Below are 72,089 nucleotides of genomic sequence, written 5' to 3'. Positions count from 1 at the left end.
AAATTATGTGTACTAATCAGAATAGAGCAAACAATCAAAAATAGGCTTTGCAGTCTCCAAAGAAAACAATACAAATGCAAAAGCAGGTGATACCTTTATTAGACCACTGGAAAAACCGAGTAGATTGTGAGCTTCCAGTGGTGACATATTCTATCTTCCCCAGGCAGTTTCACAAGTTTCTTGGCATGGTTGTTGTAGTAAAAGCAGCACACTTTTACATGCCAGGTAAGCATGTTTGAGCCGCATGCAAAGAGCTTGTGGAGTGGGTGGGTGGAAATTCCCCCTCAAGTAGCATCAAATAGCATATTGTAATTTGTGTCCCATCTTTGGGAAGACACACGAGTGAACTTTTGAATTCATCCCCTAGACCTCAGAATTGTTGGTACAGGTTGCACTGACTAGTCTAGCACATCTAGACCACTTTTTCTAAGAAAATAAAAAAGATAGAAATATATTGAAAAAAAGAGCAGTGGCAGGAATTCTAGCTCTAACTAAATGAAGTAGAAATTCAAAGAGGCATTAATGGCTTCTGTCTCTTGGGTACAAAGCCAAGAGAAGCTAAGTTTACTCTCACAGACAGGAAACTTTTCCCTCCTCTTCTTTTAAGGTTGTTGCTCTTGGTTCCAGAAAATACACGTGTTTTTGGCATGACAATTCAGGCAGACGTGCACTTAATTTTATATTCTGTTGCCATTTTTCCTTTGAACTCAGCAAAAGGTTAGATCTATTAACAATTTTTACCCATGAAGCTGTTGGAGCAGCATGCTTTTCTCATGTGGTACCACACTGTAATCTTCCACAAGAAATGTAGCATTTCTGTTTTCATAGCTCGATTGTGAAAAAAATAAGAACTCTTCACAGCCACTTTTTCACCTATGACAATATTCACTTTTATTCTTGATTCTTTAAAATGTGTTATTTGTTTACATGTGTAATAGAAATATGAAAAAGGTATTGACTAATTCAATGAAAAATGTTCACCCAGTGTGCAGGCAAAGTCTATGTTGGGTATAATTAGAAAAGGAGTTGAAAATAAAATACACCTTTTATACAAATCTATGATGTAAACACATTTGGAATACAGATACAGTTCTGGTCACAGCACCTCAGAAAGTAACTTATAGATCTGGAAAAGATAGCATAGAAGGTGGTAAGCAAAATTAGCGGGGGCTGCAGTAAGCCCTCTAAGACGAAATATCACATTTGGCTTGTTTAGCATGGGGGGAAAGCATTAAATAAAATGAAGAGGTGAAGAAACGTATACATAGTAGTAGAAAGTGGACAGAGGGAAGTTTTTCACACTGTCTGATAATATTGGAGCTGAGGCTGAATAGTGGAAAATTCAGGCCAAATTAAAGAATCACTGTGTCACACAGGACATCATCAAACTATGGAATTCAGTATCACAAGATGTAGTGATGACTGTCAGTCTGAATGGTTTTAAGACAGAAGCAGTCAACTTTGAGGAGGGTGAAGATATCAATATGTCATGACCCCTATACATTGCCTCCAGGCTCAGGAGCAGTATGTGTCTGTAGTGCTAGAGAACAGAAGTGGAGATACGTTTCTGTTGTACTTATGTCCCTATTGTTGGTACTGCATTCATGTCTTGCTTGTGGGCTTCTCATGGGCTTCAGATTAGCCACTCAGGGACCCAAATGCTGGACTAGAGAGGCCTTTGGTGTGATCCCATGGGGCTCTCCTTCTGTAACTATGACCGTGTTCTTACTATACAGCAAGGTGCTGCTTGTAAGTGCTTCTTCCACTGATTCATTATTTATTTAATTTATTTAAAATACCTATATGCTTCCTTTTTACTAAAGGATCCAAGGTGACTTATAGTAGGAAAAGGAACAAGATAAAAGTTAAATAATAAATTACTACAATATTTTTAAAAGCATTAAAAAGATATTGACAGGAGAAGCTGTACAGATGGCCAGGCTGGTCACAGACACATTACAATTTGACCAAATATTGCCTTTGCTGGCCCGTTTGCACTGCCTGCTGGTATGCTTCTGGCCAAATTCAAGGTGCTGATGTTAACTTATAAAAGCCCTATATGGATTAGGATCTTGCTACATGACAGAGTACCTCTCCCTCCAGTCGACCTCCCATCCCACCTGCACTTACCAATCTTTCATCTTGTAGGTGGCCATTCCAAGAGAGGACTGGAAATCATCAACCAGATGCAGGGACTTCTCAGTAGTGGCCACCTCACTATAGAACTCCTTTCCAGTGAAGGTGTGACAGGCCTCCACCCTCCTTAGCTTTTTTTGTGTGTGTATCTCTGTGATGGTCCTTTTCTTGATTAATCTTAAATGCTTAATTGGTTGCTTTTATTTTCACCACGCTGAGAGTTAGGTGATGTCTGTTAGATAATGGAATGTTGGTTGGGTTTTTTTTTTTTCTTATGCTTATTTTTTTTTATTTTTTTTAAATCTGTGTTTACTTTTATGAAACTGCCCAGAGAGTGACTTGCCAGTAGTTGGGCAGGGGTATAAGTAAGTAAGTAAATATTATATTATATTATGTTGTGTTGTATTATATTAAAACTCATAAATAAGAGCAATAATAAAAGCTCAAGTAAAACATTAGAACAAAATAATTGCTTTAAAAACCATTGGTCAACCAAACATTCACTGGAAAATCTGTCTGAAGAGAAAGATCTTTGCTTATAGAAGGACAGCAAAGATGGGGCCAGCCTGGCCTCCCATGGCAGCAACAGAAAAAGCCCTCTCCCATATCCCCACCAAACATTGATTGATTGATTGATTGATTGATTGATTGATTGATTGATTGATTGATTGATTGATTGATTGATTGATTGATTGATTGATTTGATTTGATTTGATTTGATTTGATTTGATTTGATTTGATTTATATGCCGCCCATCTGGTCTGGTTGACCACATTCCTGTGAGGGTGGTGAAACAGAGAGAAAGGCTCTCCTGATTTTCTTAATGGCTGGGTAGGCTCATAAAGGGAGATGAAGTATTTTAGATCATCATCGTTTAGTCATTTAGTCGTGTCTGACTCTTCGTGACCCCATGGACCAGAGCATGCCAGGCCCTACTATCTTCCACTGCCTCCCGGAGTTGTGTTAAATTCATGTTGGTTGCTTTGATGACAATGTCCAACCATCTCATCCTCTGTCGTCCCCTTCAATCCTCCCAATAACAAGGAAGTTATCCAAATAATGTGTGACTGACTCAGAAGCTGCCCTGGAATTCACAACCCACTCTTCAAAAGTACTGATCATTTGAAATGCCATGCAAGAGATAGAACAGCCCATGGGCATGACTTTGTCTACATACCAATTGCCCTAGAATTTGAATCATATCACCCACAAGAAAAATCCTATGAGTGGACTGACAGTAACCCAAAGACCAATTGGATGTTGCATTTTGCCAGCAATGCCCAGAGAACACTTTTTTTTTTTAACCAAGGCAACCAAAAGAGGAGTAGTGCACTGTAGTACTCACGAGGAATAGCATCATTAACTGATGTTCACTTAGGATAGGAAAGGTGTCGAATCACCAGAATTAACCAGGAAATTATTTGGGAATAACATCCTGGGGGTAAATTTGTAAATTAGCTAGGGATGGGAAAGAGGAAGGGCCTGCTATGTGCCCAGCCAAAGTCTCCTTCCTAATCTTGGCCACCACGACATCCATCAACTCTCTAGCTGACATTAAATTCCCTGAATCCATACCCAATTTACAACACTGTTTTTGTACTTAATCCTTTTATCATCCAGCACACCTGCTTATGTGCCTCTGTCTCCCCCACCCCCCAACCTGGCCATTTTGGATCCATCCCACCTATCTGTAATGTGGGGGACATTAATAATCTTATTAATGTCATTAATAAGATCCCACCTAGCGCTGGTGTTGTGAGAAACTCTTTTCCTAAAAGATTCATCATAATCCACTGCTACCCACCAAGGATCTTACTTGCAGTATGTTATTTCACTGGTTAGCCAGGGGCCACTTCTTGTCTGGGCATAAGGACCATGTGATCAACCAGCTACTTGTTAAAAGTTCTTTCTGCCTCTCCCCTCTTTGCCTTCTTCCTTGCTCCCTTACCTCCCTGTGTGGTCTCTCCCTTCTTCCCCTTCCAGTTTAAGAAGTATAAAGATATTGACATAATATCCATCAAGAATACATTCCCTAATTTTATGAAAGAAGCAAATACCAGGAGGACCCTCATTATCCCTTCAGTGGGTGAGAATCCATACCTGAGGTCTGCTGCCGTTCCCATGCCTACTCAGGACTCCCTGGCAGTACTGTATTCCTACAGGATACTGCTGCAGGGGTCTTCCATCCTCTGCCTGCTCCTCACTGCCACCTGCTCTCACCGCTTCTTGTTCCTACTGTTACCACTCCTCTGCCATCTTCTTTGTTCACCTATTCCCCACCTTCCTCTCACTGCTGGCTTCACATCTTGTCCTCCCCACTGCTCTGAGGTCATCTTCACTTGAAGGCAAGCAAGATGCAAACTGGTTGGGGAACCTCTTAGCTGCCCTTTCTTTTTGAGCAAGGGAGGTGGATCAGATTGAAAACTGCATCACTTTGGTCAGCCTGCCCACAACCCAATTACAAAATGTAGTGGCCAGCCAATCGGAGTCGGCAGAGCCTGGCAGCTACCTCCCCGCTTGTTCTCCACACCTGAATCCAGTGCAGAACCATGGAGCAACTGCCATTCTTCATGGACCCCACCACTCACCCCTCTGTGGCCCATGCCACCACTCCAGCCACAAGTGGGTGAATCGGGTGTCACTCTATTTCATACACAACCTCCTCAAATGGTTGCTTTTTCTATACATTATTTCATCAAAGAACTACATCAAAAATTGTGAGAAATGTGAAAATATAATTGGATTTCGATTTTTCTTCAGGAAATACAGATTGGGTTGGCTCAGTTTAAAATGTAAATGTTTGTAAGCCAAACACATTTTCTCACCTATCAATGCCATATTGACAGAATAATATGTACAGTATACTCATATCAACATTGTTTCAGAAAACAGTGCTCTGAATCACTTTTTCCTCCAGTAATTCCTTTTTTTGAAAAAAAAAATCAGCTTTGTTTTTTCATCATGCACTCTAAACTAATCTGAATTAGCTGGGCAGAGGTTTTCTTTGCTGTTTTTGTGCTTCAGTTTCAACTATGCTTCCCAGGTATGCTTTAGTCCCCAGCTATATTTGTAGTGTTTCAAAGTGATTTTTTTTTCCATGGCAAATTGTTGTTGTTGTTTAGTCATTTAGTCATGTCCGACTCTTCGTGACCCCATGGACCAGAGCACGCCAGGCCCGCCTGTCTTCCACTGCCTCCCGGAGTTTGGTCAGATTCATGTTGGTAGCTCAAATTCATGTTGGCAGCATGGGAAATTAGAGAACTTCTAAAATAATGCCACTGTCTTAATCTATTAATAATTATACTATTTTCATGTATTTAATATTGACACAATTTATTGCACTTGTAACTGGAAGCAGGAAATTACAAAGCCATGAATTGAAAATATAATTGTGTGTGCAAAAGTCCCACTTAACTAACTATATAATGAAAACAGATATTGGATTATGTCAGGTAGCATTCTGCAAGATATCGGTGGAAGTACAGAAGAAATAAGAATTAAAACAAAAGTCATGGCATGAATCACAACTGTCAAGCATGACTCTATTTAGGTTAAACTGTTGGGCTTCTAACACTGCATACCAGAATACCTTGTTCCTTCTTAATACATCCTGCCTCAAAATAAGGAGTTATAGGCAGAGAAAACCCCACAGCAGTTGACATTGCCTTGGAATCCTATTAGCATTATATTGCTTTTCTGCTGATGAGTCAATCCAAGGTGCAGTCTACAAACCATTCATTTCATCTAAACAACTGCCACAACTTTTTACAACTGATATTCCTTCTACTTATAAATCACATACCCCTTTAGTGGCAGCACATTATAGAAAATGCTCCAAAACCGGCAGTTGTTGTCCGTGCTGCCTGTACCATAGCCAGTATGAATATGACTGCCCTTTAGATTTTCTCTGTCAAGGTTTGTGACTGGGAAGGCTTGACAATCTCTGACAAGGCTGGTAACTGGGACTGAAGGACTTGGATATTGTGAGTGAGACAGACATCCATATGCAGATACCCCCATCATGTTTTTAGACCTTTAACAAATATATGAATAGGGCGCATACCTGCACAGTGTACATATACACATCTGGTAAGAGGTGAAATGGAGCAATGCACAGTTTGGTGATTCACTTGTATACCCTGGGAGATCCAGCAAAGCTAAAAACATCTGACTGTCTTTTTAGACTGGGGTAGCCAAAGTGCATATGGGCCAACCGTGGTAAAAAAGTAGCCTCAACAATTTTTTTAAGTGCTCAAAGTGTCGCTTTGTATCCTTCAAGGAACATGGGTGAAATTGTACCATGTTTGGGGGTGACGCAACTTCCTTTCCCCTCACAAAATTTTTATTTTTATTTTAAACATTGTTATGCTCTCTCACAAAAGCACAAATCATTTTTTTCCAGTTAAAACAATGTTTTAAGGAAAATACTGATGGGGTGGGGGCACAGAAGTGGGCGTGGCCTCCCAATGTAAACATCTGTCACCCCAGTGCTCTGCAAAATACCCTATTTGGTGTTAGACCCAAGTCCTGCTCACCCAAAACAACATAATTTTACTCGTCAAGCTAGTAGAATAATGCTTGGTGTCCTCAATAATTTCAGGAAATTCTCATACAATGAATAGCAAGCTCAGCATTGACAAATTCAGAACTGGTAACATCTTTCACAGTACTTTACAATGTCCTGTCACGCAAACTATCACATAAAGGAGTCCCTGAAGAATATTTGAAAGCTCACTCTCAAACACTATCTTTCTGACAAAGAACGTAAATAAATGTTGATGGGCTGCATGCCTGGGTGCCCCACAGCTTCTATATTAAGGGCAGGAAATGTGGTCCACCAGAAGTTGTTGGATTGCAACTTCCATTATCCTTTTCCAGCGTAACAAATGATGAGGAATGCTGAGAACTGCAATCCAGCTACAGTTTGCCTGCCCCAAGTGTAAAGCATCAGTCTTTAGTCATTGGAAACATAGATGAATAGTATTAATATTTTTGCTTTTTTTTTCTGCATTTGCCAAGAATAGACAATTGATTGACCAAATGAAGGAACTAAAAAAATATTTCTCTTTGTAAGCAGTTTTAAGTATTTCTAATAAGACCTCCACCAGCTTTGTTTCCAAAGGAGACTGAAACTGGAGCACAACACACAATTTCTTTGAAAAGGAAGAATGGCACAGTTTTAAATTGCTTCTTCTGTGGCAACTCTCTTTCATTACAAACAGTCAGTAGCTGGCATTTGGATATTTTTTCATTCATCCCCCCTCCAGGAAATCACAGGATTTTTTAATCAAAATTATTTTATTTGGGAAGACATTTCACCATTGCCCTTTTATATTATAATGTACAGATGTAGGAAGAATACAGACATTTCTGGCAATTCAAAATCAACAGTTTCTGCTGGAGGACAAATGGAATGAGCCCCAAGCAGTATTGGGCTGGTGGAATGGAATGAAAACCAGGAAAATCTGATTATCCATAACTGGAAAGAAATGTTGAATATTACTGCTCAGGAGAAATTAAAAAAAACTTTTTTTAGTAAAAATACCATATACCTCAGGCAAAAGCACATAAGTGGATCATTATTTATTTGTTGATGAATTCAAATTGTTCACTGCTCAGTAAAAAAATACATCTACATGCTTAATTTGTCAAATTAATGCTTACATACTTATACTCCATTCATATCCTGCCAGCATTTTAACAGTGACTTGAAACAATGTCCAGCTGAGATTTGTTTGCAAGAATATATGGCATTCATAGAGGAACTATTGCTTTGAGAGGCACTCCTGGTGTGCATGAAATTACACACAGGGCTCAGTTATGGGTAGTAATGTGGTTATGGGATTTTCTCTGGTGAACACATGTGTTGAAGTAATAGAATGTTGCACAGAGGAAGCTGCTCAGGGCTTCTGGAAAACATTTCAATTTATTATTTGTGCAACAATATATTGTGCTGCCAGCATCATGCAGCATTCTATGAACAACTCAAAAAACAGGGATGCCCAAAACAAAAAAATTATAGCTGGAAGTAGCAGGATGGCAGCTCTTACTTTGAGCTGAATTAGGGGACATTTGGGCAAAGAGTTTCCAAGTTATGATTTTTTGAAAGTAACACAGTTTTACCCTTAGCAGGAAGGATTGCTTAAAAGAGATCAAATTATTCAAAAACCATCTGATTTATGCATGTGGGACATTGCGCTTCTGTTTCCATGATTCAAAAATTCAGAAAAGGGCCCAATATTGCTGCACAATATCATGCCCACATTGCCAACACACACAAAAAAGATGCCAAGCTGTACAAAGCATTCCCACCCACCCCCACCTCTATCACTTTTACCCTATAATCTATAAGGGATTAAATATGTCATTTAAATGTAATTTTGCCTTCTTTGGACCTCCTTTTTCATAGCTGTAAAACAATTAACTTCAAAGAGGCATAACACCACTCTCCACCCCCAATTCCCATGATGGGAAAAGGTGTTGTTTATCTTCTCCCAATTCATATGGTACGTGTGTTTTGTCTTCTGGGCCTCTAGCTTCGTCTTTCGCTCTTATCAGCATTCTCCCTGTACCTTTAAAAAATGTCTCAGGGCCCTACTACATTCCAATGCCTCCAAATCATTTCACTTTGAACCTAACAGACTCCATTTTCTTCAGACTACAAATCCCACTCTCCTTCAATATAATCACACGCCTCCCCTTAAAAAACAAAAATCCAGGGATACATAAAAGCCTGCATTTTTGACTAAACAAAAGCTAGGTTACATGTATTTGGCCTAAAATTTCTATAAGGTATGTTTTTCTTTGTTGTTTATCACGATTAACCACTACCTTACCAGGGTGAGGGCTGCTAGTCGAGCTTACTTCGCTGTCCGGATAAGCAAAGCTTCAAATTAGGAGGCAGAATTTTTCCGTATACTACGCGATCTATCTGGAATTGGTCATAGTGATAGGCCTCCCAACTAATATTTCACCAGACCAATTTGCAGCATTATTTAAATCTAAAGTGGAGACCATCCACTGGGGTCTATCTCCTTCTTTGAATACAGTAGATCGAGCAGAGACGTTCAGCACTCTGCCTTGCCCAATGAGACTTAGTTTCTTTCAGCCTGTGATGCCAGATATGGTGGACAAAGTGCTTGATCACTGTAAAGTCACCACCTCCTCCCTTGACCCTTGCCCGGCCTGGCTAATCAAAGTAGCCAGGCCTGTAACAACCGAATGGACCACTGCAACAATTAATTGGTCTCTCTGGGAAGGCAAGGTCCTCCTCGCCCTCAAGGAGACACTCATTAGACCCATTAGGAAGAAACCAAGTATGGCAGCAGACAACATTGGCAATTATAGGCCCATCACCAATGTTTCTTTCCTCAGCAAAGTGTTAGAGAGGGTGGTGGCTGACGAGCTTCAGGCCCTTTTGGAGGAAACCAATGTCCTGGATCCATTCCACTCAGGCTTCAGGCTGTGACATGGTATGGAAAGCGCATTGGTCACTCCGTTCGATGACCTTTGTTCGATGACCAACAGTGGCAAAATGTCTCTGTTGGTCCTCCTCGATATCTCAGCCACCTTTGATACTGTCAACCATGGTATCCTCCTGGGGAGACTCTCCGAGTTGGGAATTGGCGGTCTGTCACTTGCTTGGCTCCGTTCCTTTTTGGAGGATGGTCCTCAGAGGGTATAGCTTGGGGATAATGTATCGGCCCTGTGGAGCCTCAATTGTGGGGTTCTGCAGGGCTCAATTATTTCCCCAATGCTGTTTAATATCTATATGAGGCCGCTGGGTCAGGTCATCAGGGGATGTTGGGCTCTACATCTCCTTTTTCCTACAACAGTGGGTGCCGTTTCATCTCTTCAGCACTACCTGGAGGCTGTACTGGAATGGATGCAGGAGAATGGACTGAGGCTGAACCCAGACAAGATGGTGGGCCTGACATTAGTGGTTTGGGAAACTCCCTCACTTTTGGGGTGACGAAGACTGAGTTTCACAGCTTGGCGGTCCATCTGGGTCCAAGGCTTATCAGGGAAACACAGGTAGCATCAGTGGTCTGCACCGCCTACTTTCATCTTAGGTGGATTGCCCAGCTGCATTCCTATCTTGATGGTGGGGCTCTCATCACTCTGGTCCATTCACTTCTAGTCTCGAGATTAGACTGCTGCAATGCACTCTATGTGGGGCTACCTTTGAGATTGATGTGGAAATTACAGACGGTGTAGAACATGGCGGCCAGACTTCTCACTGGGGTGAGAAAAAATCAACATGTCTCCCACACTCTAGCTGCCCTGCATTGACTGCCCATCCAATTCTGTGTCGGTTTCAAAGTATTAACAATGACGTATAAAGCCCTAAATGGTTTAAGACCTAAATATCTGGTGGAATGGCTTCTCCCACCTAGATCAACTTGTATTACTTGTTCTAGCCAGGAGAAGCGGCTGAGGGGCCTGACGCCAAGGGAGGCCTGGAGAGAAAGAACAAGAAACCATGCCTTCTCAGCAGTGGCCCATCATCTCTGGAACAATCTGCCTTCAGAAATTTGTCTGGCTCCCTCATTGGGTGTTTTTAAGAGCAAGCTCAAGACCTGGCTCTTTAGGCAGACCTTCCCTCTTGTCACTGTTTAGTTTACTTTGCCATCTTGTATCATATTATGTTGCTGTTGTTATTTTATACTGTTACTAATTTGTGAATTTGTTGTGAAACTGTTGTTAGCCACCCAGAGTAGACTTCAGTCTAGATGGGTGGGATATTAAATAAATAAATAAATAAATAAATAAATAAATAAATAAATAAATAAATAAATAAATAAACAAACAAACAAACAAACAAACAAACAAACAAACAAACAAACAAACAAACAAACAAATAGTGTCCAGCTCCCTAAAATCAACTGCTTTATCGGTGATACTTGCTTGTCCCACCAGAGTGTTGCATTTTCATTTATAAGACTGGAGGAGGGTAGGAATTATAATATGGAAAAAAGATCTGAGTAACCCATGAGATTTAGCCAACTGATGAAAAATAATCTTTGCAACTTGGTTATGCTGGCACATATTTTTATTTTTATTGTAAAATATACCCTATGTATCACTAAAAGATAGTGCTCAAAGCAACTTACACATTTCTTAAAAGAATAAAGACAGTTAAAGGCACATTGACTAAAAAATCTTCAGATCAAATAAAACAACCCTGCAATAAAACCATTAAAATCAAGTAACTGCATTAAAACCATTAAAGCATAGCAGGTTAACATCGAATGCCAGTGTAAAAAGATATGTTTTTACTTCCTTCTTAAAATCAATCGTATGCAACATAAGAGCAATAGAATACACATCACAAATTTTTGTTTCACTTATACTGTAGACAGCACAGGCTATTTCCTCATCTGTGGTCTCAGAATTTATGTTCTTCACAATTACATAGATTTAATTCTTTAAAAAAACAAAAACTAACTAACTAACAAACCCTTCAGTTTACAAATTTGGGATATTGTGCTTCTGTATCCATGATTCAGAATGCCAGAAAATGACCCAATATTGCTGCACAATGTCAGCCTATGTTGCCAGAAGGAAAAAGGATGCCAACTGCATAACAAAGGGCAGTCTAAAAGTTGATGATATCTCTGTCAGCAGTCAAGATGGTGTAAATGATATCCTCTTGTGCTCACTATCATTCCTAAAGACACATCAAGCAGAGAAAAATTTCTCTCATTGTATCATCTGCCTGGCAAAGCTGCATTATGCACACCCATTTTATAACAAAGTCACTATTTTCCCCTTTTGAAAGGTCTCTTTTGAAGATTAGTATTTCCACTACAACCTGGATTTTTTCCAAATCAAAAAATGCAGATGGGACCAACAATTTTATTTGAAGATAAGGAAAATTGGTCTTTTTGATGTATGTAATCTATTTTAAACCTTGGGTTATTTGGGATCACCTATTTCTAAACAGCGGGAAACAGGTTGACTTTTAAAAAATCATAACTCAGATACTCTTTGTCCAAACTCTTCCAAATTGATCCAAATGTGCCAGACTTTGTGCTGATCTGATATCCAGTTTCAGTGTCATTATTATTATTATTATTATTATTATTATTATTATTATTATTATTATTATTATTATTATTATTATTATTATTATTATTATTATTATTATTATTATTATTATTATTATTATTATTATTAGTAGTAGTAGTAGTAGTAGTAGTAGTAGTAGTAGTAGTAGTAGTAGTAGTAGTAGTAGTAGTCATAGTCGTAGTCGTAGTAGTAGTAGTCGTCATCGTCGTCGTCGTCGTCGTCGTCGTCATCCCCCCATTTTTAGAATTGCTGGCTAGAATGTTAATTTGCTCTGCTGCACAATATAATGATATGAATGCAAAATCCCTTGTGGTGGTTATTTATATTGATTTGCAAAGTTGTACTTTCTTTTTATCTTGACATATTTGTCTAATGTAATCAGGTTTGTTTAAATTCTTCATTCATTCTTTTCTCCCTGACTGTAAAATCCTTCTCATTTCTTCCTAAATTCTTTTGTGAGGTAGGTTTTTGGTTGTTGTTTTTTAATGCTAATATTACTTGTGTATAGTCATTCTCCCTGGCTCCCAGCAATGGTACTTATTGTGACAAACCCAGACCTACTGGGATCTGCCACAGTTTCACTAAGCTGCCACCAACCATTCCCTATAAGAAGTCACACAGACCAGGGATGGATTTTTAACAAATAAACGAACAAGGTTTATTAAATAACACACAGGGAAAAATAAAAGGATCAAGTGAATAAGATATAGTAACGTGGCTTAGTCTCATTCATACATGCACACAGTTTGGTTCACACAGAACACTTAACTTGAAGCACAGACCCTGAACCTATCAGTTCTGGCTAACCATACAGACACCTGAACCTATCAGGTTGGTACTGACTGACACACAGTAGTACCCAGTCTGACACACAGACTCCCACTCAAGCTTCTTCTCTCAGCTCTTCTCCTGCTTCTCCTCCAGCTCTCCACACACGCTCCACATATATATACAGTACAGCCCCTCCTCCTGATGTCCCGCCTTCCACTCCCCATAGGATGGAACTTTCCCTCCAAACCCATGACAGACAGGTAACATCAGTGCTGTATGTAACACTTATAAATCCTGTATAATTTTCTTTTGCAGTTTCCATAGCCAGGAGAAGCTTCAAAGCAGAGTCAACTGTGATTCAGACAGTGGTATTTTTCGCATTTTCTCATCAATAATTCACAGGCTAGCCTGCCTTTAACATCTGTGTCATAATTGCAATTTTGAGAATTTTTTTTCCAAGTAAGCATTTGTTGAATTTCCTCTCTATTTTTGTTGTTGTTTGCTTGTGTTGACATTTCTGTTTTGTGACTTGGTAGAAACAATAAGGTGAAAACTGATACAGTCTGTGAATAGATAACATTGGTATCTCCAGAATAGAGATGGACATGAACCACAAAAATTGTGGTTTGTGGCTATTCATGAACCATCTAAACTTTAAAACAAACAAACCGTGAACCAGTTTTTCTTAAAAAAAAACATTTGTGCATGAGGGGTGGGGCAACTAAACCCTATTCCCCTTACCTTCTGTCAAGATCTGGCCCGTACTGCCCTGGGAGCTGCAGGATCAGGGCCAACCTGAGCCAGGAGTGGCCTGGTGTTTGCAGGCTCAGGCCCTGTCCTGTGTAGCAGCTGCTGGGCCACACATGAGGCTCACCTGGAGGCCGGGAGGGAAGAACTTGCTTGTTCTTGTTCTTGAACTTGTTCCCTCCCAGAACTTGCTTCATCAACAAAGGAGTTTTTTGGCTGTGCTTGCTGCTCCAGTGGTCCTGTTCCTTTCTTGGTCCCTACTACTGCTTACCCACTGCATCTTGGCACCTGGTTCATGTTCCATGTTCTCAGCCTTGTGCTCCTGCCTCTGCTTAGTCACGACCTTAGTCCTGGTACCCTTGCCCATGGTGTGGGACTGCCTGGGATATCTTGGACTGTAACACCTTCCCACTGCTGCCATCACCTCTTTACCTGGTGCTGCTGCCGCCTACTCCATTGCTACAAATGTACTGGATTAGGGACCCTCAGTGTTAGATCACCCATTTGCAGCCCCACAGCACCCCCTTCCCACTGTCCCTATTACTTCCCTACCTGGTCCTGCCTCCTCCTCCATCACTGCAAAAGGGTGATCCAGCACCATGCGGCCTGATCTGGCACTGCAGTGCTCCTATCCAGGGTCCTGCCCTACAGCCTGATTTCCCCCTTCCCACTACCCCTGTTGCCTCCATAGCTGGTCCCATCTCCTCCTCCTCCATCACTGCAAATGGGAAATCTGGCACTGCATGGACCTGATCCAGCACTGAACAGCACTGGACCACCCCTTTGCAGCCCCATAGCCTGCCCACTGCCCCTGTCACTTCCCTACCTGGTCCTGTTGCTGCTTCCTCTTCCTCCACTACTGCCATCTTTTTGAGAGACAGGCTAAGCTTCCATTGCAGAAGCCAGGCCTGCTGTCTCTGCTCATGTTCCCACCTATCAGCTGTCTCAAGCTGGCAGAGGAGGAGCTGGAGGAGGCAATAGGACCAGGTAGGGAGGTGACAGCAGCAATGGGGTGGGGGTGGGGGTGGGGGATGAACCCAGGAAGTTTGTAAAATCATTAAAAAGTTTATGGTTTGGGTCAATTCAAATTCATTGGTTTTGACCAACCTGAACCAATGAACCAGCGATTTTTAATGAACCTCCTGGTTTGGTTTTTAGTTCATGTCCATCTCTGCTATCGAAAGAGTTTATTGTTCCTGCTGCTGCTCTTGTAGAAAAATCTTTCTACTGGGCCAGAAAAAGACATTAGACTTAAGCTACAGTATAACTATTGCTGAAAACATGCTAATTTTGTTAATTAATTTTAATCCAGTAACCAGACAAAGCAAGTTTATTTGCATAATCCATGAGGCATTCCTACTGAGACTCTCACACTAGTTAAGGACTCCCTCTACCAGTCATCCTTTGTTTTTGACCTTTGTTAAATCTCAGTTCTAAGAATTACTAGACTTGGATAATCTACTTCGTACCAGAGTGCCACCAGAAGAAAGTACTGATAAACTACGTCTAAGTACTTTATACCTAGGAAACCCTGGCTTGTGTCATTGTAACTCAGAACTGACATGACAGCGTGTACTTAATTCAGTGAATATGCTGTAATCTCTTATAGTGTCAACTTCGTACGTTTAAGAGAGTTAGGAAAATAATAGAATGACTATAGAGGTGGAGGGAAAAAGCTCTTAAAAATGAACATAATTTCAAAAGTGCAGTCTAAACTTCTAAAATTCTCTCAAAAAATCCTCTCAAAATTAGTCAGTATTTTAGTGTATTTATTAAAAAAATCTATTTTGATATGTTTAAACTTTTAAGAACTGCATCATAGTATTGAAACAAATGTGAAATCTGGTGGATAGCTATATTCCTTTATGTACATTCATCCAAAGAAAGGTGGATCAGACTATTTGGTACAGGAATTCATAGAGACTGTCCCAAAGTTAACCCTTCTCTCCACACCTCCCCTCAGCAAATACAAACTACAGTGCCATACCAAGAAATGTCTACTGTAATAATACATCTAGTTTGCCCATGCAGAAGGATGTAACCCTCTTTAGCAAGAGATGAGCAAGAACTCACCAGTCATTAATTCATTTGATTTCTATACTGTCCCATTAGTGCAGAGCAGTCTTCTGGGCTGTTTACAATAATCATTAAAACATACAGTACTGAATAAACAAACAAACATTAAGACATTAATAGTGTCATGATCATGGGATATGTGGTCAGAAGCATGTCATGATGATGGGATATGTAGTCAGAGAAATATAAAATTAAGTCAGATAAGTTCTATGGGAAGAGGATTTGAGGGACTTTGGAATGTGTTTTTCTAAAGTGCCATGAGAGTGTTTTTCTGCAGACCATTACAGCCAAGATCCGGATAACATGAAGGCCAAATCTAGAGGCTCTGGAGACTCAACATTCCAAGCTGGTTACAGAAGACAAACAATACCTGGAACTCTCATAGGAATTGGGGAAGGAGAGAGGTGGTACAATCTCTTAAGCTTAATTGGCTAACAGCCAGAAAGGCCGTAGAGAAGGGAGGAGTTTGAGAAAGTAGAAAATGGAAGATGGGTTATGTGAAATGTGCTCAATAGTTTGTGTGTTGTTCTGATGATGGATTTCATTCTATGATGGTATGAGCATGTAGTTTGAAGGAGAGAGGATGTAAGTAAAGGAGAAAGAAGGAGGTGAGGCTAGAGCACATAGCCCAATATAGCCTACCATAGAATAGCTCTTAGATTTTATTATTTTAAATGGGAAATAGATAGCTTATTTAACTGCAATGATCTTTTGAATATGTTCTTGAATGCTAATGCTTATGCAATACAAACTGATTTCTAATGAAACTATTTTTCTAATAAAAATTAATTTTAAAAATCCTTATTGAGGACTGATCTCTTGAACAGCAGGTTCTGGCTAAATCCAGGAATGGAGAAGCACCACAAACTAGCTATCATTTAAGAGTCCTACCTCACAGAGCTTTGGTGAGTTCTAAGGAATTACAAAGCCCATGTGAGACAGCAGGGTCCAGAAGAACACCCAGATTATGAACTTGATCCCTAAATGGGAGGGCAGTACCATCCAGTCTAGAGGTAGTGCCTGTCAACCTGTCAGATGGGCCTCCCAGGATCAGGATCTCTGTCTTGTCCAGTTTCACTTTGAGACTGTTAGCCCTGGTCCATCCATGACCCAGTCCACCATGAACCCATTGACAGTGTTTCTAAGCCAAGCTGAGCAAGGGTCAAGCAAGGATATACTAGGCCTGCAGCTAACCAGCACCCTGGAAACTTCCTCTACTGATGCAGGATCAAACTGGACTGAACAGACAGTGAGATGGTGCAGCTGTGGTCCTCACCCGATAAACTGAACTGCTGGTGGAGTCAGGAACAAATCAGATGGCGTCAATTTTAGATTTTTAAAAGGCTGCAAATTGATCACTGGTGAAATCACTAGATTGAGATGATTGTTGAGGTCACAAACCAGCTAAAAGAGTTCTGCTTGTTGGTTTGCAGTTTCACCAATTATCTTGATAATGAAGGCTTTTTTAAAAAAAAACAATTTTAAGTTATTAGGATATCTCCTGGTTATGGTCTTAACTATTTTGTTCTGACCAATTCTTCTTCCACTTGCTCTCTAACCAACTGTAGGCATCCTTCAGTCTCTAGAGACTATGGTAACGTGCTCTGAATAGAGGTCTTGGAACAGCATCTAGTGTGGCTGAGAAGACCAATTCGAGAATGACAATCCCTTCTACACTGAAGACAAATACAATCTGTCCCCTGTCCAGCTCCCTGATTTTGCTGGGTTTTGTCAGCTTCTTGCTGGTAATGTGCAGAGTTCTGATTGAAGAAAAACACACACATGCTCTTCTACAAAGACACGCGTATTAACAAAAAATATACAAATATACAAAGCAGCAGACCTTCGGCGTGGCAGCAAAATAGAGACAAAGTGGATAGAGGAAAGCAGTGTAGAGGAAAGAGAAGAGAAGATACATTTACATTCACAATGTTCACTTATATACAGTGGTGCCCCACATAGCGACGATAATCCGTGCAGCCAAAATTGTCGCTATACAGATTCGTCGCTATGCGAAATAAAAAAGCCCACAGGAATGCATTAAAACCCGTTTAATGCGTTCCTATGGGCGAAAAACTCACCTTTATGTGAAAATCCTCCATACGGCCGCCATTTTCACTGCCTGGTAAGCAAGGAATCCGGGCAAAAACACAGCGGGCGGCCATTTTTTTACCTGGCGGCCATTTTAGATCCTCCGATCAGCTGTTGGGAAATCATTGTTATGTGAAAATCGGTAAGCAAAACAGCTTACCGATCATTGCAAACTGATTTTTCCCATTAGAAACATCGCAATGCGATCGCAAAAACGATCGCAAAAAATCCATCGCTATGCGGATTCATCATTAAACGGGGCGCCTGTTAAATGAGGCACCACTGTGCTCTTGAACTGATGGCTCTGTCCAATCACTTCATGTGTTGCATCATCTCCTTTACATGGGTGTTGCATCATCCACAGATGTGCATCATCTTCTTCTTAGTCACTGTGACTCAGCACTTGCACAGGTGATCATCATGGCAGTTCATTAATATTACAGTCTGGACCTGTTCAGGCCTATAAAATTCTCAATACTCAGACAGTTTTGGGACTGCTTCTCTGCCTCAGCCTGCTAAACAAGTGTCTCTTCAAATTGGGAGAGGCCAGCTTGCCTTCAGGTAGAATACTCAGATGTCATGTTTACCCATCTGTTAAGGTCCATTCCTAAGGCCTTCATATCCCGCTTACAGATATTCTTGTATCGCAGCTGTGGTCTCCCTCTGGGGCATTTTGCTTTTGAATTGTGGTGTTGGAGGAGACTCTTGAGAGTCCCCTGGACTGCAAATAGAACAAACCTATCCATTTTGAAGGAAATCAAGCCTGAGTGCTCACTGGAAGGACAGATCCTGAAGCTGAGGCTCCAGTACTTTGGCTATCTCATGAGAAGAGAAGACTCCTTGGAAAAGACCCTGATATTGGGAAAGTGTGAAGGCAAGAGGAGAAGGGGACAACAGAGGACGAGATGGCTGGACAGTGTCTGCGAAGCAACCAACATGAAATTGACACAACTCCAGGAGGCAGTGGATGACAGGAGGGCCTGGCGTGCTTTGGTCCATAGGGTCACGAAGAGTCGAACATGAATTAATGACTAAACAACAACATAACTAAATTTAAAGGAGACCAAACGAGGATCCTTGAGCAGATTACAAAGTGGTGGAGCTTTAAATTTTGGTTCCTCACATGAAAGATTTCAACACTTAGGGCACAGATTGCCTTGCAGAATACTCTCAGGCAATTTTATTCAGGGGCAAATATTTACCCTGGGTTATGTTAATTTCTACTGTCCTGTGTCTCTCAGTATCTCCTTATAATTTGTGTGATGTATCTAAATGGCTAAGATTTTATGCAGAAAAATGATGCATTCAAACACAATGTGCATATTAGAAGTCTGAATATCCTAATATTTCTCATGCTTTCAAACAGGAATTCATAATATAGGTGCAATATGTTTCAGCATGATGTCAATTTTATTAACTTAATTTAATATAAAAATAAAAAGATAAAATCAGCAAGTTCAATAGCACTAATTCAATTAATATTATACATTCCCCTTAAAAATCAAGGTGAAGGACCAAAACAGAATACATATCAGAGCAAGGCACAGTGTATGGTACTAACAGAAACATACAGTAGCTGATGCTGAAAATGTACAAGACAAGTAAGAGACAAGAGGGAGTTGGGAAAGGTAGGTCGTCTGCTTCTTACACAGACCATTTCTGTAAAGAAGACTTTCCAACCCTTTAGCTATTCTTAAATATGCTGATCCATGGCTTGGAAATGCCTTTTAGCATGTCCATGACATGCATTAATAAAAAAAGAGAGAGAGTGGAGCATGGTGTTTTGCCTTGAGGGGTGACAGGCTGTGGTGCTGTCAATCTCCTATTCCTCTTGATATAGTCTCTGCTGTTCTGTTTTTAAATAGGACATCTTGTATCACATAGCTAAGAATCAAGACAAGAAGTGTTTTATCATTGTATCGGAAAAATACAAAATGCAGTGTCAAAGGTAGGAGCACAGAACAGATATGCTGGTTTCTTGTTGAATACAAATTAGAATTTTCCACCGTGTTTTAAATGATATACTTTCTATTTCTGTGTTTTGCACCTGCAGCTGTCAAGAAGAGATGAAGCACTTCAAAAAAAAAGGGGGGGGGATAGAAAACACAGCTAATGGAAAGTTGATTGATAAGATAAAAATGTCACAACTTCATTACTGACAAATACAAGTATTGCTGTGGCATACGCCAACAAAACCAACCATCAGGTGCTCCTGATGCCCCCTCTTAGCCCACGTACTGCAAAATCTCTGGGACTGCAAACAGTGGGAAATCAGGGAAGCATAGGTGTTTGAGAAAGTCCCTCCATCCATGGGGCATAAAGCCAGTCTGGCAATCAGCTGGTCTTGGCACTTACTTGGAAGCCTGGCCTCTTTCCAAGATATGATCACTTTACTACACAGTAATAAACGACACAGCCAAGAGAAGCTGCTGAGAAATCATGTCTAACTTTGAAGCTCTGGGAAGGAAACTCAAGGACTTAGGGGCCCAGATAGTTTTTTCTTCCATCCTACCCATGCTCAGTAGATGAATCAAAAGAGAAAGGAAGATCCTCTGGGTAAATTACTGACACAACCTTCATAGCCAATGAGAGGGGATTGGTTTTTGGGACCATGGACTAAGCTTCCTGGAAGAAGGACTGCTAGCAAGAGATGGCTGGCATCAAACGAGGACTGGGAACAATGTGTTTGCCCACAGCATGAAGGACTTCATCAGGAGGGCTTTAAACTGAATTGGAAGGGGCAGGGAGATGCAAGTACAGAGTTATGAGTAGATGAAGACTTGATAGGAATAACTGAAACTTGGTGGGATGACTCCCATGACTGGAATACAGAAATTGAGGGATATAAACTGATCAAAAAGAACAGAGAGAATAAAAAGGGAGGTGGAGTTGTAGTATATGTCAAAAATACATATTCCTGCACAGATATACAGGAGGAGGAGATTGGCTGTCCCATTGACAGCAGCTGGACCAAACTAGTTGGGGCAAAAAACCAAAATGAACTTGGTAGTAGAAACTTTTGAAAAACAAATTGCAGGGTTTTCAAAGAGACACAACATTATCCAGATATACGTTGGGAAGCAAATTCTGCCAAGTATGGCCATTCCAAGAAATTCCTGGCTTGTGTGGCTGATCATTTTCACCTACAAAAAGTGGAAGAAACTAGAGGATTTTGCTATCCTTGACTTGATTCTGACCAACTGAGATGACTTGGTAGGGGGACTCTAGGCCAGAGTGACCATGTACTTCTAGAATTGCTGATTTCAAGGAAAATAAAATAAGAGTGTAGGCACACACTTCTGCTGGATTTTTAAAAAGCCAATTTAAAGAATCTCAGAACAAGGATAAGGAAGGTCCCATGGCAGGAGATCCTAACAAGAAAAGGAGTCGAAGAAGGGTGGGTGCTTCTAAAAGAAGAAATTCTAAAGACACAACTACAAATAATTCCAACAAGAAAAAAAGGGGGAGATGGCAAAAAAAAAAAAAGGCCAGTGTGGCTTCACAAAAAGGTCAGGGAGGACCTAAAAACCAAAAAAAGGAGACATGTACAGGAAGTGGAAAGAAGGCCAGGCCACCAAGGATGAGTAGAGACAAGTAGCGAGGAAATGCAGGGATGGCATTAGGAGGGCAAAAGCTGAGAATTAGCTGAGGTTAGCTAGAGACACTAAAAGTATACTAATGTATGTGAGTAGCAAAAGACATAGTGTCACAGCTCTGCAATGGAGATGGAAAAAATTATAACAGAAGACAAAGAAAAGGCAGAGGTGCTCAATTCCTATTTTAGTTCAGTCCTTTCCCATAAAACAGACTATGAACTTCCAAACAAATTGGAAGTGCAAGTGGGGGGTGGGCAGGATTGCATCTGAGACTGATAAACAAATAGTCAAGGAATACCTTACCACCTTGGATGGGTTCAAGTCTCCATGGCCAGATGAACTGCATCGAAGAGTACTGAAGGAACTGGCTTTAGGACTCTCTGAACCGCTATCCATTATTTTCTTGAAATCATGGGAAATGGGGGAGGTGTCAGAGGATTGGAGGAGGGCCAATGTTGTCCCTATCTTCAAAACAGGCAAAAAAGAGGAACCTGGGAACTCCAGGCCACTCAGCCTGACACCAATCCCAGGCAAAATTCTGGAACAAATCATAAAGTGGCCATTGTGCAAGCATGTAGAAAACAATGCAGTATTAACTAGAAGCCGACACGGATTTGTTAAGAACAAATCCTGCTAAACTAATTTGATCTCGTTTTTTGATCAGGTGACTTCCTTGATAGATAATGGGAATGTTGTAGACGTAGTATATCTTGACTTCAGCAAAGCTTTTGACAAAGTGTCCCATGATAACCTGATTAGCAAGCTAACTAGGCATGGGCTGGATAGATTAAGTGTCAAGTGGATACACAGTTGGCTACAGAATCATACTCAGAGTGCAGGACACACAACAATGGTCTCAAGTTAAAGGAAGCCAGATTTCGGCTGAATATCAGAAAAAACCTCCTAACTGTTAGAGCACTACGACAGTGGAACCAGTTACCTCAGGAGTTGCTCAGTATGGCAACACTGGAGGCATTCAAGAAAATCTTCGAGAATCACTTGGCAGATACAGTATGCTTTTATTGCATTCCTGCATTGAGCAAGGGGTTGGACTTGGTGGCCTTGTAGGCACCTTCCAATGTCACTTTTCTATGATTCTACTAATGAGTGGGCAAGTCTACAAAGTATAAAACTATGTGAATTACTGTGAAGGCAGTGAAAAATCTAAGGATAAGCATGCTAACCACAGCCTGATAATCAGCAACTGAGCAAAATCCAAATAAATAAATAAATAAATAAATAAATGTTGTCAAGTCAATTGTGATTTTTGGCACCATAGAGATGCCAAAATATAATGCTGACAGCTGATTGGGAAAGGTCTGGCAGGGGCCATGAATTTAGGTGCTGGCTTGCTCTTGCTTAAATAGTAAATAGGTAGACTAGAGAAGAATTAAAAGCTCTACCCAGCAGCCAATGCAGCTGTGTTGTTGCCATAAATGCTTCCAATAGCAGTAACCCAAACTGGATGAAATGCACCACTAAGGCCTACAAGACTAATCCAGAGAGGAGAACCAAAAAGAAGCCATGTTGAACATTGTGTGACACTACATGCAAAACTTGTGTATCTAGCTTGGCATCACTGACTCAATGCTATGTTATCACTTGGATGTAATTCTTCTCAGGGAGATGAAGAAATGTGCAAATAGTACAGAGCAGATAACATCAAAATATTTTCACCACTTTAATTTTCAACTGGTGGAATGATGTGCATTGTGGAATCTTTTCTTGTTTGCTTTTGGGCAGCTGCAGTTCTCAGTCCAATCAACTGAGTCACTTAGTAGACTTCAAAATGAAGCAGAAAGATCAAAGAATAATCAAGTAAGAATGGGCTATTTGAATACAGGACACATTTTTGTTATTGTGGAGTAATTCAATGGATGCAGAATTTATGTGCATTTAATTTATGCCCTATCAAGTGTACTAAAGAAGATTGAGTAAATGGCTGATGTAACACTATTGAAGTAGGCTGCTTTTGGTAAAAAACAGTCTAACCATTTTAACATTTCTAATTTGTTTGAATTTGATATTTCATGTATATTCATAATGGCTGCTCTGCTGGTGAGTGTGCTTCACCTGGGTGGAGTTTCTTTGCCCCTCCCTCCTGAGATAGCACAAGACAAAGGAAATCTTGTGAATGCAACCTGGGAGAGGGAAGGAGTGCCCTACTTAAGGGCGCTCCTCGCTCCTTTTGGCCTCTTTCAAGACTCACAAGGCTAAGAAGGGAGTCGTGCCACTTGTCCTGCTGATCTTGCTTTCGATTTTTGAGGGGGGGCTGCATCAGCAAATCCCCCCCCAATGGTTTGGAAAGTAGGGAGTACTTTGCCACTCTAGCTTGTTATAGCTCAAGTGAGAGGGCCAACTCAGAATTAGTGGGATCGTATCAGATTTGACTTTTCTTCTCTCTTTTTTTGTGTTGTTCCAACACTAACCAAAGAAATGAACATGTGAGTATCAAAACATTTGCAACTGCAACAATTTTCTGAGAGAAGGGTTGCATTTTCTGACAGAAAATATATCTATATCATTTAAAAAGGAGGACACATAGGGGAATGGAAGGCAGGCCTTGTTGGGCTGGTGCTCATATGTGCCCATGACTGGCAGGCTAGGACTGAGGCTGTGATTATGGCACCCAAAAAAGGTCAAGGAAAAAATGAAGGCAAGCAGCCTGCCAAAAACCACATGGCTCCTCAGGTCTCACGATCCCAGTTATCTTCTGATGAATAGAGCTGGCCAATATGGGAATAGCTGCATGCAAACATTTCTGCTCTAGTAGCTGAGTCTGCCTCACAGGGATGGTCAGGGGTGAGTGAGCCACAACTGTGTCACTCAGCCAGGGTTTCAAAGAGCCATAAGAGAGGGAAGTTTAAAGCTCTGGCAAAGGACTTAATGTCTCATTTTGCTATGTTAGATGCCACTTAGCCATCTGCTCCAGGGACATTACAAACTGCATCTGAACGTCAGATTACAATGTCACAGCATCAAGGCAAGGAGGAGGTGAATGGGTCTATGATGACAGAGGTTGCAGGTCCATCTACAGGCTACCAGGGAATGCAGAGTGGTGCCGCAGAACAGAATTTCGAGTTTGAGATGGCAAGGGCAGCCCATGATGCACCTCAAGCAGGAACATCAGGTGAGCTAGCAGTAGCACCAGACACCTGCCGGTACAAACTGATTCAGCAGGCTCACTGGGCTTCAGGATTTATTTCAAAGGAAGATGCTGTGCCGGTGTATGGCCAGATGCATAGCAACAGAAGGGGATGACCCAGGACCTGACATTCCTGGAATTTTTCCTATTCTTGGTGCACTGTGGCTGTGCATTTCTGGTGTGACAATTTAGCAGTAGTTCATGTCATTAATAACCTCACTTAATATTCCGAATGTGTGATGTGCCTGCTGTGGGCTTTCATCCTGCGTGCCCTGCAATTTAATACCATGGTACAGGCCAGACACATTCCAGCCCTCATAATAGCTTAGCAGATATCATATCCTGTTAACAGATTGATTAGTTCAGGGAATTAGACCCAGGAGCCAAACAAATACCCAGAGACACTGCCCCCCTCAGGTTTGACAAATTGGTGGGATTATGTTGAGAGAGTGATAGGTTTGGCTCTGGCCCTATGGACATGCAAGGGGTATGCAGCAGTGAGTACAGAATTCCAGGAGTTTAGAAGCCTAATAGGTTTGGATCCACTTTGGCTGCTCCAGTCAAACATCTCCAGCAGTACCATTTACCTGCACAGGAAAGGGTTGTCTCCAGGTTCAATTCAAGGTAAGATGTTGGCATTAGTCTTCCACACCAAAGTCCAAGGCTATCCAAGGATACTTCTTTGTCCATGCTGACGGTTCTCCACTGAGAAAATATCAGTTTTGGAAGTTGACAGACTGTGCCCTTCAAACAGTGGGAATACAGAGTATTTGGTTTGGAACACATTCCTTTAGGATTGGCATGACTTCTGTGGCAGCCGCTCTTGGTTATGATCCCAATGCCATAAAAAGTTTGGGACGTTGGGCATCAAATAACTATCGGAGGTATGTACATGTCCTTCCTCAAGTTTAGGTAGGTTCCTTTCCCTGTTTCTTTCATTGCAGGTACGGTGGTTGTGAGGAAGCGGCTGCGTATCTTGGTCATTGGTCAGTCATTGATACTTGATATAACATGTGATCTGCAATGGTTGAAGGGGAAATACCCTGCTATGCATAGAGCAGTTTGCCCACCACAGCATATTCATACAGCATGGCAGAGGGTAAATAGGGAAGTGTGTTGTGCAGTTTGCAACGGCATGGGATTGGTGATTGGTCACCCTGAGATCTGTGTGGACAGGGACAGGCCAGAGATTTTTATGGGTAATGGTATATATCTATCTGATATGGGCCTGGAGTTATTTCTCAGAGACAACCAGGGGGCCTGGGTCAGAAGTGGCAGAATTGATGGCAGGCTTGGGACTTAGTGTAGCTGGTTCCAGTGCTGTGGCAGGTAGTGCAGAATGAACAGGGTTCAGTGAGTCCCTTTACAATCACTGGTAACATTATAGCTCACCCAACTTCCCAGTGCTATAGACCATGAGATTACAGTGTGTGGGAGGGAGGATGCTCTGGATTCACACCCGGACGGACCGATGGTCACCAATGGGGTAGAGGCTTGAGGTCTGGAGATGGTCAAACTTGGGCTGGCTGGGGCCCCACTGTCTTTAGGACTGTGAGACCCCAGAGCATGGAATTTACCCATTTTTTGGGATTAGGGGTCCAGTGAGACCCCAGATGCAAAACTTGATTCTGCACTATGGCAGCCTTTTATGGTTATTTATAATGGTTAACAAAAAAAAAAGTGTGGCCCACAGTTTACCCATAACACTTTTCTCAACTCATTATTCCAGGGTGAGTGGGCAATTTTAAATTGTGCAATGCTCTGATACAAATAAAGAAAAGGCCGACCTATTGGAGCCTTCACAGGTGGGAATTGTTTGGAAATGGAGACATTTTCCATATAAGTTTTCCTGTTTTTTATATAAACATATCTATTTTATTTCTTTTTTGATCCCTTAGCAATGTCAACAGAATTTAATTTGAGGAAAATTAATAGAAAACATTTTTGAAGAATATGGCCCACCCTTACTACCACCAAAGCTTCAAATTAGATGAGTAGTAGGTCTGCAGTTTCCAGCCTATGTTATTTAAAACGGATTTCACTGTTTTTGTCATTTTCTGATGTGCTATAGATTATGCAAGCAAAGGCTCTAAAGTTCAAACACCTAAATTTGGCCAGAACTACAAACAGCAAATGGATGACTCTTAGCAATGAAATTTTAATTGGTGTCTCAGCAGTTTCACTTACAGTACACTAGCCACCAACATTTAATACTTGCCAGATTAAATTTTTAAACAGAGACCTGTATCAAAAAGGAAATTTTTTTCTTGTTATACAACATGAAATCAAAGTCCCAAAGATCATTTGGTTACTGGTGTGAAACGTGGTAGACCTGTATGTTCTTGTCACAGCTGCTCTGAGGCATAGACAGAGCAATGGGATATGATGTAAATTCTGGCAGCAGCAGATTCAATCATGTGCAGACTATCCAACAGAACAGCTGTGCTACAGATTGAAAGGTCAAATCCTGGAATTTCCAGCCAAGCAAATGGGCAGCGTCAAAGAGCTCATCAACTCTAGTTCAAAAAGGAATTCTAGTGCCAAGAAATCCATCTGTGAAGAGAAATGACAGGCATATACATGAGGAGATTAGGAATAGTTGGGAGAGAACCCAACTGTAGTAGTAATAAAAATATCAAGAGCCACAAAAGAGTTTTGTCAAATGTTATCAAAAGTGACACCTTTACATACGTTTCTAGAGAACTTTGGCACAATCAAAGTGAAGCCATTAGGATATTAACAGAAGCCTAGTATGGGAACAACTGTGGCAACAGTTATGGCTCTGTTTTTCATTTTGGAGGCAATCCAAAAAGTTGAATTTTGAGATATGAAACAGTACAAGAAAACTTATCTAAAGAGAGTCAACCATGGGTCCAGGGCTACATTTCTGTGATTATGTCTTTCCTTATTCATTAATTTTTTTTAATTTTTTTTCCTATCTCAGTCCTGGGCATGTTCCTTTTGGTGTACATGCTGGATGGGAGATTCAGGGGTTGGGCCGCCAAAAGGTATTTTTGGGACACCAGCCTAGAACAATATCCAAATGCCAAAAAAAGAGAGATTTACAATCAGAGAGCTTATTGACATCATCTCCAAGACTTAACCAGTCCTAAGGGGGCTGCTGTTGCTGCTGCCTTGGCAACTCACCACATGCTCCTGGGCCTTTACGACATCACAGGGGGCCCATTTGTCTGCTTGCAGACAAAAGGGGCTTGAGAGGCAGGTCAGGAGACCAGAGGAGAGGACAGCAGCTTGGAGTAGTCCAGCAAGAGAGTGGTTGCTGGAGACACAGACCTTCTCAACAAGGCATGTTCTCTATTGAACTTGCTAAGTGGGCTAACTTTTAAAAACCTTTTAGGTTTTTCTTTTCTATTAAAAAGTTCATCTCCGCTCTGATCCTTGCAGAAAACAATAGGCTGCCATAACACAACATTATTAATAAAAGGCCTATGTCCTACCTCTCCACCGTGAAACTGCAACATCTAAAAATGGGGAAGGAAGATTTCTTAAAAGCTTGGGGAGCGTGTTTAAATTCATTGTTTTAAAAGGAGAGATGTTATAGCACATTATTAAAATATCAGGGTGTTAAAAAAAGAATGGCTGTTTCAAAACACTTGCCTAAGCAGAAGAATCTTTACTAGATGGCAGGCACTAAAAAAAGAGGAGAAAGGTCTACCCAGGCAAAGGTGCTGAAGCAAACGCTTTATCGCTCAACCATCCATTCCAATGGGCCGAAATGCTATAGATGCATGGCATGCTTCGGTATATTTATTCAGAAGTTATTTAAATTTATACCCTCTTCCAGTGAATTCAAGCTGGAATGCCCAATCCTTTTCCTGCCCATGTTATCCTCACAAGAGAGGGTGCAGCTAAACCAACAGCAGGGAGCCAGCCAGTGTGGACCTCATTTGGAACAGTCGGGCCGGATAAGGATATTGGCAGATTGATCCCTTCCCCTGCTTGGTGCAGGGCAGAGGAAGTGGGAAGGAAAGGGGTTTTGTTTTCTTCTGTAAGTAGGTTAGTGCAGATGTGCTGCCTCAGTTATACCTTTTTTTCTTTGCCTTCTCTTAAAGGACCAGTTGAGTAACTGCCTACAAGTAAAGCCACTGTCATGGGTTTGACATTTAAGGTAAGGCAACGATAACATTTTTTCTCCAAACTAATGTTGTGCATCATCAGTAGTTTACATGCAGTCTTTTTAAAAAATATTTGCCAATATCTTGAAACTGCTTATTAAGCCACTTCTATTGGCAAATTGAAAGTGGAAGGCTTGGTTTAGCTTAGTTTTCAGCACTCCCTTAAACTGGAACTGATCCAAACAAGAGTGCGTCTCCACACACCCAGAAAAGCAGAAGCCCCTCACCAGGGACCAGAAAGGTGTGGGTAGGAACACTCTGGGGCAACCTCTGGTGCTTTAGCAAAGTTCTCTTTTGATCACCTTATTTGGGTGAAGATGCACTTAATCCAACATTTTGCCAGGCTTTTGTCAGTGGGATGGAAGTATCAAAAAGTATTTGCTTTTCCTGAGGGTGATCTAAATTCTCTGTGTCATGCTTTGGCTGAGGGCACCAAGGATTTGGTGGATCTGCAAGTACCTCCTCCAATACTCTCTCTCTCTCTCTCTCTCTCTCTCTCTCTCTCTCTCTCTCTCTCCAGAATGTTCCTGGGAATGGCCTTTGATTGGCTGGCCTGTGAAAATTCCATTCCATTATCTTGTAACTAGAAAAGAACTGCAAAGATGTGATTTGAGGACAAAACTCACAACTATTTCGAAAGTTGATGTAATATGCAGAGCCCCTTCTGATCCTTTAAAAACAGAGCAACTTAAAAAAAAAAATAAACAAAGATTTTTAAGTTTATTTTTTCTTCATTTATCCCCCCCCATGCTAGATAAAACATTAACAAATCAGTAGCCACAAATATTTTCACATGGTTTTCAATATCCCATGCTCCATCCCTTAATTTTGAACCACTTACACCAGTTGTATTCATTGAATATCACTGTGGATAGACTGTTAGATGAGGCCTGATTAAGTCTGAGTTCTTAAAAGCTGGGGGTGTGTGTTTAAATTCATTGTTTTAAAAGGAGATACGTTATAGCACATCATTTAATATCAGGGTGTTAAAAAAAGAAAAGCTTTTTCAAAACACTTGGCTAAACAGAAAACATTTTCCTAGATTGCAGGGAGTAAAAAGAGTGGAGAAAGGTCTACCCAGGCAAAGGTGCTGAAGCAAACTTGCCCGGGCTTCGGTACCCCTAGCACCCACAGTCGGGTTCCGATATGTGGATGACACCTTTGCAATTTTAAGCCACGTTGAAGAAAAATTGGAAGAATTTCTAAACCATCTCAACAGAATCCATCCAAATATACAATTCACAACGGAAAAAGAAATAGAGGGCCAACCCCCCCTTCTTTTATGTCATGGTCCTACATAAAACTGACTGATTGGGACACGAGGTCTACAGAAAACCCACCCACACATAAACAAAAACTCCAACCACCACCCAAAGCAAAATGGAGGCAGAATCATTACACTGGCAAATCAGAAATGTGAAGCTTAGTTTCTCAGCACTGAACTCAACCATCTGAATTGGGCCCTACATGCAAATGGCTACTCCTAAACAGAAATCACAAACCAAGAAAACAACACCAAACTGAAGAAGAAAAACAGCTACCCACAAATAAGGTATTTGTGCCATACATCAAAGGGGTCACGGACCGCATGGGGAAACTTTTGAAAAAACAGAACCTACAAACATCATTCAGACCCACCACAGAAATACAACAAATGTTACAGTCAGCAAAGGACAGAAGGGCATATACGGGATACCTTGCAGTTGTGGCCAGGTATATATTGGAACCACAAAATGAAGCATCCACACCAGAATCAAAGAACATGAGAGACACTGCAAACTAAAACAACCAGAAAAATCTGCAGTAGCTGAACATGCCCTAAAACAAACTGGACATGAAATTCTATTCCAAAATACCAAAATACTGTACAACACCAGCAATCATTACATCAGACTGCACAGGGAAGCCATTGAAATCCACAAGCATCAGCAGAACTTCAACAAAAAAGAGGAAAGTTTGAAACTCAACAAAACTTGCTTTCCAGCTCTCAAAATTACAGCGTGCAGAATGTCAATGAACTCTCTCTCTTTCTCTCTCAATCTCTCTCTCTCTCTCTCTCCAGAATGTTCCTGGAAATGGCATTCCGATGGTTGGATGTGAAAATTCCATTCCATTATTTTGTAACTAGAAAAAGAACTGCAAAGATGTGATGTGAGGACAAATCTCACAAATATTTCTAAAAATGATGTAAAATGCAGAGACCCTTTTGATTCATTAAAAACACAGCAACTTTAAAAGAGAATAAGCAAAGATTTTTAAAGTTTTCGCAAAGTGATTTTTAAGTTCACTTTTTCTTCATTTATTCCCCCCATGCTAGATAAAACATTAACAAACCAGTAGCCCCAAATATTTTCACATGGTTTTAAATATCCTATGCTCCTTCCCTTATTTTTGAACCACTTACAGCAGTTGAATTCATTGAATACCACTGTGGATAGTCTGTTAGATGAGGCCTGATGAAGTCTGAGTTCATATCTCTAGCCACAGAAGCCCACTGGGGGTGGGGGTGGGGGTGGGGAGGGATCACATCAGTAACCCACTTCTGGAATATCTCATACATCTTGAAACATATCATACACTGATCTGCCACAACATTAAAACCACTGACATATTTTATATATTATGAACTCCTTATAATATCTTTTTCATGGAAGGGACAAGAAAAATATCTAAAAAGAGTCAACCATGGGCCCAGGGCTACATTTCTGTGGACCAGAGCACAGAGTGCTGTCCTCTGAAGATGTCAACCACACAGACTGCTGAAACGTCAGGAAGAACAACCTTCAGAACATGGCCAAAGAGCCTGAAAAACCCACAACAACCAATATCTGTTACTTTAAAAACATTGTTAAAGGGGCGTTTGGAGTACTACTGACCATTTCATTCTGTTTTTTATAATTAATTCCATAAAGTGGTGGAAATGTTATGTAGTAGTAATTGAGTAATGAGTATTAACTAATGTGTTAAAGTAAATATACTGTATCATCATCACAGAATACATGCTGACCCAGGTCGGAAAGAGTGGGGTGGAGAGTGGGCACCGTGAGATAAAATTAACCCGACATGTCCTCGCTTCAAAAAATGTTGGGCAACGACAAAGGCATCGCTTTCCCTCCTTTCTTTCTGACACTGCTAGGAACAAAAGGAGGCTGCTGGAGGCTCCACTCGGATTTCATTATCCTTTGAACAACTAGCCACAACTGCCAGGCCTGGCCAGGATACAAAGGCTGGCGGTCTTTCCCGCGGTGGTGGTTGGCAGCGGATGGGAGAACGTGGTCCTTCAAAGCCACTCTCCGGTAGCTTTGGTGAGACCATGTGAGATATTTTATTTAAAAGCATTTTCTGTGTCATCAGAAGTTTTTCTTGTTAACGCCTAAGTGTTGACCAGAGTATTCACCTTATTCCGCAGTGTCCACATTTTTTCCCATCAAAACAGATTATTTTTTAAGTGCTGAGGATGAAACTTCCCCTTACCTAGAAGCAGAGTTCTGAGGACTCTCTCATGGACTGCGGGGAGAATGCATCCACCAATATTGCCATTCAAACCCCCACTGAGGCACCGCAATCACCACCCATGCCATGAGGGAACAGGCCAGGTAGGTGAGACTCATCAGCCCTGGAAGGCAGCCCATCTTGGAGAAGGAAAACTCCAGTTCCAAACCTCCACTGCCTTGTGGCTATATCCACTGATGGAAAAGGCTTCAGGAGTTAACCTCAAGGCAAAATCCAGAGCCGGAGTCCCGGAGGCAGTTCGTGTCATCCTGTCAGCTCCTGTGTCGTTGCTGAAACCAGTTGTATTGGCTCTTGCCTTTCCATTGGACAATTTCAGTAATGTGGAGAGGGGGGATTTGCTGGTTGGGTAACAACCTATCCTCCATATTATTTTACCCAGGCTTCATGCCCTGGAGAGGACACTCCTGCTTCGCATACAGCATCAAAACACTAGATGCTGTTCCAAGTCCTCCATACAGAGCATGTTACCATAGTCTCCCAAGACTGAAGGATGCCTATGATCATCATCATGTACTGTCAACTCAGTTCTGACGTATAGTCATCATTTTCAGGCTTTTCAAGGTGGAGAATAATCGGACATGGTTTACCATTCCCTTCTACGGGGGGCACCCTGGAACTGTGTTCAAGACCACACAGGCTGGCTTTACTCTCAGGAGGCACAGTGGAGAATCAAACTCTCAACCTCTGGCGCCACAACTAGATACCATAACCACTGATCTATCAGGCCTGCTATAAGAGTATTACATATCATATCACATTAGCTAATACATGTTACTCAGTTGATCACCTCACTGAATTACTTACTCCTTATTATTTCCACCGCCTAGAGTGGTCTGGTAGTCCAGATAGGCGGGATACAAGTAAAATAAATAAAAATAATAAAACAAATTCATAATAGTACACCATTTTGGAAACTGAAAGACAAACTGAAATGGCCAGAATTTCCCCAAATGTCCTTTCAACAGTGTTTTATAAGTAACAGATAAAAGAATGCCCATATTTCAGAAACAACACTATCAGACCTTACAGTTTTGAAAAATAAGGTTCTAGGGGAAATATCCTTGTATATAACATTCGAAAATCATGTTTGATGGGGATCCAACAGAGGGTGTTTTCTGTTGCTATGTCCAGATTACAGAACTCCTTGCTCAGAACTGCTTTACTGTCTCCCTACTGGAATCCTAATAGATTGCAGTTGTTAAGACAAGCCTTTGAAGCACTAACAATATTGCCTCACTGCACTGTTATTTTGAGTGGAGTGGATGGGATGATGTTTTTATAGTCTATTATTGCTGTCATAATTCTTGTTTCTCTTTTAGATGGCTGCTCCTTTTGATTATGGTAAATTTTAAAATTGTATTTTATGGTTCTTGTTCATGAGCTGCCTTCAACTTTTATTTTAAAAATATCATTTTCTTATAATACACATGTACCTGGTATAAATAAATAAATATGGAAGTTTCTTGGCTGGAAAATCTACGAGAAGAAATACAAAGAATGATGAAGGAAGTTTCTAATAAGACCATTAATATTACTTAAGGGAGTTTCACAAATCCCTGTTCAGGGCCTATTTTAAAAAACTTGATTCTGTGTTGGTTAAGCTGTAAGACAGGTCTCATCTGTCACTCATCAGCAAGTGTGGGACATGCGATGTTGTTAATGACACAATGAACCTGACAAGACCTAGGATTAATTATGACCTTGAATGGCACAAAAGGAGGTTTTTAGGTGTTTTTATATTTTCTTCTAAACAAAAATATATGAGGAGCTTCAACAGAAGTGAAAAATTATCCTTTAACCGACGTGTTATGATATTTATTTTTATGTATCTGTAGATAGAAGAGCAGTAAATTACAAAGGAAAGAAATCATATATGAAATAAATGAAAAAGTGAACTTAAAAATCTTTGTTTATTCTTTTTTAAAGTTGCTGTGTTGGATCAGAAGGGGCTCTGCATTTAAAAAGTAAAGCCAGGTTTGAAGTCAAATGTGGATGTCCTTTGTGACTCAATTCTACCCTTGATTAAATTCCCAGTCTTCTAGTGCTTTTCATTTCTTAAATCTTGGTGGAAAGCAAACTATGAAGTCCTTCCACATGAAACAGAAATTAGAGAGGAGATATTACTGCAATGGAGAGATTATCCTCCAAGATATACATGAAGATGACAGAGGTGTTTGCCTTCATTGTATTGCAAGACACAAGTTTTAGATTGTGTTTCCTGAAGCAAAGGGAAGTATTTATTTTATTCACTTGCCATTCTTTTCAAAAATAAGCCTATAATTATTGGGACCATTGAAGAAATCTATGCTATTATGTATATTGCTGGTTTACTATACAGTGGTGCCCCGCATAGTGACGTTAATCCGTTCCAGGATTAACGTCGCTATCCGAAAACATCGCTAAACGGAACAAAAAAACCCATAGAAACGCATTAAATCCTGTTTAATGTGTTCCTATGGGGCAAAAACTCACCGTTCAGCGAAAATCCTCCATAGGGGCGGCCATTTTCACCACCTCGGTAAGCAAGGAATCCATCCAGAAAACAGCGGTGGCCATTTTGGAACTGCCCACCAGCTGTTAAAAAAGCATTGCTTTACCGTGATCAGTTCCCCAAGCAGGGAACCGATCATAGTAAAGCACTGCCAACCAGCCAGCTAGCCAGCCCGGGAGACAAGCGAGGGCTCAGGAGGAGGGGCGCCGGAACACCCGGGCCTTGCCCTGCCTCCCTGCTGTCCCCAAAGCACCCCTCACCCCAGTCGCCGCCACCACCGGCAGCGGGAGGAGGGCCGCTGGAACACCCGGGCCTTGCCCTGCCTCCCCACGGTCCCCGAAGCACCCCCTCATCCCCTCCACTGCCGCCGGCGGTCAGCTGGGGGAAGGTAGGGGGAAGGGATGGCTCCCTTCCCCCTCCCCTCCTGAAGCTGACGCTGAAGCCAGCATCTCAGCACAGCTCCGGAGGTGGGGGAATCCCTTCCCCCTCCCCTTCTGAAGCCCATGCTGAAAACATCGTTTTGCGATCACTTTTGCAATCGCAAAATCACCTTCGGTATGCGGATTATTCGTTAAACAGGGCACCCGGTAAGCGAGGCACCACTGTATTTTATTTCTTTCAACCCAGATAGTCTCCTTTGCATATTATGCAAAATATTTTTGTTGTGCAGATATGGAGTGGGTAGGGAAAGGGTTGACCAACACTAGTTTCCAATTACTGCATAGAAAAACAACTAAAGTTCTGCAAATAGCATGTGAGAATCCATTATATTAGGAAAAAATGCTTGCAACATTTGTGTATTGGAAAAACATGCACAAAAGTCTCTTTTTGGGGGCAAATTTTTAAAAAGTGTTTTGCAAATGAATGCCTAAACTGGATAAAATGAACTTAAATTTAGCAAAATGAGAAACTGAGTGAAACTGAAATTGCTTGACTCATCCATCATTATATCTCCTTTGGCAAACTGCTGTCAGAAATCAGTGGTTTTCAAAATATCACCTGCAGAATGTGTAACAAATGCCATTTTTTCCCTTTATGGTATCTGCATAAATAAAATAACATAAATAAAATAGGCACTGTATATTCATAGGTGAATAATTTTCTCATACAATCATTGTCGTTTAGTCATTTAGTCGTGTCTGACTCTTTGTGACCCCATGGACCAAAGCACGCCAGGCCCTCCTAACTTCCTTACTTCTGCTTTTTAAGATGCTGTCAAAGTTTGTCATACAGTAAGTTTTTTTTACAAATATTGGCTGCATTGGCTATATGTCTTTAAACTAAAGCCACTTGACAGGTTTAGAACCTGCAAATTCACTTTATTTCTACCTGATAAGTTGATCATTTTGTGTAGTGTGAAGGCTCTTATGTCATGTGCTCACTTCTAGTAACAATTTGCAATGTAAGTAATAAAGAATAGGTGATTTTCTCCTTCACTCAAAGGCTTACCAGTTGTTCACTTTTCTTTTATGGCTGTTCTACTAAGGCCTTCTTTCCCTCCTTTATCAGCTGGGGTACCTCAACATTTGTTAGATTCCATCTTCCACACCCAGAATGGGTCCCTGAAATGCTGAGCAATGATGGCTTTACACCTGGGTCTCAATGCTCCTCCCTCTAAGACAGCCTGACTGTTCTAGGTCAGTGCCTTAATCTGTCATGTTTTGTTTAGTCGTGTCCGACTCTTCGTGACCCCATGGACCAGAGCACGCCAGGCCCTCCTAACCTCCACCGCCTCCCGGAGTTGTGTCAAATTCATGTTGGTTGCTTCGATGACACTGTCCAACCATCTCATCCTCGGTCGTCCCCTTCTCCTCTTGCCTTCACACTTTCCCAACATCAAAGTCTTTTCCAAGGAGTCTTCTCTTCTCATGAGATGGCCAAAGTACTGGAGCCTCAGCTTCAGGATCTGTCCTTCCAGTGAGCACTCAGGGTTGATTTCCTTTAGAACTGATATGTTTGTTCTCCTTCCAGTCCAGGGAACTCTCAAGAGTCTCCTCCAGCACCACAATTCAAAGGCATCAATTCTTCAGCGGTCAGCTTTCTTTATGGTCCAGCTCTCACTTCCATACATCACGACAGGAAAAACCATAGCTTTGACTATTCGGACTTTTGTTGGCAATGTGATGTCTCTGCTTTTTAAGATGCTGTGAAGGTTTGTCATTGCTTTCCTCCCAAGAAGCAGGCGTCTTTTAATTTCGGGGCTGCTGTCTCCATCTGCAGTGATCATGGAGCCCAAGAAAGTAAAATCTGTCACTGCCTCCATATCTTCCCCTTCTATTTCCCAGGAGGTGATGGGACCAGTGGCCATGATCTTAGTTTTTTTGATGTTGAGTTTCAGACCGTTTTTTGCACTCTCATCTTTCACCCTCATTACAAGGTTCTTTAGTTCCTCCTCACTTTCCGCCATCAGAGTGGTATCATCTGCATATCGGAGGTTGTTGATATTTCTTCCTGCAATCTTAATTCCAGTTTGGGATTCCTCCAGTCCAGCCTTCCGCATGATGTATTCTGCATATAAGTTAAATAAGCAGGGTGACAGTATACAGCCTTGTCGTACTCCGTTCCCAATTTTGAACCAATCCGTTGTTCCATATCCAGTTCTAACTGTTGCTTCCTGTCCCACATATAGGTTTCTCAGGAGATGGATAAGGTGGTCAGGCACGCCCATTTCTTTTAGGACTTGCCATAGTTTGCTGTGGTCCACACAGTCAAAGGCTTTTGCATAGTCAATGAAGCAGAAGTAGATGTTTTTCTGGAACTCTCTGGCTTTCTCCATAATCCAGCGCATGTTGGCAATTTGGTCTCGAGTTCCTCTGCCCCTTCGGAATCCCGCTTGTACTTCTGGGAGTTCTCGGTCCACATACTGCTGAAGCCTACCTTGTATGATTTTGAGCATAACCTTGCTGGCGTGTGAGATGAGTGCAATTGTCCGGTAGTTGGAGCATTCTTTGCCAGTGCCCTTCTTTGATATTGGGATGTAGACTGATCTTTTCCAGTCCTCTGGCCACTGTTGAGTTTTCCAAACTTGTTGGCATATTGAATGTAGCACCTTAAGAGCATCATCCTTTAGGATTTTAAATAGTTCGACTGGAATGCCATCACCTCCACTGGCCTTGTTGTTAGCCAGGCTTTCTAAGGCCCACTTGACCTCACTCTCCAGGATGTCTGGCTCTAGGTCAGCAACTATATTGTCTGGGTTGTCCGGGATATCCAAAACTTTCTGATATAATTCCTCTGCGTATTCTTGCCACCTCTTCTTGATGTCTTCTGCTTCTGTGAGGTCCCTTCCATTTTTGTCTTTTATCATGTCCATCTTTGCACAAAATTTTCCTGTAATATCTCCAATTTTCCTGAACAGATCTCTGGTTTTTCCTTTTCTGTTATTTTCCTCTATTTCTTTGCATTGTTCATTTAAGAAGGCCCTCTTGTCTCTCCTTGCTATTCTTTGGAAGTCTGCATTCAATTTTCTGTAACTTTCCCTATCTCCCCTGCATTTTGTTTCCCTTCTCTTTTCTGCTATTTGTAAGGCCTCGTTGGACAGCCACTTTGCTTACTTGCATTTCCTTTTCTTTGGGATGGTTTTTGTTGCTGCCTCCTGTACAATGTTACGAGCCTCTATCCAAAGTTCTTCAGGCACTCTGTCCACCAAATCTAGTTCCTTAAATCTGTTCTTCACTTCTACTGTGTATTTGTAAGGGATTTGGTTTAGATTATACCTGAGTGGCCCAGTGGTTTTTCCTACTCTCTTCAGTTTAAGCTTGAATTTTGCTATGAGAAGCTGATGATCAGAGCCACAATCAGCTCCAGGTCTTGTTTTTGCTGACTGTATAGAGCTTCTCCATCTTTGGCTGCAGAGAATATAGTCAATCTGATTTCGATGTTGCCCATCTGGCGATTTCCATGTGTAGAGTCGCCTCTTGTGTTGTTGGAAAAGGGTGTTTGTGATGACCAGCTTGTTCTCTTGACAAAACTCTATTAGCCTTTGCCCTGCTTCGTTTTGAACTCCAAGGCCAAACTTCCCTGTTGTTCCTTTTATCTCTTGACTCCCTACCTTAGCATTCCAGTCCCCCAGAATGAGAAGAACATCCTTCTTCAGTGTCAGTTCTAGAAGGTGTTGTAAATCTTCATAAAATTGTTCAATTTCAGTCTCCTCAGCAATGGAGGTTGGTGCATAAACTTGGATTATTGTGATGTTGAAAGGTCTGCCTTGGATACGTATTGACATCATTCTATCATTTTTGAGATTATATCCCATTACGGCTTTTCCCACTCTTTTGTTGACTATGAGGACTACTCCATTCCTTCTACGGGATTCTTGCCCACAATAGTAGACATGATAATCATCTGAGTTGAAATCACCCATTCCTATCCATTTTAGTTCACTGATGCCCAGAATGTCGATGTTTATTCTTGCCATCTCCTGTTTGACCACCTCCAGCTTCCCAAGGTTCATAGATCTTACATTCCAGGTTCCTATGCAGTATTTTTCTTTCCAGCATCGGACTTTCCTTTCACTTCCAGGCACGTCCACAGCTGAGCGTCCTTTCGGCCTTGGCCCATCCACCTCATCAGCTCTGGAGCTACTTGTACTTGTCCTCCGCTCTTCCTCAGTAGCATGTTGGACGCCTTTTGACCTGAGGGTCCCATCTTCCAGCGTCATATCTTTTAGCCTTTTGTTTCTGATCATGGGGCATTCTTGGCAAAGATACTGGAGTGGAATTGCCGGTTCCTACCCCAGGTGGATTGCGTTTAGTCAGAACTCTCCACTATGACCTGTCCGTCTTGGGTGGCCCTGCACGGCATAGCCCATAGCTTCTCTGAGTTACTCAAGCCCCCTCGCCACGACAAGGCAGCAATCCATGAATCTGTCATGCCTCTGCCTTTATTCTCCCCTCTAAGAAGATGTAGTTTTTGTCTCATGCAGAAGATCAATGATCTGTCTTGTGTGTATTGGTCTTAACAAGAGTTGACGGCATCACCATGAAAGTCAGGTTAGATCAGGTTGTCAAGTTTCTTAGGGTGATTGTTTTACCTGCGCATCTGTCCACTTCTGTCTGCTATGTTTGTGGGATCCTCAACCCTCTGCTAATGTCCACATAACAGAGACCACAGTGGCTGCTGTGTGCTGGAAAATGTCTCTGCTGGGATGATTAGAAAAACAATCCAAAGTAAAAGCGCAAGTGTCAGAGACAAACCTGTGATGTGCCATATATTGTATAATGTTTGCAGAGATGGTCATATAGAAAAAGATATTGTAGAGCTGAAAAATGTCCTGAAATGGACAACCAAAATGAGTGATGGACAGAGGAACCATCCTGTGAAGAAATGGTACAATGTTTGGGCCTGTTTAGTATAGGAAAAAAGGTAGTAAATTGGGGATAGCTGTGAAGGTCTGGGGTCGGGCTTGATTGGGTGAAGATACACTGAGGGTGTTCATTCCATCAGTTGGCAAATGGGCATTGAAGAGACTACAAGGCATCACAAGGAAGGTTCAACAGTATTCACAGCCAATAAACCTTTAGTGTAGAACTAAATACAAAGAGATCATGGGATCCGTGAGTACTTTTCTTAAACCTTCTCCAACCTATATTCCAGCCCCTTAGTCACTCTCTCATGGCTCTGCTTCACCCTTGGTGATTGTCACATACAGCACTGATGGTACCTGTCTGTCATGGGTTTGGAGGGAAAGTTCCATCCTATGGGGAGTGGAAGGCGGGACATCAGGGGGGAGGAGCTGTACTGTATATATTTGGGGGAAGTCCTTCGTAAGAGAGCTGACGTGGAGAAGTGGAGTTAGAGTCTGTGGGTCAGACTGGGTACAACTGTTCGTCAGATAGTACATACCTGATAGGTTCAGGTTTCTATCTAGGTAGCCAGAACGGATAGGTTCAGGGTCTGTGCGTTACCTTAAAGTGTTCCGTGGGAACCAATCTGTTGTATGTGTATGATTGGGACTATACCAAGTTCCAGTATCCTATTTACCTGATCCTTTTATTTACCCTGTTTGGTTTTTTTAATAAACCTTGTTCTCTTGTTTATTAAAATCCATTCCTGGTCTGGGTGACTTGGTAGAGCGAATGGTTGGTGGCAGCATAACTACAGGGTGGGATACTCCAGTAGGTCTGGGGTTGCTACATTTATTGGTGTCCAGCGGGTGGGATACGACTGGTCCAGTTGCCCAGTGGTCCAGCAAAGCCTTGGCTAGTGTGCCCAGAGCAAGGGGGGTCTAGTCAGGGAAAATCTGAGGGCGCGTAGGTAATCTTCTAGGCTTACCTCACGGGGAGGTAGGCTAGTGGAAGAACGTGCAAACTCAGATTGGGGGACTAGATTAGGGAGCTCTGAGGCAACCCGTTTTGGCGGGAAAGGGCTGAGGCAAAGCTGCGTGAAGTAACAGTGATCTAGCCTGTCTGCTGAGAGGCCTAGCAGAGGGGGTGAATTCTGTCTGGCAACAGTTGCAAGTTGGTGCTGGAGGGACAGCAGCAGTCTATAGAAGGCTGTTTCTGAGGCAAAAGGAAAAAAGTCGTCGTTTTATTTTGAGGCGTGACTTTTGAAGGCAGCCTGGTCTGGGGGGATTATGCCCTTGACTCGAAGCCAAATGGCAGAAATGGGGGAAGTGAGAGAACCACAGGGAGACCAAGGTTCTGAGGAGGAATTTGGCTCAGTGCAGGATGAGAGCACGGGAGAACTGTCCTCAGAACTCAGAAAAATGCTCCTAGCCCAACAGCATGAACTGAGGGTGAGGGAAATGGAGGAAAGGGAAAGGGAGAAACAAAGACAATTTGAAATGGAAAGGGAAGAGAAACAGAGACAGTTGGAGTTAGAAAGAATGGCGTTTGAGCTGAAGAAGCTGGAAATAATGAGTAGAAATAGGAATAACAATAATAATGAGGGGAACCCAGGGAATGGGGAAGGCAGCCTGTCTAAAACTGACTTGAAGAAATTCCCTGTGTACAACAAGGGAGATTGCCCTGAGGTGTTATTTTCCCTCGTGGAAAGAGCGTTTGTGGACTTCTCAGTAAGGGAAACTGAGAAGATGACCATTATGCGATCTTTAATCAGTGGCAGCCTGGCAGAAGTCTATGCAGAGATGCCAGTGGAACTGCTGAAAGACTTTGCTGAGTTTAAAAAACTGGGGTTTGCCCGGCATGGGATAAATGCTGAACAGCTGAGGCAAAAATTCAGGTCACTCACAAAAAAACCAGAGCAGACTTTTACCCAAGTGGGGGCCCAACTGGTTAGGTTGCTAGAGAAATGGCTGTCTCAGGAGGGGACAGAGACCTTCCAGCAGCTCAAAGACCTGATAGCGCTGGAGCAATTTTATTCAGTCCTGCATGGGGAACTAAAGTTCCATGTGAGAGAGAGGAAACCGAAAACTGTGACAGAAGCGGCGGAGATCGCAGATTTTATTTCCCAAATAAGGAAGCCCTTAGGTGCTGAGGGGAAAACTGTGGGTAAGCCCAAAGAAACCTACAGCAGGTACTCTCAGGGACCAGGGAAAAACCAGCAAGGGGGAGAGGCCCATGTTGAAGGGAAGCCCTCTGACATGAAACCACCAAGACCTCAGATTTTGGAGGGAAAGCCAAAAACAGATGAGAAAGACTCCAAGTACAGCAGAAAATGTTATTTCTGTCAAGGAAAGGGCCATCTAATCTCTGAGTGTGAGAAATTAAAGCAGCTAAAGGGAAATTTGCCTCATGATTTGAGTGGAACCAAGCCAAAAGCTGTGTTCTGTGTCCAGACAGTGCAAAGCTCCTTGCCACTGAGGGAGCCTGTTGCCATGGCGACTCACTCTGGACCAGTTACATCTGCTGATCAGGCTGGGGAAAACGGTCCTCTTGTGGAGGTCAAGCGCTGCTTACTAGTTAGGACAGATTCGCAATTGTTTGAGACCGCTGGGGTGGACGTAGGAATACTTGACCATCAGTATAGGGGGCTAAGGAATACTTGTTCCCAGGTGACCCTGTGCCATCCAGACATTATTCCTAGGAAGCATATAATCCCAAATGAGAGCCTGAAGGTGGCAGGGATTGAGGGGCAGGTGATCTCACTGCCAGTAGCTGAGGTACCTGTGAGCTTTCAAGGCTGGAGGGGAGTTTGGCGTCTAGCGATTTCATCGACTCTGCCAGCAGCCGTGCTTGTGGGAAATGACCTGGCTGAACATGTGAAACGGGTGCTAGTGATTACACGCTCACAAGCTACCACGGGGACAGTTCAGGGGGGTACTGAAGAGACCGAGGCTGAAGCAGATGAGGGTAGTCCTGAAGCTGTGGCAGAAACCTTAACCACAGACAGCAAATTTGGCCAAGAGCAAAAGGCAGATGCCACTCTCCGAAAGTGTTTTGAAAAGGTGACAGACACCCAGCTAACACCTGAAACCCCAGCGAGATTTCACGAGAAAAAGGGAATTTTATATAGAGAGACCCTGATGAATGTCTCAAAAGGGGGAGATGGGATCAGAAGTCAGCTAGTGGTACCTGAAAAGTATCGCCCCATGATCTTACAAAGGGGGCACTCTGACATGTTTGCTGCGCACTTGGGGGTGAACAAAACACAGCAGAGAATCACACAAAATTTTTACTGGCCTGAAATAGGGAAGCAGATCAAAGAGTTCTGTAAACAATGTGATGTGTGTCAGAGGCAGGGGAATAACCGTGACAGGACCAAAGCGAAGTTGTGCCCTTTGCCTGTGATTGACACCCCGTTCAAATGTATAGGAGTGGATATTGTGGGACCTTTGCCCAAGGCCACAAAGAGGGGGAACCGGTTCATTCTCACCATTGTGGACCATGCCACGAGGTACCCCGAAGCCATTCCCTTGACTAACATCAAAACTAACACAGTGGCAGATGCCTTGGTGGGGTATATGTCCAGGATGGGATTTGCCTCAGAAATAATCACAGATTTGGGCACATCGTTTACATCGAAGCTCATGAAACGGTTATGGCAAATCTGTGGAATTAAACACAAGACAACCACTGCCTATCACCCCGAAAGTAATGGGTTAACGGAGAAGTTCAATGGGACTCGGATGTGCATGATTAGGGCTTACTTGGCAGAGAATCCAAACAATTGGGACCAGAAGCTGCAATCCCTTTTGTTTGCTTACCGATCAGTGCCCCAAGCCAGTACCGGGTTCAGTCCATTTGAACTTTTGTTTGGGAGAAAAGTAAAAGGTCCACTTGATTTAATCAAACAGAATTGGGAGCAGATCACCCAGGGTGACCCACAAGATGTTGTGACGTATATAGACACTTTAATGAATGACCTGAAGAGAAACCTAGAGCTAGCAGCAGAAAACCTGCAAGCTCAGAAGGTCAGACAGAAAACCTGGTATGACCAGAAAGCCAGGGAGAGGCACTTTAACCCAGGGGAGGAAGTGCTTTGGCTTAGGCCCTGCAAAGAGAACAAACTGCAGCTCAAATGGGCAGGACCATACAGGGTCATTTCCAAGATGTCGGACCTGAACTACCTTATAGAACAGGAGGAACACCAAGCACGGAGGGTGGTACATGTGAATGCCCTGAAACCCTACTACAGAGGGGAACAGAGGGTTTTATTTGCCATAAAAGCAGCTGAGAGTGAGGAAGCTGAATTGCCCTTCTGGGAGGGTAGAGGGGAAGTGAAATACAACCCAGATGAGGTGAAGATCAGTCCTGCACTCACCCAAGACCAGCAGCAAGAACTAAAAGTGCTGCTCACTAAATATCATAAGGTTTTTTCAAATAAGCCGGGGATAGTGAAGGGAGTGATGCATCGGATCCACACAGGGGATGCACCCCCGCAAGCAGTATCCCCGTACCGAGTGACGGGACCCTATAGGGACAAGGTGCGGAAGGAGCTGGACGAGATGCTTAGGGAGAACATAATCGTCCCCTCTTCTAGTCCTTGGTCCTCTCCGATAGTCCTGGTGGACAAGCCTGATGGGAGCATTAGATTTTGTGTAGATTACCGGAAATTAAACCGCGTAACCACTCCTGATGCCTACCCAATGCCCAGGCTAGACAACCTGATTGAAACCATAGGGGGTTGTCGGTTCATTTCATCGTTGGACCTAGTAAAGGGTTACTGGCAATTAAGGATTGATCCCAGGGATCAGGAAAAGACCGCATTTTGCAGCCCTTTCGGTCTATATGAGTTTAGAGTCCTTAGTTTTGGTCTCAGAAATGCACCAGCCACATTCCAAAGGCTGATGGACCAGACCTTAGCAGGGCTCAGTGACTTTACTGTGGCCTACATTGACGATATAGGGATCTTCAGCAATACCTGGGAAGATCACCTGAAACACCTGGAGATAGTGCTGCAGAGGTTAAGTGCAGCAGGGCTAACAGTAAAGGCAAGCAAGTGTCAGCTGGGTAGCCCAGAAATAAAATACTTGGGTCACATAGTAGGGGGAGGAGTGATCAAACCCCTAGAAGCCAAGATAGAAGCCGTTCGTGATTGGCCCAGACCCAACACCAAGAAAAAAGTCAAATCATTTCTTGGGTTGGTGGGCTACTACAGAAAGTTCATCCCGAGGTTTAGCGAGATGGCGACTCCGCTGACCGATCTGACGCGGAAGAAGACTGATGACCGCATCCCGTGGACCAGCGACTGTGAGGAGGCGTTCCAGAGGTAGAAGGAGGCGCTCATCCATTATCCAGTGCTGCGTGCCCCCGACTTCGACCGGGAGTTCATCATCTACACCGATGCGTCTAACAGCGGGGTAGGAGCAGTTCTTTGCCAGGAGGATGAAAATGGTGACCAGCATCCAGTGTCCTACCTGAGTAGGAAACTCCAGAAAGGTGAGAGACATTTGGCAACCGTGGAAAAGGAGTGCCTGGCCATAGTATACGCGATTCAGAAGGCCAAACCTTACATCTGGGGAAGACATTTTGTTCTGTGCACTGACCACTCACCACTGCAGTGGTTAAAGACAATGAAAACACATAATAGTAAACTTATGAGGTGGGCTTTAAACCTGCAAGATTTTGACTTTGAAGTGAAGGTGGTCAGAGGGACAATGAACTGTGTTGCTGACGCCTTGTCAAGAAGACCCGACGAGTGAAGACGGCGAAGAAACCATGGACTGTGTATATTGGTGACCAAAAGTTAAATGTACCTGTTTATTGAACAGGCTTGGTTTGTATTAATAAAGGTAACTTGATGTATTGCAAATATTAATGTATAAATGCATAAGTGATATGTTTGACCTAGAGTGAGTAAGTATGGGTTATGGGATTGTATTAGCATGTATAACTGTTTATGTGTTTTGATCCTGGTTGTTTTTTTTGGAGAAAAGCACTTTAGCTTTTCCCCCGCAAAACAACTTATAAAGGGGGGAGGTGTCACATACAGCACTGATGGTACCTGTCTGTCATGGGTTTGGAGGGAAAGTTCCATCCTATGGGGAGTGGAAGGCGGGACATCAGGGGGGAGGAGCTGTACTGTATATATTTGGGGGAAGTCCTTCGTAAGAGAGCTGACGTGGAGAAGTGGAGTTGGAGTCTGTGGGTCAGACTGGGTACAACTGTTCGTCAGATAGTACATACCTGATAGGTTCAGGTTTCTATCTAGGTAGCCAGAATGGATAGGTTCAGGGTCTGTGCGTTACCTTAAAGTGTTCCGTGGGAACCAATCTGTTGTATGTGTATGATTGGGACTATACCAAGTTCCAGTATCCTATTTACCTGATCCTTTTATTTACCCTGTTTGGTTTTTTCAATAAACCTTGTTCTCTTGTTTATTAAAATCCATTCCTGGTCTGGGTGACTTGGTAGAGCGAATGGTTGGTGGCAGCATAACTACAGGGTGGGATACTCCAGTAGGTCTGGGGTTGCTACAGTGATAACAACTCTCAGGCACAAACAAAAAGGAGAACAGTACAGTACACAGTATAACCTTTTCTTCTTTCAAGTCTTGAGTCATCTGGCACAGTCTCTTAAACTGCCTCTGCCATCTCCACCTTCTGATTCGGGCCAGTGTCAATGTGACCCTTGGAGCTGGTCTTTTGCTGTCCTGCTGCCCGGTGACCTGTAGTAAGCTTGTGTCCTTCAGATGTGAACCAAAGCACTCAACCCTTGATGTTTTTGAGCCTTGAAGAAGGCTTACTCCTGGTGTAGTGGCCTGAAGAAAGAGGTTGACCATTCATCAGAGGTTGATCAGAGCTGCAGACTACTACCCAGCACATACAGATAACCTATTCAATTTATTCTGGAATATTTTGTTGTCATTCTTCTCTCCTGTATTACCATTACAATTTATTCCAAAGTTCTGTGCAAGCCCACTTAAGACCTAGGGAATTTGTGATATTAGGCACATAACCTAGACCGTCCCATGATGAATCCATTGTTGCCTTTCCCTCTTGACAAAGCTTACCATCAGGCACCCAGGAAACATAGGTAGACTATGAAGCTTCAGAAACACTCCAAAAGCAGCTCTGATTATGATAATAATTTTCCTTGATGGGGAGAGTTTGAGAAGTGCAGCTTGCACTATCCAGAAGAAAAGGGAGAGCTTTTTCAAATATAGATAAACAATACACTGAAATTGTTATCTGGGATTTGCTCTTTTAATCTTCTGAAATCCTGCAAGCGTTAGCTTTTTTAAAAAGTATGTAAGGGGGAAAAATCCATCTAAAATATTTTTCATGATTTCTCTGTATTCAGATTTAAAAAGAGAACTTTTGTTGTTGATGATGAGCTGCATTGGGTGATTGTATAAAAGTTAGGAAGCCCATTCGTAGAAGGTTTTGGCTCACATGTAGACCTTTTTTTTTTTTTGTAATTTGACTGCAAACCCTTCTGCAGCTTCCAGCTTCCAATCCATCAACCTGGGATCCTGCTCTGACTAGTGACACAGATGATAAAATCTCCAACTCTCTACATGCAAGTCTGATGATCTTCTAATAAATAATCTCTCTTTGTCTCTGTCTGTCTGTCTCTGTCTCTGTCTCTGTCTCTCTCTCACACACACACACACACACACACACACTTCCCATATTCAGCACATTCTTATTTAAATGCAACAGTGACTCATGGATCATGCAAGGGGCAATGTGTCCTTTTCCAGGAGTTGACCTTCCCAGCTTTAGAATATTTAAAATATGCCTTCACCTAATTATTTGTATTTGTTTTATATAATTTATATTTGTTTTACATAGCTTTCTGTCAGTTTCCTCAATACTGTTTTTTTTTAAAAAAAAAAAAAAGCAGAAGACTTTTGTTCTCAATAGAAGGACTGCACATGGGATATATTTGGGCAGCAGGATGTGCCTGCACTCCATGCAGAAACTGGTTAAGACAAGATGCCATAGTCGTCTCTGACAACACTTTTAATCCTGTCTCTGGCTCAGTCTCCCCTGTGTCCCTAAACTAGGATTAATAATCAATACTTTTAGTGAGCTTATTCTCTTGGATTGCTACTGATAGAAGTGCTACAAGGAATGATGAATCAGTTTAGACCTCTGCTGCTGCAAACCATTTTCCTGCCTACTCAATTGCAATACCTTTTCCCCATGCTAAATAATCTTTCTTGCCACATCACATAAATTTGCCCTTACAAAAATTCAAAATAAACTTGCATCATAGTTCAGTGATTCTAAGGGAAATTTGTCTCTTGAAATGCCATTTGGAATTACTGAAAACCTCTGTAAGCAACCAAGAGCTGGCATACACTTTCACTTTCCAGAAATTCTTTATCTCTAGAAAAGTCAGAGCATAGAGATCCAAAATCCTCTTCTATGGAAGGTTTTAAGTAGGAACTTTGTTAACTAAGAAAGGAGGTTAAATCCTCCTAATGTGGACAGTAAGCCTTCAGGGATGTTACTATATGGACTGTTGACAAGTGATGTTTTATAGCTCACAAGAGCTGAGAAGAATGTGTTTGGCTACAGCATGACAAACCTCATCTGGAGGGCTTTAAACCAAATTGGAAGGGGACAGAGATGCAAGGTCAGAAGTAAAGATAGATGAAGGCTCATGTACAAAAAGGAACAGACTAAGCACCTCTAATGGGGCCCCATAATAATCTTCCAAAGAAAATAATGTAGGAAATAAAGCAGGCAACAAATCACATGATCTCTAGTGTCCATACATGAATGCCAGAAGTAGGGGAAGAAACAAGAAGAACTGGAAATCCTAGTTCAAAAGGGTAAATATGACTTGATAGGGATAACTGAAACTTGGTAGGATGAGTCCCATGAATGAAACACAACATATTGAAGGAAATAAATTTTTCAAAAAGAACAAAAAAAAAGCAGAGTGTAGCTGCATGCAGGAACAGGGTGGAAGACAGCAAGAAAGACCTATGGGGCTTCACAAGAAGCACAGAGAGGACCTGAAAATAATTTTAAAAGGACACATATAGGAGGTGGAAGAAAGACCAAGCTACAGAAGGAAGAGTATAGACCAACAGCAAAGAATTGCAGGGATGGTGTTAGGAAGGCAAAAGCTGAGAATGAGCTGAGGTTAGCAAGAGATGCGAAAAGCAAAAAAAAAAAAAGTTTTCTTCAGATAAAACAGAAAAGGGTTCGCGCGCTGAAGGGGCGAGACAATGCCCTCGGAAGCCGCGGCGAGTTTGCTTGCCCAGGGCCGGAAGCGCAGGCAACAGGGGCCACGTGATTTGATGACGCGAACCGACGCTATTTAAGGTAGCGTCGGTTCGCTGCAAAGGGCTCTTCGGCGAAGGCACAGGACGAGGAGGAGGGTGCTGCCGGAGCTCTTGGAGTGGTGGCCTTGCTTTTACAGCTGGGCTGCCGAGGGTTTGTTGGCTGGAGTTTGTGTGCGGGGAGGAGGAAGCTGAGAGGACCGGGAGTGAGCGGGCGGCGGCGGGGCTGGTGTGCCGCGCCTGCAGCTCCGACGATCAGCTGGTTCGTTTTCTTTGTTCCCTCCCCGCTCCCTCACTCTCCCCCCCAGGTCACCCGGATCTTGCCTTTTCTCCCTGGCCGGCTGCTGCGGGGCTTTTGGGGAGCGCTGAGTTGGCCCGGCGGTGGTTGGTTGGGGATAGGAGGGGTGGGATCGGGGTCGGGGGAGGTAGGTTGGGGGGGTAGACCACGCGGTGGGTGCGAAACGGCGGCGTGGCCTACACTGAAGTAGTGGGGATAGGGTTTTTTCCTTCCCCGGAGGTGGCTTTGCGCCTGTGTAGGGGTTCTTGTTGGCGGGGTCGCGGGAACCACTGGATGAGTTGGGCCCATTTTGTGACGGGTGGGCTAAAGTGAATAAATAAATAAATAAATAAATAAATAATAATTTAAAAAAGCGGACAAACGTGAAGGAAGAGGCCCCGCAGTGAGCTAGGCAGCGGCAGCCGCGCTCCCTCTGGGAATAGGGGTGGTCTGAGCCTCACTGGGAGTGAGACGGGGGCACGTTGCGTGTGGTGGTCAGGTTGCCCAGGGGGATTCAAAGGACGGGCTGAGAACGGCTGGTTGGGGTAACGGCCATTTTGTAGAGCTTCTCGGCTGCATGGCCTACTGGCGGCGGCCATTTTGAAAGTTGGTTTCGTTTTCAAAAAAAAAAAAAAGGAGGGAGGAAAGAAACCAGGGTGTGTGTGTGTTGCAGACTTGGTTATGTCAGGGGATCGGTAGTGGCTTACAGATCTCGACTGTGAGTGGGCTGGCAGACCAATTGATGTAGTACCGGTCTGCAGTATATATATATATATATATATATATATATATATATATATATATATATATATATATATATATATATATATATACAAATACATAAAATAAATCAATAAAAACATCTATAGAAATAAATAAATACATAGATAAATAAATACGAAAATACACAAACAGGCAACCTAAGTTGGTAAGCATACTTACAGGATGCCGCCCAAGAAGGGAGGTGGTAGGAAGAAAGCTAAGGAATCGGGGCGGCGACCAGTGGTGACGCAGCAGTCACCCTTGCAATCATCCTCTGAAGATGAATCCTGGGCTATGCTAAGGGAGTTACATTATAAGGTGACAAGCATGGAGGCGAAGAGATTTGACAAACGGGCTCCCAGTGGCGATGAGGTTACACCTCGCCGGTCTGCTAGGGAATCGAAGGGAAAACGGAGGGCTGAATTGAAAGCTCTTACGTGTGAACTAACCAGGCGTCTTGATGTAATTGAGTCTGAGCAGGGTCATGAGCTTGGAGACCACGACGAAGGCGAAGGCACATCGAAAGAGCATGTGGAGAACAGGGGACGCAAGCGTAGAAGGACAGGGGCGGCCAGCAATGTAGATGCTGGGGAAGGAACGTCCTCTGGGTATGACCCCTATGAGGACCCAGCGACATACACACCGGGGGCTGCGGACGCTGCAAGGATTGAAGGAAGGGGTGAGTATGATGGAAAGCACAACACAGCAGCACAGGGGGTATTCTGGCCATGGGGTGATGGCCAACAACAACCTACTGGATGCCCTAACATGGGGATGTCATCTCCCATACCATGGCCTGGTGGTTTTTGGCCGCAGGTTGCCCCGCAATGGTTTGGATGGGGTATGCCTGGTACAGTGCTAGATAAAACTGGGTCTACAAAAGAAAGTAGGGAGTTAAACATGGCACAGCACCCTTCCGTGCCCAATACGGGATATAACTCAGCGCCATTCCTAGCGGCGCCTTACACAGATTACAGTACTCCACTGGGAGATCACCTGACGCCAGCAATTAAGGAACGGATTTGGAGAGGCGATTACATTGACTTCTATGATCTCCTGAATAGGGAATATGAAGTGAAGGAGCTGGACAAGGATGATGAAAAAATTAAAGAAAAACATAGGCGGAAGAGACCGGATAGGAATTGGAATAATTGGGTGACTGGTTTCACCATATATGCCGGGGTGTTAGTAAAGATGCTTCGGCCCTTTTCCAGTATTATGATATACTACGTAGAGCGAAGGCTGAATTTGAGGGTCAGGCGTGGTTACGGTATGATGAAGCGTTCCGAATGAGGAGTGCTATCAGGCCGGAACTGCGTTGGGATGAAGTACACCCTGGGCTTTGGTTACAACATATGTCGCCTGCTAAAACGAATCTGGGTGACAGATTCGATTGTGGGCACCTTAATATTAAGTTCGCAGGGAATACTGGTACCCGCCCGGGGGCGGGGCAGACGGTTCAACCCCGTCTGCCTTGCTATGAGTTTAACAATAGGGGGTCCTGCAACAAGTCCCCTTGCAGGTTCAAGCATGAATGCATTACCTGTGGAGGCAAACATCCAAGGTCCAATTGCTTCAGGGCGGGGGGACAGCGACAGGGCAGGCAAGGTGGTCCCGGTAGGAAGCCCGAAGGGGGTGGCGGCTCTACTGGTAAGGGGACCAACACCAATCAGAATTGATAGATTGGAAGGGGGCTTATTGCATTATCCCAGACAGGAAGATGCAGCATATTTGCGTGAGGGGTTTAGACATGGCTTTCGGATACCAGCCTTGGGTATTCGAAGGGCATTTTTTGCTAGAAATTTGAAGTCGGTTGAGGGTATGGAAGAGGTGGTTTTGATGAAGATCAACAAGGAAGTAAGAGAAGGTAGGGTACTGGGGCCATTTGCTAGGCCTCCACTGGTTGACCTACGGGTTTCGCCTCTGGGAATCGTTCCCAAGAAAAACCCAGCGGAATTTCGGTTGATACACCATTTATCTTATCCGGAGGGCGAGTCTGTAAATGATGCCATACCGGAGGAGCTGTGCTCTGTTAGATATACATCATTTGATGAGGCGGTACGAATGGTCAGATCCTGTGGCATCAATGCTGAGCTGGCCAAGGCCGATGTTAAATCGGCTTTCCGAATTTTGCCTGTTCACCCAGATGATTTTAATTTACTGGGTTTTCAGTTTCAGGGCCATTACTATGTTGACAGGGCCCTCCCTATGGGGTGTTCGATCTCGTGTGCGGCCTTTGAAAGGTTCAGTACATTTTTGGAATGGCTGCTCCGGCAGAAGATTGGATGCGCATTGACAGCGCATTACCTAGATGATTTTTTGTTTTGTGGACAGGCAAACACTGGTAGGTGTTTCAGGTTTCTGGAAGCTTTCCGGGAATTGGCAGCTGAGTTAGGGTTGCCATTGGCTGAGGAGAAAACGGAAGGGCCGTCAACGACCCTTACCTTCTTAGGTATTGAGTTGGACACGACTCAGCAGGCTTCCAGATTGCCACAGGACAAATTGGTAAACATCAGGAAGCTGGTCGGTAGCTTTGGGGGTAGAAAGAAGGCAACATTAAGGGAGCTGCAACAGTTGGTTGGACACTTGAATTTTGCCTGTAAGGTAGTAGCACCGGGAAGGGCTTTTGTAAGGCGATTTTCCAGCGCCATGTCAGGGTTAAAGAAACCGTTTCATAAAACACGGATAACACGGGGAATGAAAGAGGATCTGCGGATGTGGGAACAGTTTTTGGATCAGTTCAATGGGGTTTCTTTTTGGAGGTTGGAGATTAACCTTAGGGCAGATGTCCAAGTGAATTCCGATGCCGCCGGGGCTTTAGGGTTCGGCATTTACTTTCAGGGTAGATGGTGTGCAGGGATGTGGCCGGATGAATGGCATCATCTGGGTATTACCAGGGATTTGACATTCTTGGAATTTTTTCCGATAGTCGGAGCACTATGGTTATGGGCTGAAGAATGGGCCAATACTGTAGTGCGATTTTGGTGCGACAATCAGGCGGTGGTGCACATTATTAATAATTTGACATCACGATCAGAGAGGGTCATGGAGTTGGTTAGGGCATTTACTTTGAAGGCGCTCCACTGTAATGTCGTGGTGCATGCGCGTCACGTGCCTGGCTTAGATAATCAGATAGCTGACGCTCTTTCACGCCAACAGATCCGGCGTTTCAGGGAACTGGCACCGGAGGCCAGGGATCTGCCAGAAGTGCTTCCGGCGGAGGTCTGGCAGATTGGCGTGAGGAAGCGTCGCGAGCGATAGGTATGGCATTGGCCCCAAGGACGGGTACAAAATATAGAAGGGTAGTGATGGAGTTTTCGGAATTTAGGTGCAGGGCCCGACTGGAATTGAGGTGGCTGGCACCGGTTGAACACATACAGCAATTTATGGTGGAATTGCATAAGAAGGGTTTGGCCCCGGGTACCATTCAGGGTAAGTTGGCAGCTTTGAAATTCTATGCGAAAGCGAATGGTTGGAAGGATTGGTCAGGGGAATTTAGGATTAGGAAAATGATTGAGGGATGGTCTCGGGAGAACAAAAACATGAACCAAAATGTGAACATAACTCAAAATATACAGTGTTCTTCACTAAGCTCAGTATTTTATTTTATTTTATTTAGTTTGGTTTTGCATTTAACCCTACTTGCCCCTTCTCTCTTCAGAAATATAATGATTCTTGTATTGGGGTATAACCTTTTTAAAAAACAAATACATGTGTTAAAAAGCATTCCACAGCTCCGTAAAGCAATTTATTTTCAATATTCCCTTTCTAACTTTCAATCCACAAGTTAATTTATCATTAATAGACATCTTTCACATTTCTTTTTGCTAGTCCTTGATATTAAACTGATTATTGTTTTTCCAGTTCTTTGCAAATATTAATTTGCTGCTCCTAACATTATAGTGATTAATTCTCCCCCCCCCCCCCTATTCTAATTGAATATTTCCACGTACATTTAACAGACCTATTTTGGGACATCTTTGTATTTCAATACCCATAATTTCCTGCATTTCTTTGAAAATAATTGTCCATTCCTTGTGCTTCATTTCACATGTCCACCACATATGTAAACGTGTACCCTTCTCTTTCTTACATCTCCAACATGAGAGTGATATTTCTTTGCTCATTATATGCAGTTTCATCGGAATTAAATCTCATCTCCATTTTACTTTGTAACCATTTTCCTTAACCCTTGCAAACATATTCTTCATTATTCTTCTATTCCACATCTTCTTCCGTTTATCACCACTAATTTCTTTATATCTCCACTCCATACCTTTGCCTTTTTAAGTGCTGTTATTTTATATTCATCCTCTATTAACATACTGTAAATTACACTTATTATCCCTTTTCTATTTTTATTACTATCAGGACTGGGGCCATGCCGGAACCATGCAACCTTAGTGCATGCAGGATTGGCCCCATCTCTCTGGGGAGAACTGCTCTAAAGATTGCAGAACTGGGCCCTTTTCCTGCAGCTGTTGCCCAGCTCCTCAAGAGTGCCACCTGTGGAATCTGAGGACTGGACTATATGAGAACAGGCTTTCCCTACAGAGCTTTCCCTCAGCAAGGAAGGTCTTTGGCTGTGTTGTTAGTCCTGCCTTGCCTAGTGGTTCCTGCTTTGCCTCTCCTTGTGTCCCTAGACCCTGCTGCCTTGATATGGTTCCTCCTGACTTTGACTCCTGGACTGTCTGACCATGCTTTGCACCATCCTTCTACTTGGCTGCTGTTTGGACTCAAAACTTTAGCTGGTTGGTCTTTGTTTGGTCTGTGGGGTTGTTTCTAACTTCTTCCTGTGGTCTTGCTCTGGATTGGGTCCTCGTGCCTTTTCTACTGAACCCTGACAATTACCTTCCATTTTCTGCCTCTTTTCAGTAATTTCTTCAAATATTCTCTTAAGGCTTTCTGGGGAAAAATTAATTTCATCACTTGACTCAATGCAGAAATCTTCGGACTCAATATTTTACTCTAATGTCCCAACATTGCAACATATTACTTAGAAAGGATTATATTTTTTTACCATTTTTAAATATTTCCCTTACACAATATTTTAATATTTAATATGTCCCTTACAGAACATATTTTGAAATGCTTGTCATTCTTTATCACCTATCTTTATAGGTAACATCCAAAATATAAAATTTAACTTAGGGATTGTCTTCCTTTTTGATACTGTTATTCTTCTAAATCTTGGTAACTTCAACTTTTGGTATTCATTTATTTGTTTCTTAATTTGTTTTTTCACTTTATCAAAATTTGTTTTTACAATATGTTGTAAATTCCAAGCAATGTTTATTCCTAAATATCTAATACTGTTTTTATTTACTTCAAATTTATCTTTGATTCTTGTTTTCCATTATCATAATTTGCTAACGTAAGTTCAGATTTACTCCAGCTTTTCTTTCACCCTGTTACTTATTCAAGTGCTTTTAAATGATTTCTAATGTTTTCTATAGATTTTAATGTATCTTCAATTGTTGCTAATGTATCATCTGTAAATAAATTCACTTTTTTCTCTCTGTTCCCTATTCCATTTATTTCCTAATCTTTTCTAATTAGATTTGCTAATAACTCTGCTATCAAAGCAAATAAAACTGGAGATAACTGGTATCCTTGCCTTGTCCTCAGCCCAAGGATATTCTCTCTGTTTCACCATTATTCACTAAAGCCATTGCTATGTCCTCTGAATATAGTTGTTGAATAATATGCCTAAAATAGGTACCAAACCCTAATTTTTTGATTAATGGCTTTAATGCTAACCATTCCACCAAATCAAATGCTTTGAAAATATCTAATGCTAATATTCCTTTTTTTCTCTCTTTTATTGTATAGATTATATTGAATATCCTTCTTATTAAATCCCTCATTTGTTTAACTTGTAAAAATCCATTTTGGTCAATCTCAATGTATTTATTAACAAAACTATTCAGTCTCTTAGCTAGTATAGCTGTAAATATCTTAGCATTCTGATTTATTAATAAGATCTGTCTATATGATCCCATATTTTTGGATCCTTATCTGGTTTCAAAATTGGTATGATCGTCAAATGTTTCCATGACGAGGGAATTTCTTCCCCCTCTAGTAATTTACTAAATAAAACTTTCAATTAAGGTAGGATGAGCTTTTTGCATGTTTTACAACCTAAGCAGAGTCTTCCCTGCTCCCTAATTTATTAATAATTTCTTCTATCTCTTCTTTGATTATACACTGTTATATCTTTTCTATATCTTCCCTCTGTATTTTCCTTGTTAAATTACTGTGTGTTTGCCTTAACTTTGCTTATAGCTACTTCATTATTATAATATCTTTTGTGGGGAAAAAAAACCTTGTAAAGCCTCAGTTTTCTTTTTCATTTCATTGCATCTTATACTTTTCAATAACCCAATTGTATTTTAGCTCTTTTTTGTATGAGTAAGCCTTACTAACAATTTTGAATTCTTATTACTAAATTAAAAATATTCTCTTTTTAAAATATAATGTTCTTTTGTATTCTTCTAGAGGAATACCTTCCCATTCTTTCTTTTTTGCATGTAATTTCAACATTATCTTGGAATCTCTAAATATTATAAAAAGCCATTCTAGTTCTTTAATATATTCTTCTAGATCTCTAGTACTTTTTCTTGTTTCTTTAAATTATGTTTCTTTTATGCTCAATCCTCACCATAGATTTCATTGGCAAAATATAATTAACAAATTTTCTAATGTTGATGAAAAAGAAAGGATTTTTAAAAAGTACTGGCATAAATGTCAAAGACTAAGAGGGCTTGGTTTAACTGATATAAAATTATAATATAGCTAGTCAAATTAGATACATGGTGGATATTTTAAAGCAATATAATAAATCAATATGATCAAGGTATGAGTTTCAAGAAGTTGATAGCAACACAGAAAATAATTTTTTTCAAAAAAATAATGCTAATATTGTAAAGAAGATTGAAAATCCCCCTTTTAAGAACATGATACAAATCTGGAATAGATACGGAACAATATCCCATTAACTTCTCCAGTACATCCAGTAAGAGAGTTAGAAAAATTCCCAGGGAATTTGAAAGAAAATTTGGAAAAAATACTATGAAGGAAAAAGGTTATCAGAATAAAGGATTGGATGGAGATGATTGCTACAAAAGAGCAAATAAGTGATAGGAATTGGAAAGTTGTCACTGGAGTGACTGGAGGTTGGACTAAAGAATGGTGAGAAGAAATAGTGAATGTAGGGAGCTTACAAAATTTCAAGAAATGGTATTACAGAACAAAAAGGAAAATGGGAGTAAAAGAATGAAGAGGATAAGCAAAATTCATAAAATATTAATAGAAGACAATCAACAGTAGGTTTTAAAGATGGTATGGGAAACAAGTTTGGGAGAGGAAATAAGTATTGAGAAATGGAAGAATTTATGGAATAAAAGAATTTTAAAATGTTTGTAAGAATACATTTTTTACTAATTTGGTTTGGAGTTGGTTTAAGCTCTTAAAGCATTGGCTAATTTAAATTAAAAATACTTTAAAAAAAACAGATTGATGATCAAATAATCAAGGAGTACTTTAAATGGGTTAAAATCTCCATGTTGGATGAACTGCATCCAATGCTATTAAAGGAACTGGATGAAAAGATCACAGAATCATTATTTCTTGAAATCATGGTGGATGAGTGAAGTGCCAGATGATTGGAGGAGAGCTAACATTGTTCCAGTCTTCACAAAGGAGAAAAAGGAGGAACCAGGGAACTACTGACTGGCCATCAATCTCAGGGAAAATTCTGGAGCAGATTGTAAAGCAATCACTCTTCAAGCACCTTAAAAACTATGCTGTAAAAACTCGAAGCCAATCTGGATTAGTCAAGAACAAATCCCACCAGACTAGTCTAATCAGATCAGATAACCTCCCTGATAGACACTGGAACTGCTGTAGACATAATGTATCTTGACTTCAGCAAAGCCTTAGGCAAAGTGCCCCATGATATTCTGATCAGCAAATTAATTAGATGTGGACTGGGTAGAAAAGCTTTCACACTGAATACCCAGTTGGTTACAGAATCGTACTCAGACAGTCCTTATCAATGGCCCTTTCTCAAACTGGGAGTGTGTAACAAGTGAGGTACCACAAGGCTCAGTCCTGGGTCAAGTGATCTTCAACATTTTCATTAATAACTTGGATGAGGGAGTGCAGGGGATATTTATCAGATTTGCCGATAACACAAAATTGGGTGGAATAGTCAATACCTTGGAAGAGAGAAACAAAATTAAAAATGATCTGGATCAGTTTGAGCACTGGGCTGAAAACAACATAATGAATTTTAACAGGGATAAATGCAAAGTTCTGCACCTATGGGGGAAAAAAACCCCAATGCACGATTACAAAATGGAGGATGCTTGGCTCAGTAATACTGTGAGTGAGAAGGATCTTGGAATTGTTGCAAATCACAAGCTGAGTATGAGCCAACAGTGGCTGTAAAAAAGACAAATGTTATTTTAGGATGCATTAACAGGCGTATAGTCTCCAAATTCCATGAGGTACTAGTCCCCCTCTATTCAGCACTGGTTAGACCTCATTTATATGATGTCCAGTTCTGGACAAAAACCATTTAAGAAGGGTGCCAACAAACTGAAGCAAATCCAGAGGATGATCAGGGGACTGGAAACCAAACCCTTTAAGGAAAAAACTGAAAGAACTTGGCATGCTTATTCTTGAGAAAAGAAGAGTGAGCAGAGATATGATAGCACTTTTCAAAGACTTGAAAGGTAGAGAAGGGGCAGGAGCTGTTCTTGGTCATCCCAATGTGCAGAACATGTAGTAATGGGCTCAAGCTACAGGAAGCCAGATTTAGTTTGAATGTCAGGAAAAACCTCTTAACTATTAGAGCAGTAAAACAATGGAATCAATTACTTTGGGGGGTGATGAGTGTTCCAACACTGGAGGCATTAAAAAAAAAAAGACAACCATCTCTCAGATCTGCTTTGATTTAGATTCTCACATTAAGTAGGGGATTGGACTCGATGGCCTCATAGGCCTCTTCCAGCTCAATGATTGTGATGCTATATGCTCAGTATTGTAATAAACTCATATGTAAGGACTCTTTTGGGATTATAATGATGTAAACAATACTCCTGTGTGATTCCTTTGTTTAGTACTGTCAAATGTTCCATAGGAGTCAAACTCCCTCAGTGCTCTAATTCCTCTAATGCCAGCATGGCTTCAAGCCTAGATGATTAAGGGTAAAAGACCAAAGAAAGGACATTTACAATTTTCAACTGATAGTTCAAAAAACATTTACTATAGTACTGAAAAATTCTCTAAATGTTAAAGCAGAGATATTCTGGAATTCAGATTTTTTTAAAATGCTGTATTGGAAAAACCAGTGTTTGCACAGTGTCCAAGAATTCCCTGTGATATAAACTGCAGGGCAAAATGGAGATATGAATTTCCTTCTAACATGGATACTAATAAAACAATTTAAAAAAAACCCTCCATAATATGTTATGGCATACCACCACAATGTGGATTTCTTAGAAGAACTCTGATGAGTTGGAGCAGGAATGTAAATTTTTGTTAAGTGATTACATAAGCAGGAAAGGAGGAGGCTTGCTATACTCTGATGCCACATCTTAGATGAGTTAAGGCACTACCAAGCACAAATTGGGTTGGGGGGAGCAAATGCTCTACTACTGAGGCATCACTTTGCATGTAGTATTAACACGTGAAGCACATTATTACCCGTTTCCTCCTGAATAGCAAAATGCACCACTTAGACCCTTTCAGAGCGAAAGAATCATTGCTCATATTTACTTTGAGATAGAGGCCAATTATTTACATTCATATATCTGAGTTTTAGACCTCAGAAAATAAATCTATTTCTTTTGTGTTTTATTTTTTGAGCAGGAGTAGGGAAAGCAAACAAAATATCAGTGGAGAGGCTTCAGAACCATTCTGCAGCCATTCCTCTATCAAAGAACTGGTTTTCCAGGCACTTTAGTCTTTTCAGTACTTTAATAAAATTATCCATGAGTGCCAGCAATTTTGGAAGATACTATAGAGGTGGAAGTTTATATAATAGAATGTATTGATTGTAAAATATGTCTAGCTATTAGGACTAGGGAGGACAACAGTTCCTCTTTGTGTGGATTTTTGTCAGCCCATTGTTGTAATAGGAACACAACAGGAGATTTAGAGGGATGAGTTTATTTTCTGAGGAAGATCAATGAATATGACAGGTTAACACCTGGTTAGTGTCAAACTGGGATCTGTGACAGCACCTAAGGGCTGCAACTTATATATAGGTTGCAAACTAAAAAAGAGAGAACTAGATGGCTTTTCCAAAAGTGAATATGACTATTTTCTTTATTTCTGCTTATTTCTACAACAGGTTAAAAGTCTACACCGATGTCTTTGCTTGAAAGGCTGTCTAAAGCAATTGCAATGACAATACAATCCAGATGACATTCCTCTTCCCTTGCTTGTTTCAGGGATTCTTTTACTTCTAAGTTCCTACACCTTTTTTTTTACCTCTTCCAAAAAAAGTTGTTTGATCTTTTTCTAGCTTGTACCAGGAAAGGAATTAAGTACTATGACACTTCCCTGGCAAATCAACGCCAGTGCTTCAGGACAACTAGGAAACAACAGTCAAAAAAGCACACAATGACAGCAGATTGGTACAGAACACTGTGCTTCAGATCGCACTATTAATGAGATATGTTCCTGTTCTGCAGGCTACCACTATCCTAATTTTGACTCAGGCTGTCAAAAGGAACTGAAGAATTAAGGGGTGCCCATAGTCACCTTAATTGAGGTGGAAAAATCACCTCCTCTGCCAATGAGGAGCAAGCAGCATTCAAATAAAAAATGACAAGGTCGTCCACTAATTAGGTTAGGCCAAGAAAAAGGGGCAAGAGCTAGGACATGGAAGGCTCCCAAAACACATCTATTTAAACTGGAAATTTCCTTTAGGTCACACATTCTCAACCTCTTCAGCTATTTCAGTTCAGAGGAAGCAGAACATGAAGGTTATGTGGGTTCAGAAACAGAGTGAGAGGCTGCATAAAGAATGGAAAGAAAGTGGATAAAATAATCTCCAGCGTATCTGCATTATAGTCCCAAAGCAAAGTTTTGTTTTATTTCATATGAGCAACAATAAAAAAAGAAAGAAAATCCAATACAAGTTAAACAGGACATTAGGCCATTTCTTATATAAAAACATTATTACAGTTCTTTGCAGAAGGAAGAGTAAGCATCACAAAGAAAGATTAAAAGTGAAAGTAGTTTACTGATTAGGGTGAAGAAATGGAAGTATATGGAAAAATCCCTATAAACTTTGACTGACTGTGGACCCGTAAACCCCTTTTCACAATGTGCTAATTCAAACTGAAAAGGAGGATGGGGGAAATTTAAAAATCTTCCCCTTCTATTTCCCAGGAGGTGATGGGACCAGTGACCATGATCTTAGTTTTTTTTATGTTGAGTTTCAGACTGTTTTTTGCACTCTCGTCTTTCACCCTCATTACAAGGTTCTTTAGTTCCTCCTCACTTTCCGCCATCAGAGTGGTACTATCTGCATATCGGAGGTTGTTGATATTTCTTCCTGCAATCTTAATTCCAGCTTGGGATTCCTTCAGTCCAGCCTTCCGCATGATGTATTCTGCATATAAGTTAAATAAGCAGGGTGACAATATACAGCCTTGTCGTACTCCTTTCCCAATTTTGAACCAATCCGTTGTTCCATATCCAGTTCTAACTGTTGCTTCCTGTCCCACATATAGGTTTCTCTGGAGATGGATAAGGTGGTCAGGCACGCCCATTTCTTTTAGGACTTGCCATAGTTTGCTGTGGTCCACACAGTCAAAGGCTTTTGCATAGTCAATGAAGCAGAAGTAGATGTTTTTCTAGAACTCTCTGGCTTTCTCCATAATCCAGCGCATGTTGGCAATTTGGTCTCGGGTTCCTCTGCCCCTTCGGAATCCCGCTTGTACTTCTGGGAGTTCTCGGTCCACATACTGCTGAAGCCTACCTTGTATGATTTTGAGCATAACCTTTCTGGCGTGTGAGATGAGTGCAATTGTCCGGTAGTTGAAGCATTCTTTGGCACTGCCCTTCTTTGGTATTGGGATGTAGACTGATCTTTTCCAGTCCTCTGGCCACTGTTGAGTTTTCCAAACTTGTTGGCATATTGAATGTAGCACCTTAACAGCATCATCCTTTAAGATTTTAAATAGTTCAACTGGAATGCCATCACCTCCACTGGCCTTGTTGTTAGCCAGGCTTTCTAAGGCCCACTTGACCTCACTCTCCAGGATGTCTGGCTCTAGGTCAGCAACTATATTGTCTGGGTTGTCCGGGATATCCAGAACTTTCTGATATAATTCCTCTGTGTATTCTTGCCACCTCTTCGTGATGTCTTCTGCTTCTGTGAGGTCCCTGTGATGAGATGGGTTTTTGAGTTAAAATCTTTTAAGGCATAGGGGTTTTGTAATTAAGAAATGAGCCAGAGAGGTTCCATCTTGTTTCTTTGTATAAAGTATCTTTGCTATGCTGACAAATTGTTTTCTAGGCGGGCAGAGAGAATGTTATTCTGAAGGCCTGAGAAAGGACTCTGTGTGATTAGATAGATGGGAATTGTTGTGACTCTTTGAGAAACCACCGTAACCCAAATAACATCTGCTGTATATGAGAAAGAAGTCATGTGGTGCAACAGGACTGTTTGCCTAGTAACGAACTCTGATTGGATGACATCGTGGGAAGGTGCATTAAGCCCTTGCCAGTTACTCTTGAAAAAGGAACTTTTTCTCTATGGAGATTGTCTTTCCAAGACCGACCTTTCAGTCTGGTGACCTATCTACATGGACTGGTTCCTATGCTTTGCTGGATTACTTTTGGACTTATGGGATTTTTCCTAAGGACTGTGCATGGACTATTTTCTATGGACTGTTCTATGGAATATTCTTTATGAACTCATTTTCTTGGAATACTCCATATGGACTATGCTCTTGTAATTTTGTAAGGACTATGGTATATTTACTAGATTTTTCTTTTCTAAGGACTATGGGACATATAATGGATTTTTACTTTTGTTTAGGGGTTTTTATTCTATAGTATCACTGAGGACTATAGCCTTTTTATAACCAACTTGGATTATTTTGTTTTTACTAATGATTTCCTAGACTGGAATTGTTTTTATTCTTCTTAATGGCTTTTTGGCTTTTTGAATACTTTTCTATTTTTCATGTTTTCTTTGCCTCACTACATCTTTGTAACTAAACAGCACAATGCTAGTTTATTTGTTTTGGGTTAATTTGGCTCTGATACTTAGTAACATGCTTTTTCTTTAATAAAATAAAGATTATAAAACTCATTTGGTTTCCTGAACAGTACACTTGTCATAGGGTCATCTGAGAGTGCTGCCTTGGCCTAGCTTACTTAGAGTCCTGTCAGTGGTGCAAGTTAAGTCTAAGGACTACAAAGCCCACTTGACCTTTTCACAATAATATCTGAGAGTACCAGGGTGTTCTTATGTGGGCAGACCTGTGAGAAGGAGTGTTGTAGCATGGCTAGCTGAATTGGACTCTTTCAGCCCATTTTAGCATGTGCAAACTCCTGATTGCTTTCTGTCCAAGCTTACACGTGTGTTTTCGAACCCGTGTTTGCGACAGTCCCTTCCATTTTTGTCTTTTATCATGTCCATCTTTGCACAATTTTTTCCTCTAATATCTCCAATTTTCCTGAACAGATCTCTGTTTTTTCCTTTTCTGTTATTTTCCTCTATTTCTTTGCATTGTTCATTTAAGAAGGCCCTCTTGTCTCTCCTTGCTATTCTTTGGAAGTCTGCATTCAATTTTCTGTAACTTTCCCTATCTCCCCTGCATTTTGTTTCCCTTCTCTTTTCTGCTATTTGTAAGGCCTCGTTGGACAGCCACTTTGCTTTCTTGCATTTCCTTTTCTTTGGGATGGTTTTTGTTGCTGCCTCCTGTACAATGTTACAAGCCTCTATCCAAAGTTCTTCAGGCACTCTGTCCACCAAATCTAGTTCCTTAAATCTGTTCTTCACTTCTACTGTGTATTCGTAAGGGATTTGGTTTAGATTATACTTGAGTGACCCAGTGGTTTTTCCTACTCTCTTCAGTTTAAGCTTGAATTTTGCTATGAGAAGCTGATGATCAGAGCCACAATCAGCTCCAGGTCTTGTTTTTGCTGACTGTATAGAGCTTCTCCATCTTTGGCTGCAGAGAATATAGTCAATCTGATTTCGATGTTGCCCATCTGGTGATTTCCATGTGTAGAGTCGCGTCTTGTGTTGTTGGAAAAGGGTGTTTGTGATGACCAGCTTGTTCTCTTGACAAAACACTATTAGCCTTTGCCCTGCTTCGTTTTGAACTCCAAGGCCAAACTTCCCTGTTGTTCCTTTTATCTCTTGACTCCCTACCTTAGCATTCCAGTCCCCCAGAATGAGAAGAACATCCTTCTTCGGTGTCAGTTCTAGAAGGTGTTGTAAATCTTCATAAAATTGTTCAATTTCATTCTCCTCAGCAATGGAGGTTGGTGCATAAACTTGGATTATTGTGATGTTGAAAGGTCTGCCTTGGATACGTATTGACATCATTCTATCATTTTTGAGATTATATCCCATTATGGCTTTTCCCACTCTTTTGTTGACTATGAGGGCTACTCCATTCCTTCTACGGGATTCTTGCCCACAATAGTAGACATGATAATCATCTGAGTTGAAATCACCCATTCCCATCCATTTTAGTTCACTGATGCCCAGAATGTCGATGTTTATTCTTGCCATCTCCTGTTTGACCACCTCCAGCTTCCCAAGGTTCATAGATCTTACATTCCAGGTTCCTATGCAGTATTTTTCTTTCCAGCATCAGACTTTCCTTTCACTTCCAGGCACGTCCACACCTGAGTGTCCTTTCGGCTTTGGCCCATTCACTTCATCAGCTCTGGAGCTACTTGTACTTGTCCTCCGCTCTTCCTCAGTAGCATGTTGGACGCCTTTTGACCTGAGGGTCCCATCTTCCAGCGTCATATCTTTTAGCCTTTTGTTTCTGATCATGGGGCATTCTTGGCGAAGATACTGGAGTGGAATTGCCGGTTCCTACCCCAGGTGGATTGCGTTTAGTCAGAACTCTCCACTATGACCTGTCCATCTTGGGTGGCCCTGCACGGCATAGCCCATAGCTTCTCTGAGTTACTCAAGCCCCCTCGCCACGGCAAGGCAGCAGTCCATGAAGGGGATAAAGCTTTAGGTAAAGTAAAAGCCTGGACACAGAAATAAATGTCAGGATCAATGTCAAGATATTTCCTGAGGTAAATATTTTAAGGTAATTGTAAAAAGATGCCTCCCAAAACGATAAAAAAAGTCAGAAATGGAAACCCAGATTCAGGAAGCAGACCAAACTGTTGAGAGATTTAAGGAAGTTACACCCGTATGCCCATTTGTTGCAGATATTCCAGAATATTTGAAAGTATGGAAAATAAGGAGAGAGATGGAAGGAGAACAGATCAAATTAAGGGAATTGGAATTAAGAGAAGTGGAAAAAGAAAAGGAAAAGAGATTAAAGAAATTGGAAATTGAGGTAGAAAAAGAAGCATAAAAGCTAGAAAGGGAAAAGGAGAAAAGATTAAGAGAGAAAGAAATAGAATTTCAGTTAAGAATGAGGGAATAGAATTGGTAAACAGCTCCTCAAATAATAATAATACCAATAATTCTCAGATAGATATGAAAAGATTTTGCAAATATCATAAAGGGGATAATGTTGATTCCTTCCTCACAAATTTTGTCATAATTCGATTCTTCACAAACTCTGTTGTGCAGAGTTGGGATTTCGAGATAAAGAAAATATGGGGTATGTTCAATCTCAAATTTGTGGTGGATTAGCAGAGATTTATGGAGAAATGAAATTGGAGGAAGCCCAAGATTATGATGAAACCTATTATATATGTGCAGAGTAAAAAATTTGCTTTAGCAGCTGAACACCATGGAAGAATGCTGAGGAATTTGAAAAAGAAAAATGATGAAATATGCATGTATTTAGGCTTCAAGTTAGAGTATTTATTGACTAGTTTGATTGAAGAATCAGGAGTTAAATCCAACTAAGATTTAATTAGCTTAATTGGACTGGAACAATTTTATTTGACTATGCCTCGTGATTACAGGTGGCTTGTTCAAGACAAGCAGCCAAAAATAATGGATGAAGCCACCAAACTGACTGACAAATTGATAACATTAAGGGAAATTAAACATCCTCAGTACATTGAGAAAAAAATTGAAAAGAGGTGGTTAGGTGATAGAAATTGAACATCTGAAAGATAGAAAATTAAGCCAGAGCATACGGGGAATTTTCCTCAACAGAATGAAGGCATGGCCAGGGAAAACAAGTTTGATTAGGGGGAAATAGGTAATAAAGTATGTTTTGCCTGTGTTAAAGGAGGATTCCTGTCCAGAAAGAGTTAGTGGGAAAAGAAGATATACAGAGTCACCAGTATATTATGTTTCCAAACCACTTACAAAATGTAGAAACTAGCAGGCAGGTTGTTTTTTTATTTGTGACTGTAAATAAAAATCTAGCAGAAGGAATATGGAGAGAGAATTCAGATTAAGTTGTATGGGTATGAGAGAGATGTAACAGGCAGCCCTGACCTCACCTGTCCGTCACAGCTGGGCAGTGAATCATCAGCCAATGGGGTGACAGAGGGTGGGGCTGAAGGGGGAGGAGCTGAAAGAAAAAGGGGTGTGAGGAGAGTGTGAAAGATCAGATCAGGAGTGTGAGAGAGAAAGAGCTTGTTTAGAGGCCTGTGTGCCTAAGTGGTCAGTGAGGGAAGTCTGTGATTGATTAAATAAGATACAGTGATTGACATCTTGATTAGCTGATTGTGATTTACATATTTTATTTTGTTATTTCAATAAACCAGTTTTGTTTTGAAGGAAACCTTTGTCCTTCTTAAATTGTCATTACAATTGGTGGCAGTGAGTGTGAAGTAGTGTGGTGGGCATTCTGAGAGGCCTGAGTTGGCAGTGACATCAGAGTGGCCTGCTACGTCACAATAGATATGATCACAAGTGTGTGTGTGTCACCCAGATGTGATTCCCAAAGAAAATATGTGACACAATGAAGGTGTATTATTAAAAGAATTAGGAGCGCTGCCATTTCATATGCCACTGGCCAAGGTGCATATTCAGTATAAGGACTGAGCAGGGCCTTGAAAGGTGGCTGTGTCTGAAGATATTCCAACCTTATTTATTATAGGAAATGACCTCACAAGATATGTAAACAATGTGTGAGAGACTACCCAATTTCAGAGGGAAAACCAACCCTTGGTATAGTCTGAGTCTGAAATTAAGGAGGACCCTTCTGATAAAAATGCTCCTCTTCCAAATGATAATCTTGAACCTGCTGGGTCAACTAAACAGACAGAGGGAGCAGGTTATATAGATGCTTTTAAAAAGACAATTTCCTCAGAACCAGCCACAGAAAAAAAGCAGATGAGAATTTACTACCTTAAAAAAAATTGGTGAGGCCAAAAGAAAAAGAAGCTAGTTGCATCATACATGCAAATCTAGTTACTTCATGCAAATCTTTCAATCAATCAGTCAGTAAGAGTACACTGTAAATAAACCAGTTTGTAAGATATGTATGCCAAACCACATCTATTCTCCTCCAGCAAAAAACAAAAAACCCAAAACGGTAACATCACTTTAATTAATATTAATACAGTGGTGCCTCGCTTAACGAGTGCACCGTATAACGAAGAATCCGTATAGCGATCCCTTTTTGGGATCACTATACGGAGCTGCCCCAATCGCCGCACTCGCTTTGCAACGATTGGGGCATCCGGCGGCTCCAGCTGATCGGCGGCTCCAAAATGGCCGCGGACGACCCGAAATGCCCCCCGCAGCGTTTTCGCGACCTCGGTAAGCAAGGGGAGGGTGCAAAAACACTGACGGGGCCATTTCTGGTCATCCGGCGGCCATTTTGGAGCCGCCGAACAGCTGTTCGGCGGCTCCAAAATGGCCGCCGGACCAGCGAAAACATCGCTGGAGGGGTAAGTTTTGGCGCCTATTGGAACGCATTAAACTAAGTTTAATGCGTTCCAATAGGCTTTTCCTGCCCCGTACAGCGATGTTTTCGCATAGCGAAGGTTAATTTGGAACGGATTAACCTCGCTATGCGGGGCACCACTGTATAATAAAGAAGTAACCACCACAAGTTCTTTTGTTGTAACTGTTGTTATAAGTTCACATACAATATGTCTTCAACTATGAACCTAATCTTGTCTTTCCTCCATATATTCACTTTGAAATATTTCCCACTGCCCCAACACAGAAATGTTTTATTCTAACTTCTTTTATAATGCTTACAGGCATTTCAGAAATAAAGCAGACTTGTAAACATTCACTATATATTCTATTTTAATTATGCAGAAAATGACTAGAATAACAGGAATGAAATACTGAAAACCCTGCTTCTAAAGCTGAATTTCCTTTGTCCCATTTTGCTTCCATTTCTAGTACGTACTGAATTACCTTTATGAGGAAAAACTCTTCTTTACCAATGGCCAGTAAAGCCAATCTCCTATCTAGTTATTGTTTCACCTGTGGAGGGATATCATGTACTAAGAGAACCTTTATGGCTTTAGGGATTTAGTCTTCAGAAAGCATGTTAAATGGCCTGAGGAATTTTTGATCAGTGTTCTATAATATATGAAAGGAGATTTCTAACAAAATGCAGGAAATATAATATTGAAGATGCAGCTTGGGAAACAGCAACTGAAATTCATCTCAAGCGACTCCTCTCCATGCCTGAATACAAAGCATTAAACGGTTGGGTGAACTACATAATAATAGTCATAATGAAATCTGCATTCATTGCTAAGCATGGTTATAAAAACCTAATGGAGCTGGATGAAAGGTCAGCCTTGCGGATCTTATTCTTAGCATTCTTAGAGAGCACACATCAGATCTCAACTCAGCTGCTTTTATTATGAGGAAAGCCAAGGTATATAGGGCCAATGCTGGCACTATTCAGAAAAAATGGAAGGTGACAACATAGTAACTAATCAATTCTTCAAAAATCTCTGGCTTATAAATATGAGATATTGTTTTTCTGTGTCTATAATTCAAAACATAAGGGAATGGTCCAATACTGCTGCACAATATTGTGCCTGCATTTCCCACAAAAAATGGAATGCTTTACATAGCAAAATGCAGCCTAAATGTTGACAATACCAATAGCAGCAGTCAAGATGGTCTACAGAATACTGTCTTGTGCTCAATACCATTCACAAAGTGACAGAAAACAAGGGGAAATCCCAGGATCTGTTTCCTTTTTTAATAAGTTAACCACGTCTTATCCAAACACAAAATTATTGTCAAAGCTGTTTTTGGCAAATGTTAATGGTGTATGTTAATGGTGCAATGAAAATACATAACTGACCAGAAAAGACAATATTGCTGGGGAAATTGTGATGGAGTGCAGTAAGATGAGAGGAAGACCTATTATTATACTGTCTCAATAAAGGAAGCCAGAGCTCTAGTGTGCAAGACTTGAGCAGAAAAGACAACATTGCTAAGAAGTGGGGGAAATTAAGAAGAATGAGTAAGTTAATATGACATGTTGTTTGTTTGCAAGATCTGAGCAGAGCTGTTAATTACAGGTCATTTTGGAGGTCATTAATTCATATAGTCACCACATATCAGATGTGACTTGATGGCACATAACAGTACGGGCAAACTGCCAGAGGACTGGAAAGAGCTCATGTGGTTCCAGTCTTCAAAAAGGGGGCAAAAAGTGGATCCAGGAAACTACAGACCAATCAGCTTGACATCAATACCTGGGAAAATCCTGGAAAAAATAATCAAGCAGCAGATTTGTAAGCACCTAGAAAATAACAAGGTGATTATTAGAAGCCAGAATAGGTTTGTTAAGAACAGGTTATGCCAAACAAATCTTATTGCCTTATTTGATAAAGTGACTCAATTAGTGGACCAAGGAAACACAGTGGATACAGTACACTTAGACTTCCATAAGGCATTTGATAAGGTAGACCACAACCTACTTCTGCATAAGATATAACAAAATGGGATAGACAGCTCAACTACCAGATGGATTTGCAGCTGGCTGACCAACCACACTCAATGTGTGGTGCTCAATGGAATCACATCTATGTGAAGGGAAGTGTGCAGTGGGGTCCCTCAAGATACTGTCTTGGTCCCGGTGTTCTTCAACATCTTCATAAATGACCTGGAGGAGAGGATTGAAGGAGAACTCATCAGATTTGCTGATGACACCAAGCTGGGGAAAATGCTAATACTTTGGAAGATAGATTCAACATTCAGAAGGATCTAGACAGACTTGAACATTTGGCCCTATCCAATAAGATGCAGTTCAGTCCAGGAAAAGTAAGGTCCTGCACTTAAGCAGGAGAAACCAAATGCACAGGTACAGTAGTACCTGTGAGAGGGATTTAGGTGTCCTGGTGGAGCTCCGCCTAAGGATGAGTCAGCAGTGTGCTGCAGCTGCCAGGAAACCAACACACTCCTAGGCTGCATCAACAGGCGGATAGCATCAAGATCACAGGAAATGATAGTACCACTCTATACCACACTGGTGAGGCCGCACTTGGAGTGCTGTGTCCAGTTCTGGTCACCACAACACAAGAAAGATGCAGAGACCCTAGAAGGGGTGTAGAGGAGAGCAAAAAAGATGATAACGGGACTCAAGGCTAAATCCTATGAAGAACGACTAAAAGAACTAGGTCCGTTTAGGTTATCAAAGAGAAAACTGAGGGGAGATATGATAGCGGTCTTCCAATATCTGAAGTGTTGCCAGATATTGAAAGGAAGTGGGCATCAATTTATTCTCCATTGCACCTGAGAGTAGGACAAAAACCAAAGGGTGGAAACTTGTCAGAGGGAGATCCAACATGGAAATATGAAGGGATTTCCTGACAGTGAAAACCATTAAGCAGTGGAACAGCTTGCTGCCCAATGTTGTGGGTGCCCCATCACTGGAGATTTTCAAGAAATGATTGGACAGCCATCTGTCCAGGATGGTATGAAGTTTCCTGCCTTTGGCACAGGGTTGGACTTGAAGACCTCCAAGGTCCCTTCCAACCCTATGACAATTCTATGATCTTTGGAGAATTTTTTTTCCAAACAACTGTACAGTGACAAGACAGGTGGATTATAGCATATAGGGTATAGCCATCAAAACGCTGCTAGCATTGAGTAAGTCCATCCCCAGCTGCAAAGCAAAAAAACAAACAAACATAAGTTCACAGCTTAAACCAGTGAGCTTCTGAATATTTGTTATCTATTTTTAATATTTTTAAAAACATTTGTACAACCAGAGACAGAATCCCTTTGCCAGCATGAATCCCAGTTTGGCCAGAAAGTAGTTAAAAAGTTCTATTCCTGAGAGCCAGCTAATCTGACTGACAGAGTCAAAAGTTCAGATTTACCTTTTGAAGACTTCGCTCAGAAACTTGGTCTCAGAAGTCCTGATAGAATGTTTACTCAAAGCACTCATGGCTTGGACAAATGTAACTGCTCTCTATTTTTGAGATGCACACATTCCTTGAATTCAGTGGTACCTCGACTTATGAACTGAATCCATTTTGGGACAGCATTCGTACATCGAAGAGTTCATAAGTTGAAGTACCATTTTCCATTGAAATGCATGGGTACAGAATTAATCCATTCCAG

The sequence above is a fragment of the Pogona vitticeps genome, chromosome 3 (genome assembly GCF_051106095.1).
Source record: "Pogona vitticeps strain Pit_001003342236 chromosome 3, PviZW2.1, whole genome shotgun sequence".
NCBI lineage: Eukaryota > Metazoa > Chordata > Lepidosauria > Squamata > Agamidae > Pogona > Pogona vitticeps.
The sequence above is the reverse complement of the archived record's forward strand: the minus strand, read 5'-3'. Positions refer to the sequence as shown.